At 36.2% G+C, this 72,089-nt stretch overlaps 4 protein-coding genes and 1 long non-coding RNA gene across 7 annotated transcripts; 1 reads left to right on the top strand and 4 right to left on the bottom strand.

Moving 5' to 3' along the window:
- Window positions 1–23,743: 23,743 nt before the first annotated feature.
- Window positions 23,744–25,637, bottom strand: LOC132602106 (uncharacterized). The gene is made up of 4 exons (XR_009567599.1): window positions 25,554–25,637; window positions 25,269–25,333; window positions 24,204–24,297; window positions 23,744–24,078 (listed from the first exon to the last, which is right to left on the bottom strand). It is a non-coding gene; the product is annotated as an uncharacterized LOC132602106 (long non-coding RNA).
- A 2,897-nt stretch (window positions 25,638–28,534) lies between these two features.
- On the top strand, window positions 28,535–35,381 carry LOC132603076 (uncharacterized). Of its 3 annotated transcripts, XM_060315956.1 has the most exons (7): window positions 28,864–29,000; window positions 30,361–30,437; window positions 30,946–31,812; window positions 31,892–32,071; window positions 32,365–32,510; window positions 33,979–34,089; window positions 34,671–35,381. In XM_060315956.1, the coding sequence occupies exons 3-7, from the start codon at window positions 30,946–30,948 to the stop codon at window positions 34,750–34,752; spliced, it is 1,386 nt and encodes a 461-aa protein (XP_060171939.1). In that variant the 5' UTR covers window positions 28,864–29,000; window positions 30,361–30,437; the 3' UTR covers window positions 34,753–35,381. The 3 variants fall into 3 exon arrangements, 2 of the variants coding, with proteins under 2 accessions (XP_060171938.1, XP_060171939.1); XR_009567979.1 differs by lacking the exons at window positions 30,361–30,437; window positions 34,671–35,381 and adding an exon at window positions 33,449–33,680 and having other exon boundaries at window positions 28,535–29,000; XM_060315955.1 differs by lacking the exon at window positions 30,361–30,437 and having other exon boundaries at window positions 28,583–29,000.
- A 5,098-nt stretch (window positions 35,382–40,479) lies between these two features.
- LOC132603075 (uncharacterized) lies at window positions 40,480–44,437 on the bottom strand. The gene is made up of 5 exons (XM_060315954.1): window positions 43,926–44,437; window positions 41,513–42,250; window positions 41,311–41,390; window positions 41,158–41,229; window positions 40,480–41,025 (listed from the first exon to the last, which is right to left on the bottom strand). The coding sequence occupies exons 1-5, from the start codon at window positions 44,256–44,258 to the stop codon at window positions 40,701–40,703; spliced, it is 1,548 nt and encodes a 515-aa protein (XP_060171937.1). The 5' UTR covers window positions 44,259–44,437; the 3' UTR covers window positions 40,480–40,700.
- Window positions 44,438–48,253: 3,816 nt separating this feature from the next.
- Window positions 48,254–48,994, bottom strand: LOC132601246 (uncharacterized mitochondrial protein AtMg00810-like). Its single transcript, XM_060314348.1, has one exon. The coding sequence runs from the start codon at window positions 48,992–48,994 to the stop codon at window positions 48,254–48,256; it is 741 nt and encodes a 246-aa protein (XP_060170331.1).
- An 18,153-nt stretch (window positions 48,995–67,147) lies between these two features.
- Window positions 67,148–67,687, bottom strand: LOC132601244 (uncharacterized). The gene has a single exon (XM_060314347.1). The coding sequence runs from the start codon at window positions 67,685–67,687 to the stop codon at window positions 67,148–67,150; it is 540 nt and encodes a 179-aa protein (XP_060170330.1).
- Between the last annotated feature and the right edge of the window lie 4,402 nt (window positions 67,688–72,089).

Genomic DNA, 72,089 nt, shown 5'->3' with positions numbered 1-72,089 from the left:
TTCGGTTCCCAATGCATTCGGATGCATTTCGGGACTTAGGATAGAAAATTGGAATTAAGGCATTGGGAGACGACTTGGCCAACGAGACCTCTGTTGGAAATTTTGAGACCACAAGCGCGTTCACAGTGGAATTTTGTCTGGGTTTAGGCGGTCGGGTTGTGAGCAGAAGGCCTCAGGAGTAACCCGGGATTTCGACTGAAAACTTAGAAAAAATGGAGGATTCTGGTGTCTGGTGCCCGCAATGGCAGCACTGCTATTGCGGTGTGTTGGCTGCTGGGGCGGCCATGCATATTGTTGGCCATACCGCTGTGGCGGTCTCCCAGCTGCTGCAGCAGCGCCGCCGTGGCAGTGACGGGCAGTTATTTTTTATTAAATGTGTCTTAAATAAGTCTTAGACCCTCATTATTTTCCATCTCGACTTTTGAGCTTGAAGAAACTATTCTTGGAGATAATTGGGAGAAATTCTTAGAGATTACTTTGGTTCTGAGGTTCAGCAGAAGGGCCAAGCAAAAAAGTGACTTGTTGGTTTTGCGGTTCGGTAGTCCAGGTAGGTTATGGCTTACCTTTAGTGAGACTTAGCATAGCGAAGCACATATTTAGAATATAATGTCGGAGATAGCATGTGAACCTTCGGGTATGAAGCCGGGTTGGATATTGCCTTAGGTTGGGCCCTATTGTGTGCTGAGACTAGCCACCCCGTTATGTGTGTTGATTGTTCCGGGGTGATGGTTTTGATGCCCTGAGTAGTGGTAGAATTTGGAATATGTGTTATCGTCCTGATTGAGATAGATTTGCCATACCCATTGATGGTATTGTGATATGATACATTATTGGCATACCTTTTTGTTGGTACTTGTGATATTGATATATTGTTGGCATACCATTGTTGGTATTGTGATATGATACATTTTTGGCGTACCCCTTTGTTGGTACCTGTGATATTGATATATTATTGTCATACCATTGTTGGTGTTGTGATTTGATACCTTGTTGGCATACCCCTTCGTTGGTACTTGTGATATTGAACTTGATTATTGATAATTGATATATGCATTGCACACATTCTCACACATTGATTATGCATGGCCAATACCCAGTGATGATCCGATATCGTTGATTGAGTAAACTGATATTTTGATAAAATCTTTACTTGAGTGATTATGAAAAGGCCGATGTTTGAAGATCAATTTCGGAATCGTTGATTGTATGAAAATGATATTGACCAACTCTTTTACTTGAGTGATTGTGAGAAGGCCGATGTCCGAGGTTCAATTCTGGAATCGTTGATTGTGTGAGACTGATCTATGACAGACTCTTTTACTTGAGTGATTGTGAGATGGCTGATGACCGATGATCTATTCCGGCATCGTTGTTGCATGACCGATTCCGATGATATTCCAGAATCGTTGTTAGTGCATGGACTCTGCGGGTCCCCCCAGGGTGGTGCCGGTGAGACTCCCTCTGTGAGCAATTAGCCAGGGTCCCGTCTGTCTGTTGGGTAAAGATCTGAGACGGGTGGCACTTAGACTTCGCGAGTCACGCTGGGTTGTGCTACCGAGACGTCGATATTTCCATCCGGAGTACATGTGTACACCTCATTTGCATGGCATTACATTTCATTCACCTCATCTTTGCATTGCATTATGACTTGATTGAGATTCTTAGTGATTGAATTGTGATGATTGGACTGGATTGTATATATTCGAACTTGACATATTTGAGTTAGAGGTTTTATATAGGCGATGATGGATACTTGGTTGTAATCTTATTTTCTTATACTTGTTAGAATCCTTGCTATCTGCTTATCTTCTGAATTGTGTTAACTATGCTTAGTCGGCAGATGATGTCTACCAGTACTGTGGTTTGTACTGACCTGCACTTGCTACATTCTTTTATGAATACAGAGTACCATGTCGGATCTACTTCTTTGACTCGTGGTTGATCGACTCTTCAGCTTCCTCTCGAGTTTCTAGGGTAAGCATGGCGTCCTCTAACCTTGAAGACTTTCCAATCATATGTCTTACTTTTACTTCAGAGACATAGACATTTATGTATTAGTATTCCAGACTGTACTTGTCACGACCCAGCCCCGTGGGCCGCGACTGGCACCCTACCTGGGTACCCAGACCAAATCGCATATTCATTTTCGAACCCAAACTTATTTCAGAAATTTCAAAAGTTATATCAGACATAATTTATATCGAAAATCTGTCTTAAGCGGTCATATCAAATCAAACTCAAACAAAGCGGCGGAATAGACATCGCCGGTCAAAATACAAATATATACAGAAGGGCCATTTGGGGCCATAATATCAAACGGACCGCTTTAAGACCCGAAAGCAAAATCAGACAACATACACATAGGACCCTCGCCCCACAAAGATGACTACAGGCCTCTACGAATTCAAAACATAACATATGGCGAGACAGGGCCCCGCCGTACCCAAACTGTCAAATATACAAAATATATACAGAGTAGAGGAGTCTGTACCAAAAGTGGACTCCGGACCAAGTAAGAGTACTCCGAAAAGCAAGAAGTGAAGCCTACTGCGGAGGATCACCGATGTCTGCACCTGCGGGCATAAAACGCAGCCCCCGAAGAGAGGGGGTCAGTACGAAATATGTACCGAGCATGTAAAGCACGGAGTACGGAATTATGGATCAAAACCGAAAGCAAATCAAATGTCAAAGTGGGGTACAAACTGGTATGTCAAAATCTGTATCGAAATCATATACGTATATACTATGCAAATGAAATCATGCAAACGCTTAGGAACGTGGTCGCCACTCCGACGCTGACGCCACACACAGCATAACACCAGAAGGTTTCAAATCTCCGTACATCCCCAAACATAATCATAATCATCGGCGAGCGTATCGCATCCCGAGCCATATCACAGCATAACTCCAAACGGAACCGGGCCCTATGGCGAAGCCTCGGGAACCGTAACACAGCATACAGCCGAATTTATCATACAGCGCACGAATCAAAACCGGCCCGGGAACCGGTGGACGAAGTCATAATAAGGCACGAGCGGAGTCGTGAGCAAACAAATGCAAATCGTATTTCAAAGTAGTGTTTCAAAACAAAGTAAACTCATAAATCATATCCTATTACAAAATAGTCGAATACTTAGTCGACATAAGGTTTCATTTTGCAAAACGATTCCAAAATGGTCTATATAGTTCAAGACATGGATTAGTGCATCGAATAGTCCAAACATACCCCGTGGAAGGATGTTCCAAAGATCAGAAGTGATACGTTCAACTCTGTTCTCAAAGATGGCCCGAAGGGCAATTCGGGCATTTTGGGGGTAGCGGACCCACCTCGAGTCGAAGTGAGGTGGCGAACATATTTTTATGAGCAGTTATATGCCAAGGGTCATACATAATCATTTCTAGGTTACCCGACCACATTTCGATAGGTTTCGGACGAATAGTGGCATTCTAGCCAAAAGGGAGCCTTTAGGCTTCAATCGAATTGAATGAATAGTAACTTTTCTGTGGATCGGGTTTCGAGGAGCAGAAATGCTCCGGAAGGTCTCATATTCAACTAACACCCTAAGATATGCCAAATAAAGAATTGGGAAGCTTTACATACCTCACAGATGCCGTAAGCTCCTCCAAAAGTCCCGTCCCGTTTCGTCAAAAATCTGCAAATGGTCAAAGTTACCAAATGAGATCCTTAGGCTCAAAAATGCCTTTAACTCCATATTTGCCTACCGAAATTTCGGCAGCATTTCCCCTATAAATCTAACATCCCCGAGGCATAACTCGTCTCAAATTAACCAACCACAACAGCCCACACATCAACAACCAAACCAAACAACAATCAAACCATTCTAGCTTTAAAGTTCTACATGATTTCTAAAGTTGGCAACTTCCATTCAAACTTTCAAAATCCCAATTCTACATTCACATAATTGTATTCATTTACCCATCCGACACTAGTCAAACACATTCCAAATTCAATCTAAGCCATACACGAAATTGCATCAAAATCAATAAATTTCCATAGTTCTTCAAAATATCAAAATTTCACGACGAACATTCTAGCTAACGTCGTTTCATTCCAAATTCACCCATATCATTAAAAAGTCATATCTAAAGTCTCTAGTACCCAAAATATACATTGATATACATAAAGATACCAAGGATATACACTTTCTGATAACATCCAAATTCGTTTTCCACCGCCAATTTAATTCAACAATCAATCAATTACGATCTAAGGGTCACAACAACACATTATGCCAACTTAAACAAGATCAATTCAAACCATTTCTTTCCTTCCATAACTCACGGCCAAACACACTACACACACACACCCACGACTTTCTATTTACGTTAAAATTACGGGATCTCCATCTACTTCCAATGCTTAACACATTCACATCAATTCTATAACATAAAAGAGTAAGAATTCTCACCTTTTCTTGAAACCCCGACTTGTCGAAAACGTCGTCCCCGTGCCAAACTAATTATACCACGTCGGAGAGCGTCTTGAGTACTTCACAAATATGTAGAAATCAAGATTTTTGAATCACCACACAAGCTTGGAATTTTTTTCTCTCTTTCTCCTTAGTCACGGCCGAACCTCTCTATGGGGTGGTTCTTGAAATTTTGATCTCTTTTCTTGAAAATCCTTAGTTATATCTCATATATATCCACTTAGGGGTCATGTGCATAGCACATGACCCTTTAAAAGTGGGCTTGGGCCACTTACTATGGCCGGCCCCCTTCAATCTTTTTGGGCTTCAATTGAGTTGTAATTTCTTTGGCCCAATTCTTGAAATGCCCCTTTTTGTAATTCCCGAAACTAATTTCCGAAATTCCAAATTTATCCTCGGCCTTCCCCGAGGTCTTAGCATTTAAATATTTCACAACCAACATAGTCATATTCACAAAAATTAAATTAGGTCCTTCTAACACCCGAGTCATAACTATTTCTCGATTTCCAATTGTGCGAAAACACGGGGCCTAACATTCTCCCCCCCTTAAGAACATTCGTCCCCGAATGTTAAACAAATCTTATGAAGGCTCACAAGCATAACGGGAAAACCATTTTATATAAATAGCACACATGGTCCATCCGTTCATTGGTACAACAAATACAAAAGTCTAGATTACAGGAGGCGTAGGGAATAAATGGGGGAATCTCTTCTTCATCTCATCCTCCGCCTCCCAAGTCATCTCTTCCCGGTTGTTATTGCGCCACAGAACCTTGACCGAAGGCACCTCCTTAGTGCGCAATCTTCTCACCTGACGATCCAGAATAGATATCGGCTGCTCGTCATAAGATAGCCGCTCCGTCACCTGAAGATCGTCTACTGGGAATATCCTGGAAGGGTCACCAATACATTTCCGCAGCATAGACACATGAAACACCGGGTGCACGGACTCCAAATCGGATGGCAAGTCTAGCTCGTAGGCGACTGCGCCTATCCTCCGAACAATCTGGTAAGGCCCGATGTACCGCGGACTCAGCTTACCCTTCCTGCCAAATCTCATAACGCCCTTCATAGGCGACACCTTCAGGAATACCCAGTCGCCAACCTGGAACTCCAACGGTCGACGTCGTTTATCGGCATAAGCTTTCTGCCGACTCTGAGCAGCTAACAGTCGCTCCCGAATAAGCTTCACCTTATCTACAGCCTCCTGGATCACATCCGGCCCAATCAGCTTAGTCTCGCCCACGTCAAACCAGCCAATAGGAGATCTGCATCTCCTGCCATAAAGGGCCTCATACGGGGCCATCTGAATGCTGGAGTGATAACTGTTATTGTAGGCAAACTCTATAAGCGGCAAATGATCATCCCAGCTGCCCCTGAAATCAATAGCGCAAGCCCGTAACATATCCTCGAGCGTCTGGATAGTGCGCTCGGCCTGCCCGTCGGTCTGAGGATGGAAAGCTGTACTGAGGGTCACCTGGGTCCCTAATCCCTCCTGAAATGACCTCCAGAAATTAGCTGTAAACTGAGCACCTCGGTCAGTAATAATAGATACAGGGACCCCGTGAAGTCTGACTATCTCTCTGATATATAATCTGGCATAGTCCTCAGCCGAATATGTAGTCCGGACCGGAAGGAAATGGGCTGATTTCGTCAGCCTGTCCACAATAACCCAAATAGAGTCGTACCTGCGTAGAGTACGCGGCAACCCAACAACGAAGTCCATATTAATCATCTCCCATTTCCAGGTTGGAATCTCCATCTCCTGTAACAAGCCACCGGGCTTCTGGTGCTCGATCTTGACTTGCTGGCAGTTTGGGCACTGACTAATAAACTCAGCAATGTCTTTCTTCATGCCGTCCCACCAATACAAACACCTGAGGTCCCGATACATCTTGGTGGAACCAGGATGGACGGAATACCGGGCACAATGTGCCTCGCCCATAATCTGCCGTCGTAAGCCCGCGACATCCGGTACACAGAACCTGCCGTTGTATAATAATACTCCTTCAGGCGAGATTTCGAACTGAGTCGTTGCTTTATTAAGGGCCACATCCCTGTACTGAATCAAAGTAGGATCCTCAAACTGGCGCTGCTTTACCTCCTGAATAATAGATGACTCAGCAACCGGGCGAACAGAAATCCCAGAATCTCCAGAATCGGCCAAACGAACTCCGAGGCTGGCCAGCTGATGAATATCACGAACCAAATCTCTCTTATCAGATGGGACGTCAGCCAGACTGCCTACGGACTTGCGGCTAAGCGCATCAGCTACCACGTTGGCTTTCCCTGGATGGTACAGAATATCAACGTCGTAATCCTTTAGTAGCTCCAGCCACCTCCGCTGCCGCAAGTTTAGCTCCTTCTGCTTAAAAATATACTGAAGGCTCTTATGATCCGTATAGATATCCACATGGACCCCATATAAATAATGCCGCCAAATCTTCAAAGCATGAATCACCGCGGCCAACTCAAGATCATGAGTGGGATAGTTCTTCTCGTGCGGTCTGAGCTGCCGGGAAGCATAGGCTATAACTCGACCGTGCTGCATCAATACACATCCGATCCCAATACCAGAGGCGTCACAATATACAACATACCCATCAGACCCCTCTGGAAGAGCCAAAACTGGCGATGTAATCAATCTCTCCTTCAGCATCTGAAAGCTGCGCTCGCAGGCATCTGACCACTGGAATTTTGCTGCTTTCTGGGTAAGCCTCGTCAGTGGTGCTGCAATGGAAGAGAAGTCCTCCACAAACCTGCGGTAATACCCAGCCAATCCCAGAAAACTGCGCACCTCAGTCGGTGTAGTAGGCCTGGGCCAATTCTGCACAGCCTCAATCTTCTGCGTATCGACCCGAATACCGTCTGCGCCGACAATATGACCCAAGAATGCCACAGAAGTCAACCAGAACTCGCATTTAGAGAATTTAGCATATAACTTCTGCTGACGGAGAATACCAAGTACCGTCCGCAAGTGATCTGAATGCTCTTCGGCTGATCGCGAGTAAATCAGGATATCATCAATAAATACAATAACAAACATGTCCAGGAATGGCCGAAATACCCGGTTCATCAGATCCATAAATACTGCTGGAGCATTAGTCAGCCCGAAAGACATAACTCTGAACTCATAATGCCCGTACCGGGTCCTGAAAGCAGTCTTCGGGATATCAGACTCCCGTACTCGCACCTGGTGATAGCCTGAGCGCAGATCTATCTTGGAGAAGTGTCTAGCACCCTGCAACTGATCAAACAAGTCATCAATCCGGGGAAGGGGATATTTATTCTTAATAGTCACCCTATTCAGCTGCCGGTAGTCAATGCACATCCGCAACGACCCATCCTTCTTTCTGACAAACAATACCGGCGCTCCCCAGGGTGATGTGCTGGGCCTGATAAAACCCTTATCCAGCAAATCTTTCAGCTGCTCCTTCAACTCCTTCAACTCAGCTGGTGCCATCCTGTAGGGAGGAATAGATATAGGCTGCGTATCCGGCATCAACTCAATAGAAAAATCAATCTCCCGCTCCGGCGGAAGGCCAGGAAGCTCGTCAGGAAAAACATCTGGAAACTCACTGACGACCGGGACAGACTGAAGGGTAGGTACCTCCGTGGCAGTATCATGCACATGAACCAAATGATAGATATAACCCTTCTGAATCATCTTCTTAGCCTTGAGGTATGAAATAAACTTACCCCTCGGCGATGCAGTAGATCCGAACCACTCTATGACTGGTTCCCCTGGAAACTGAAAACGGACTACCTTTTGCTGGCAGTCGACATTAGCATAACAGGAAGACAACCAGTCCATACCCATAATGACGTCAAACTCGAGCATGTCTAACTCTACCAAATCAGCCTTAGTGCTACGATCATAAATAGTCACAGAACAATCCCTATAGACCTGCCTCGCTATAATAAAATCCCCAACTGGCGTAGCTACCTCAAATGGCTCTATAGGCTCAGACACTATCCCAATCTTACTAGCAACGAGCGGGGAAATATATGATAAAGTAGAGCCAGGGTCAATCAATGCATATACAGATCTGGAGAAAACCAGTAATGTACCTGTGACGACATTTGGCGAAGCCTCCTGATCCTGGCGGCTGGCCAAAGCATATATGCGGTTCGAGGGACCGCTAGAACCTGAAGCGCCACCGCGGCCTCGACCGCGCCCTGCCGGTGCTGGAATACCCCGCCCTCCAGGGCGTGCAACAGATGGAACAGAGGAAGAACCGGCGGCTGACCCTGTCTGCTGAGCCGCATTACCCGAACCACTGGCCAATGGGCAGTCTCTCATAAAGTGGCCCTGACCACCGCAAGAGAAGCAAGCTCCCGTCGCTCGGTAACACTCCCCGGGATGAGACTTCCCGCAATGTGGACAACGGGGTCTAGGTGGTCTGGCCTGACTGGGACCCCTGGATACCTGCGACCCTGCCGCTCTGGAGCTCTGACCGGCCCCAGACGGTCCCGTACTGTCGAATCTCCGGCTACCTGACTGAGTACCCCGGCCGGAAGGAGGGAAATATCTATCAGACTGCTGCTGCTGCTGAGGCTGTCCGCCTCGAGAATCTCCTGAATAACCCGCGGATCTAGCCCTCTTGGGCGACCTCCTGTCTCGATCTCTGCCGGCAGGATCAGATCTGCGACGGTCCTCCATACCCATCGCATAGGCCTGAAGCCGGGAAATATCCATGTCTGTCTGCAGTGACACGGCCATACAGCTGTCTACCAAATACCGGTCCAATCCCATAACATAGCGGTGCATCCGATCGGACATATCTGCTACCACGGCCGGTGCATATCGGGCCAGAGAATCAAACTCAAGGCTATACTCGCGAACACTCCGACCCCTCTGCTGCAGACGTAAAAACCGATCCGCTCGTGCCCGCCGTAACTCTGGTGGCAAAAAGTGGCGGGTGAATGCTGTCACAAACTGATCCCAAGTGGCTGGAGGGGCACCCTCTCCCCTAGACAGCTCCCAAGTCTCGTACCAATGGGTAGCCACATCTCGAAGCCTGTGCGACGCCAGCTCAACCGACTCGGTCTCAGAAGCCCTGACTAGGTCCAGTGAGCGTCGCATCCCCCGAATAAAGTCATGGGGTTCCTCGTCGGGCTTAGACCCGAAGAACTCTGGAGGCCCACATAGCAGAAACTCCCGAACTCGCAGGCTGTCCCGCCTGTCATCATCATCATCATCCCTCCGCCCGCGTCTGCGAGCCTGCCCTGCTACCAGCGTAGTCAGCAACTGCACAGCCTCTCTCAGGGTCCGATCCTCCGCCCCTGGCTGAGGAGCTGGAGTCTCAGGTGCGGGTACACGGACCTCTGGAGCTGCCGATGGTCCTGCTCCAGGCTGTACTAGTGGGGGTGTAGCAGACCCCTCAGACTGTGGCACATCCTCAGGCAAATCATAAACACGAGCCCGGGTAGCTCGCTGTGCCTGGCTAGTCTCCCCAATCCTCGCCTTGCCCTTCTGGGCTGCCGTTGCCTTCTTCGGAGGCATCACTGCAAACACGAAGGCGAGTCAGATCAAAATCATCCTAATAGCACAGCTCTACCGCACGATCTAAGATTTCAAAGAAAGTAACATCCTAAATGCCCTGTAGCCTCCTGCTTATAGACGTGGTGCACAACACATCGATAAACAAGACTCTACGAGACACGGCCTGTAGACATTCCGAGGACAAACCGCTCTGATACCACTTTTGTCACGACCCAGCCCCGTGGGCCGCGACTGGCACCCTACCTGGGTACCCAGACCAAATCGCATATTCATTTTCGAACCCAAACTTATTTCAGAAATTTCAAAAGTTATATCAGACATAATTTATATCGAAAATCTGTCTTAAGCGGTCATATCAAATCAAACTCAAACAAAGCGGCGGAATAGACATCGCCGGTCAAAATACAAATATATACAGAAGGGCCATTTGGGGCCATAATATCAAACGGACCGCTTTAAGACCCGAAAGCAAAATCAGACAACATACACATAGGACCCTCGCCCCACAAAGATGACTACAGGCCTCTACGAATTCAAAACATAACATATGGCGAGACAGGGCCCCGCCGTACCCAAACTGTCAAATATACAAAATATATACAGAGTAGAGGAGTCTGTACCAAAAGTGGACTCCGGACCAAGTAAGAGTACTCCGAAAAGCAAGAAGTGAAGCCTACTGCGGAGGATCACCGATGTCTGCACCTGCGGGCATAAAACGCAGCCCCCGAAGAGAGGGGGTCAGTACGAAATATGTACCGAGCATGTAAAGCATGGAGTACGGAATTATGGATCAAAACCGAAAGCAAATAAAATGTCAAAGTGGGGTACAAACTGGTATGTCAAAATCTGTATCGAAATCATATACGTATATACTATGCAAATGAAATCATGCAAACGCTTAGGAACGTGGTCGCCACTCCGACGCTGACGCCACACACAGCATAACACCAGAAGGTTTCAAATCTCCGTACATCCCCAAACATAATCATAATCATCGGCGAGCGTATCGCATCCCGAGCCATATCACAGCATAACTCCAAACGGAACCGGGCCCTATGGCGAAGCCTCGGGAACCGTAACACAGCATACAGCCGAATTTATCATACAGCGCACGAATCAAAACCGGCCCGGGAACCGGTGGACGAAGTCATAATAAGGCACGAGCGGAGTCGTGAGCAAACAAATGCAAATCGTATTTCAAAGTAGTGTTTCAAAACAAAGTAAACTCATAAATCATATCCTATTACAAAATAGTCGAATACTTAGTCGACATAAGGTTTCATTTTGCAAAACGATTCCAAAATGGTCTATATAGTTCAAGACATGGATTAGTGCATCGAATAGTCCAAACATACCCCGTGGAAGGATGTTCCAAAGATCAGAAGTGATACGTTCAACTCTGTTCTCAAAGATGGCCCGAAGGGCAATTCGGGCATTTTGGGGGTAGCGGACCCACCTCGAGTCGAAGTGAGGTGGCGAACATATTTTTATGAGCAGTTATATGCCAAGGGTCATACATAATCATTTCTAGGTTACCCGACCACATTTCGATAGGTTTCGGACGAATAGTGGCATTCTAGCCAAAAGGGAGCCTTTAGGCTTCAATCGAATTGAATGAATAGTAACTTTTCTGTGGATCGGGTTTCGAGGAGCAGAAATGCTCCGGAAGGTCTCATATTCAACTAACACCCTAAGATATGCCAAATAAAGAATTGGGAAGCTTTACATACCTCACAGATGCCGTAAGCTCCTCCAAAAGTCCCGTCCCGTTTCGTCAAAAATCTGCAAATGGTCAAAGTTACCAAATGAGATCCTTAGGCTCAAAAATGCCTTTAACTCCATATTTGCCTACCGAAATTTCGGCAGCATTTCCCCTATAAATCTAACATCCCCGAGGCATAACTCGTCTCAAATTAACCAACCACAACAGCCCACACATCAACAACCAAACCAAACAACAATCAAACCATTCTAGCTTTAAAGTTCTACATGATTTCTAAAGTTGGCAACTTCCATTCAAACTTTCAAAATCCCAATTCTACATTCACATAATTGTATTCATTTACCCATCCGACACTAGTCAAACACATTCCAAATTCAATCTAAGCCATACACGAAATTGCATCAAAATCAATAAATTTCCATAGTTCTTCAAAATATCAAAATTTCACGACGAACATTCTAGCTAACGTCGTTTCATTCCAAATTCACCCATATCATTAAAAAGTCATATCTAAAGTCTCTAGTACCCAAAATATACATTGATATACATAAAGATACCAAGGATATACACTTTCCGATAACATCCAAATTCGTTTTCCACCGCCAATTTAATTCAACAATCAATCAATTACGATCTAAGGGTCACAACAACACATTATGCCAACTTAAACAAGATCAATTCAAACCATTTCTTTCCTTCCATAACTCACGGCCAAACACACTACACACACACACCCACGACTTTCTATTTACGTTAAAATTACGGGATCTCCATCTACTTCCAATGCTTAACACATTCACATCAATTCTATAACATAAAAGAGTAAGAATTCTCACCTTTTCTTGAAACCCCGACTTGTCGAAAACGTCGTCCCCGTGCCAAACTAATTATACCACGTCGGAGAGCGTCTTGAGTACTTCACAAATATGTAGAAATCAAGATTTTTGAATCACCACACAAGCTTGGAATTTTTTTCTCTCTTTCTCCTTAGTCACGGCCGAACCTCTCTATGGGGTGGTTCTTGAAATTTTGATCTCTTTTCTTGAAAATCCTTAGTTATATCTCATATATATCCACTTAGGGGTCATGTGCATAGCACATGACCCTTTAAAAGTGGGCTTGGGCCACTTACTATGGCCGGCCCCCTTCAATCTTTTTGGGCTTCAATTGAGTTGTAATTTCTTTGGCCCAATTCTTGAAATGCCCCTTTTTGTAATTCCCGAAACTAATTTCCGAAATTCCAAATTTATCCTCGGCCTTCCCCGAGGTCTTAGCATTTAAAGATTTCACAACCAACATAGTCATATTCACAAAAATTAAATTAGGTCCTTCTAACACCCGAGTCATAACTATTTCTCGATTTCCAATTGTGCGAAAACACGGGGCCTAACAGTACTATTCACCTTAGATGCTCTTGTATTATTCAGACTAGACCCTAGGGGTATTTACTGTCTTTCGCACTTTTTACTACTACTTATCTATATATATCGTGAGACTTATGTATTTGTTATTTCCACGACTTAATTTCTTCAATTCATGTATTGGTTCGTTGTTGGGATGAGGGTCCGCTTACTGAGGTGGGAAGGTAAGTGCCCGCACGACCTGGGCAAAATAGGTCGTGACAATAGAGGACTGAGAAATATTTTTTATATTTGATAAGGAATGAATTAGTCCCTATGATACCCTGTAAGTATATGATATATACCATACAAGTATCATAGAGGATTGAATTGTGTTTTTCTTGAAGGAATGAATCAATTACTGTGATAACCTATCAATATGAGATACATACCATGTGAGTATCATAGAGGATTGAGCTGTGTTTTTCTTGAATGAATGAATCAATCTCTATAATACCCTATAAATATATGATATATACCATGTGAGTATCATAGACGATTAAGCTCTTTTTTTGAAGAATGAGTCGGTCCTCTATGATATCTTGTCCGTATATGATATATCACGTGAGTCATTCATCCATGATACCTTGTGAGTATATGAAATATATATCATGTGAATATCATATAGGATTGAGTTGTGTTTTTCTTGAAGGAATGAACCAGTCCTCTATGATACCCTATCAGTATATGATATATATCACCGATGGTATCATAGAGGACCGCGGAGTGTTTTTCCTGAAAAAACGAACTTGTCCTCTATGGTACCTTGTCAGTATATGATACATCCCATGAGAGTATTATAAAGGACTTAGTAGTGTTTTTCTTGAAGAAACAAACCATTCATCTATGATACCCTGTCAGTATATGATTCATACCATGTGAGTATCATAAAGGATTGAGTAGTGTTGGAACGAATCTATCATCTATGATAACCAATCAGTATATGATATCTATTAGGTTGGTGTCATAGAGGGCTAAGTGTTTTTTATTTTTTTATTTTAAGGAATGAACTGTCAGTCCTTTATGATACATGTCAGTATATGATATACTATGTGGGTATCATAGAGCACTGAGTAGTATTTTTTAAAGGAATGAATCAATCTTCTATGATATCCAATCAGTACATGATATATATACCGTGTGGGTATCATAGAGGATTTGAATTATGTTTTTATTGAAGGGATGCATTAGTCCTCAATGATACTCTGTCAATATATGATATATACCAAGTTGGTATCATAGAGGACTGAGTGTTTTTCTTGAAAGAATGAACCGTCAGTCCTGTATGATACCCTGTTAGTATACGAAATATACTATATGGGTATCATAGTATACTGCAACAATATTCTATATGCTAGAATAAATTATTTTTTGATATATGAAAAAAAATAAAAAAAAATAATATATCAGGTATCCTTTTATTGATATTAAAAAAATAAAAATGAAATTAGAAAAGGAGAAAAAAGTAGTAAATGAAAATCAGTGAAAAGTTAAAAAAGAAGAATAAATAAAAATAGCAAAAAAAGTGAATGGAATTAGATTATGGAGATAAAAAAAAAATGAAATTAAAAGGCAACAAAAAATAAAGAGATAAAAAAAATAGAAAAAGAAAACGAAAACCAAGAAGCTAGAATTAAATATGGAATTAGATTATGGTAAAAAGAAAATAAAATATAGTATGATTTGGGGAAAAAATGAATAAAAAAGGAGAAAAAAGAAAAAGAAAAATGAGAAAAAAAGAAAAGAAGATAACAAGTAAAGAAATAAAAAAAGAATAGAAAGAATACGAGGCAATTACCTCCAAATGCTACAATGGGTATTAGGGTAAATAATTTTGGGGCTATGAAAGTAAAGGGGAAATGGAAGGGTGATTATTTTATGTGTAGTGGGTATTGGTGGTCTTTCCCCTCATTTTTTTGCACGGATTCCCTTCAAAGGTGCTGGTCTTTAATTTTTGTCCTTCGGTTAAAAAAGTGGCCGAAAATATTCCGAGGTTCTGGGTTCGAACCTCCGCTCAGTAAAAAAAAAATTGCAAGGTAAGGTTTCGCGAAAGTTCTGCCTTATAAGGTAGAATTTAGTTATGCCATAAGGCAATTATGCTTTATAAGGCATAACTTTTGTGAAACCTTTGCCTTGCGATTTTTTTTTTTTTATGTAGTTGGGGTTCGAACCCAGAATCTCGGGATATTTTCGGCCACTTTTTTAGGCAAAGGGAAAAAATTAAAGACCAGCAATTTGAGGGGGAAAAATCAAAGACCACCAAAATAGGGGCAATCGTGCGAATTGCCCGTCTTAAGTCGGGTGCGATCCTGGACACAAAAGCCCAAAATTAATTTAGTACTATTTAATTAACGGGAAACTTACGTAAATGTAATGCGTTGGGGAATAGGCACATTTGGCTCTCGTCTTCTCGTCTCTCTCTTTCTCCCCAACTCTATTTTATTTCAACTACTTAACATATACTCTAGAATAATAGAAATTAAATGGGGGAGGAGATAAGGACAATGAACTTTACTATGACAGTTGATCGTCAATGAATGAGTCATATGACAAAGTTTAACATCCAAAGAGGGAAAAAAGATTAAATGTCTTGGGAAAAAGTTTCAAAAGAGTAGTTATTGTAATCTAATCCAAGTAATCTAGGTAATGTCGGCCAAACCTAATTACCAATAGTACCTCAATTATACAAAATTTATACACTGATATGTATGTTACACGTATAGTCTAATATACAAAACATACATTTGTTGGCTACTTCCCTTAATTAATGCTATATTTTTATTTGTTAAGAAAAGCATTTAACTACGTTTAAGTTGACTTATACTAGAGCATTATGCACAGGTGCAACCTATCAATCGAGCTATTTCATTGCCGAACTATTTCTTAAAAATATCTTAAACTACAACTAGCAAATATTGTTGGCTACTAAAAACATAATAAGTTATTTCTAATTTTTAATATAGAAAAGTGATATTCTTTAGGGTCAGACTTAAAAGAAATGTGTGTCACATAAATTGAGAAGAAGAGAGTTTACAAGCGGCTCTTAGCTCCCAAGTGAAGTTACAGCTTGTAATGTTAGAACAAAGCTTTTAAGTATTTTTTTAAAGATGGGCCTTAATGTGGATCTGGAATCGAGTTGCGACCCAAAAGCTCAAAATAATTGCCTTTAATTTTAGAGAAATTAACATAAATAGCCGCTCACTTAAGAAAATAGGTGCTAGTACATTATTCCACATAATATAGACATATATTATTTCTATTGACTAGCGATGTAAATATTTTTGGGCGAGCGGCTAAATGTGACTTCTCCTTGATTTTATGTGGGTGTGACCCTGTGCTCACACATAACTTTTTTCTCTTTATTTTCCAACGGTGTTTGGTATCCATATTGGGTCCTCGACTAATCTGAATTTTCATTGTGTGAGTCATATTTAAGGGGAAAGTATTCGCTAATTGTATTTATTTCGTACTCAGAACTTGAACAGCCTTCTGACAAAAAATAAAAAAATCCATGTGCATCCCACCATAATCTTTGTTGATACATATGTATTACGACTTATTTATGAGTTATATGAGGATGTTTGAGAATTTATGAGACTTCAACTACATTTAAGTTGAGCTATACTTGATGTGTCTACTGTTTTTCATCTTGTTGAAAGAAAGAAAAAAAAAACAAGAATTATTTTTCCCTGTTGTGTCTGCCTCTTGTGAAATATGTTTTAAGAGGTGGGGACGCGAGACAAGGTGTTTTACGCACTACGGGGCGAGGCGTAAGCCTCGAGACACTGGGCGTAAGTCTCATAAATCTATGGGGCGTATGTTTCATGTATCTTCAATTTTATAATTTTATTACTAAAAAATAACCAAAAGTAAAATTTTCATCAAAATTCTGCAAATAAATTCAAATAAATCACCAGTAATATAAAAAGAATTATTATAAATATTATTTGACAAAGGTAACAACACAAAAAAAAAAAGATAATAGCTAGATAATCTTTAAAATGAATTCTTCATTTATTTCATAATTAATCTCCAGTTCTATTAGTCCTTCCCGACCTCAACTAATATCTGCACTGACTTTATTTATATATTCGAAGAAGGAGAAATGCAAAAAGTATAAGAGGAATGATAAAAAATGGATAAAGTTGCTTCAGGAAAATAGTGCTATGAAATCTCTATCATTTCAATTATTGAAGCATAATCATCTAAAAATTATACTTATGGCAGTGTTATTTTCTATGATAGTTGCTTTATTTATTTATATATTTTAGCAAAAATCACTACAACATGATAACATAAAGTATAAATATCATTATACCAATAATAAAAACCATAATTTATAGCAAAAAAATACTTTTAAAATAATAAAAATCAAATAAGCCTGAGGCGTACGCCTTTACTCCCGGGGCTTATGCTTTTGCGTCCGGGACTTACGGCCCAAATTCTAAGGCGTACGACCTATGGATCTACGCCTTTCATTTGAGCACCGGAGCGTTTTTGGTACGTCCCTCCGCGGGACTCACCCCGAAAATGCCTTTGAAAACACTGATTATAATACTCTTGAAAATATATTAGGTTACGAATGAGTGCTACATTCAAGAATGTGGCTTAACGATGAATATAATTAGTGAAATTATAAGATACTACTCAGATGAGTCTTTTGGTTTGTGTTTGTGCAGTGAAATTAGATAAAAAGTCTTGATTCTCATTTGCATTTTTTAAAATAATACACTGCATTTATTATATAATCTTTGTTTAGTATATAATTCTATTGTGTGCATTTCACTTCAGTGTAAAGGCATGTATTATGACATCTTATCTAAATGGAGAAAATTCTTCTTTTTGTTTTCTCTCTCACATTATTATGCTAATAAGAAATACGTAGTATTTAATTATAGTGATTGAATAAAGAATGTCCTATGTCTTGTCAAACGAATTATTTGAATTGTATAAATTATAATTTTGAGGTTAGATATCAGATAAATAATGTAGTGTACTATTGGTTATCACTTATTTGTTGGATAAACTATCCATTCATATCATATAACGGTATGAGTCTGATGGTTAATCGGAAATCAAAGGTTTGCCTGCAATATCTTTTTGAAGGAAATTCTTTTTTGTACAATAAAAGATGCAATAGAACTACGTAGTTCAATACAATTTTCTTTTTTTTTGAATTGAAACATTACAATAAAATTATTCTTTTAGGTTTTTCGGCCAGTGTTTGAATCTCGTTTTAGGATTCAATTAAACTTTAAAGTTGGGTGTTATTGCGACGTGACACACCTTTAAAGCCTCATTCTCGATTGCTTTTTCAACTTTAAATTTATTAACCCTCTTTATCCATCCAATTTGATTTGCAATGACGGATCTATTTGGAAACTTGTGGGAAACATCCATTGCCTGTGATCAAATTTAGTATGTTTATAAAAGCAATTAGTAAAAAATTTAGATAAGCATTAATGAGCACCCGAATTTTAAAAAATCCGCTTTCCTTCGTAACTTTGTTCGGCCAGCACATATGATTTAAAAATATTGAGTCTGTCACTATGCATTGATAATGTATTTTAATATGTTATATCAAGTCACTTGTTGAGTAGATTTAGCATATTTAGATAGACAATTAGCAAAAAAAAAAAAAAAAAAGCGTTGAGTGAGCACTCATAGCTAAGTATTTCTTTTTTCCGTCTACTTTCGAAATTCTTATACGGCGAACACTTATGACTTTGAAATCTTGGGTCCATTACCACTGATTTCATACATTCTCATCGAAATCATATTATTATTCATTTCTATTCGTCGTTTGCATGCAAATCAATGCATTGATTAAGCTTAAATTATTTGAAAATGTTGTGAGACGCTACACATTCAGACAATGCTTGTCAGAGGCTCCTTCATTTCAGACTTGAGCAACCCTTGCACATGTGGTAATCTTTGATTTTTGAGGATGAAAATGTTAATACAGAATAACACGATCTACTCATGAAAATACTGACTTACTATAACTCAACTGCATATTATCTTTAATTATATAATGACAAGAGATATACTATTATAACATAATACTTCTTCGTAATTAGTTTATTGTAGTGTTCAGGTTTTCTAATTCGAAATTAATTATACTATGATTTTGAACCCATCTAACTTAGAACTAAACAACTTTGGATCAAGAAAAAGAAAAAAAAAACCCAAATGGTGTTAATAATAGCAGGATGGGTCATGAGTTATATATATCAACAGTAAGATTAGAGCAGACTATTCATATACTAAACAGTTAAGTTGGTTATTCCATAAGTGTCTGACTATGTTATTTCCTCTGTGTGATTCGTTCAACAAATAATCAAAGAAAATAGGTAGCAAAACAAAAATATGCCCAACGAAATGTATATTCTAAAAGAGAGAGACGATGATACGAATAATTATAAAGGAAAGACATGCAAAACACAAAAGATAAGGCTAATTATATTAAGTCTACATTCATGTGTGGATCGTTGAAGTCTTAGACGGCGAGTTACTAGATATATAAAAAAGGCCAAACTCATTGACAGCCCTCAAGATATTTCACTTGAACACCTCAATTAAACCTTGTCATTTAGATGTATGAGGTAGGGCCCGATTGTGCGAAAAGTGTGTAAATGAAACATGATTTAGTTGAGATATCTAAGTTAAAAATCTTGACGATCACAAGGGGTTGTTGAAGAGTTTGGCCTATAAACAATAATGCTATTTTTTCGCAATTATGTTCCCTATATATACTTACTTCTCCTCCCTTTTTTCCTATACACATTCATTATAACAGTACACTTTTTGTAAAATTACCTCTCTATAACAATCATACTCAAATATTATGTAATAATGTTTTGTAAGAAATATATTATGTATAAATTAAAATATTAAAATATTTATGATAATCATCATTAATGTCATGCACATATAAATTTCAAGTACGAATATCTAAAAGGATAAATTATGTTTAAATATGATGTCCATCAATTATGGACATAACTTCACTAGAAAAGGCTACTTATGTTTGCCTTTGTATTCACTAACTAGTATCCGTACCCGCGCGATGCGCGGTTGACATGAAAAGAAATTAATCGTAAAAAATCAGTACACATACCTTACTTAATTTGACATCGAATCTAATTGTTTCAATTTTTAAATTGCCAATTTTTTCGAGACCATTTATTTTTTCTTTATAAATCAATTTTAATATCCTACCTACACCGAAAAATTAAATTAAGAGTTGTTAATAATTTTTTAAGTATGCAAATAACGGCAACTTTAAGATTTGATTTTTATAGTGTCTTTTTTCATTTATCTTTTAATTAAATAAAAGTTAATTACACTCCATGTTATTGCATCCATTAATATTGTCCGAAACTTGACATATGAGTTTATAATAATTTACACTTGGCTAAATATCTTTGCCCACTATATATTTTATTGATTGAAACCTTGTTAGATCTCTTTATAATTTATCAATATGTCTGCCACATTACTTTTATTTACTTTTACTTTACTTTACTACTACTTAGAAGAGGGAGTTTGGTCGTCCCTCTTCCTCGTCCGTTGATGGCCCCATTAAAAAAAAAAAAAAATTTTGGGCCCTATATTAAACAGGCCCTAAAAAAAAATGTAAAAAAAGAAATTATGGATCCCATATATATTAAATAATAACTAATATTTAAAAAACATTATGGGCCCATTATTAAATACCATCCAGTATTATAAAAAAAAAGTGAATCTCATATTTAAAAAACAAACAATGTTAAAAAAAAATAAAAAATGGGCCACATATTAAACACCATGCGTATTCGTAGCAAACACTAATATAATAAAGTTTTAGATATAGAGCACAAATTACAATGTTATATCAATCGTGTTTTGAACATAGTACATATTAAAAAAAAAATTGGGCCCCATATAAAACAGACCCATAAAAAAAAATTGTGGGCCCCATATATATTAAACAACAACTAATATTAAAAAACATGTGGGCCTCATATTAAACACCATCCAGTATTAAAAAAAAAGGTGGAACCCACCACATCCAAACTCACGGAAAAAAAAAAGTGAACCCCATATTAACAAAATCAAGTAATATTAAAAAAAAAAGTGAATCCCATATTAAAAAAACAAACAATGTTAAAAAAAATTGTGGGCCCCATATTAAATACCGTGCGTATTCGTAGAAAACACTAATATAATGAAGTTTTAAATACGGAGCACAAATTACAATGTTATATTAATCGTGTTTTGAACATAGTATCCCATATTGACAAAATCAAGCAATATATTAAAAAAAAAATGAATCCCATATTAAAAAAATAAACAATGTAAAAAAAAAAGTGCAGACTTTGTATTCTTAGCAAACACTAATATAATAAAGTTTTAGATACGGAGCACAAATTACAATGTTATATTAATCGTGTTTTAAACATAGTATATATAAAAAAAAAAAAAAAAATTGGGCCCCATATTAAACAGGCCCATTAAAAAAAATTATAAAAAAAAATTATGTGCCCTATATATATTAAATAACAACTAATATTAAAAAAAATATGGGCCCCATATTAAACACCATCCAGTATAAAAAAAAAGTGGAACCCATCACATCCAAACTCACGGGAAAAAAAAGGTGAACTCCATATTAACAAAATCAAGCAATATTTTAAAAAAAATGTGGGCCCCATATTAAACACCGTGCGTATTCGTAGCAAACACTAATATAATAAAGTTTTAAATACAGAGCACAAATTACAATGTTATATTAATCGTGTTTTGAACATAGTATCCCACATTGACAAAATCAAGCAATATATATAAAAAAAATGAATCCCACATTGTGGGCCCCATATTAAACACCATCTAGTATTAAAAAAAAAAAAGTGGAACCCCCCACATCCAAACTCACGGGAAAAAAAAATTGGACCCCATATTAACAAAATCAAGCAATTTTGAAAAAAAAAAAGTGAATCCCATATTTAAAAAACAAACAATGTTAAAAAAAATGTGGGCCCCATATTAAACACCATGCGTATTCGTAGCAAACACTAATATAATAAAGTTTTAAATACGGAGCACAATTTACAATGTTATATTAATCGTGTTTTGAATATAGTATCCCATATTGACAAAATCAAGTTATTATTTTCACTAAATATACTTAAAATATTTATATTTTAAAATAAGATGGAATTTAATGCAAAAGACAACATGACAAGTAAAATGAGCTAAATCGAGAATATTTACCAACAATTAAAAAATAATATTTCTTCGTTTAGATAGAAATCAATATCTACAACAAGTCTTCTCTTTTAAAAAATATTAATAAATTTGCCGATTTTGTATTCGTAGCAAACATTAATATAATAAAATTTTAGATACGGAGCACAAACTACAATGTTATATTAATCATGTTTTAAACATAACATATACTCTCTCTCTCTCTCTCTCTCTCTCTCTCTCTCTCTCTCTATATATATATATATATATATATATATATATATATATATATATATATATATATATATATATATATAAATATATAATCACTATTCAAAGACAACTACATACACATAGATGCACTATAATCTAAAGTGTTGGGCCCGTGCGCAGCACGGGCATAAGCCGTCTAGTATTACTTACTACATAGCAAAGCAACAAAACGACTTAATTACATTGTATAAGCAAAAAAATATTCTTAAGCAATTGATCAAACGAATGAACTTGCAGTGGAAAACGTATCAGATATTGTATTCGTCATTAAATCAAATTTCTTGTCCCATTGTCTCAATTTTTCCTTTTATATAACACTGCGATTTTTTTCTACTCACACGATATTCACCACTCATACTTGTTCTTCAAACTCTTATTCGTTGTCTCCTTCTCCTTAAATGGGTGATTTTAGTGATGAATTTACAACGTTGAAATTGATAAACAGCCAATGCTTGAATTCCAAGGATCAACCTCAATAATTAATGTATATAAAATGATTTTGAACTATATTTATCCAACGACTATTGGAATAAAAAAAAGTTCAAAATATCTTTATTCTTAACTTTTATTCAATTTCCTAGTTGAAGTTTAAAGTAAATCTTCTCAATCGCATAGAAATGTTTCATTCCTATCATTACATAGTCACGTTTAAATGATTTTTATTTCTTTAACTTGAAGTATTTATCTTTGAATTTAAAACTATCAATTGAAAACTAATATCTATAAGAATACCCCTCCCACATTTAAAATTGGCAAGTGGCTTTTTAATAGCTTAGCACTGGTCTTAATGTATTAATAATATGTCACATCCAATTTAATTTATATTTTATTTTTACTTAATTATACATCTTTTCTCAAAGGTGAGAGTCACTACCTTAAGTTCTAAAACTAAAACCAATGGTATTTAACACCTTATAAAATCTTATGTCTGCTTTATTTGTGCATGACTTTTTTTTTAAAAAAATATATATCCTCGTTTATCCTTTTCTTCCTTGAAGCATTTTTGTTTCTAGAGAAGAAAATAATTGTTCTATTTTTATCAATACCGAGATTTAATATATCACGTGATTAGCAATTAATTTTTGTTTCTCTTTTATTTTGAACATACAAAATTTGAGTTTAATTTCAAATTAAATTTACTCACATGAGAAATTTATTTATATTTTTAAAGTTTCTAATGTGTTTCCTGGAATTCCTTCATGATTCAATTTTTTTTTTTTTTTTTTTTTAATCTACAAAGACAATCGTATCCATAGTATGACTTTTTTAATCATAACTTTAAGACACTTTCCTATATTAAATTCAAAATAAGTTTATTAAAAGGGGTACTTGTAAAAATTACTAACACAAAATGAGCAATGTGCCATCCTAGCTCTCCTATTTCCATTTACCGTGCGAAGGCTAATGGATTAACATTTCTCAATAAAAAACATTCAATTCTTCTCCGATTGCATAATGTCCACGGGGTTCACGTATTTCCCCCTTCAAGTAAGTGTCCTATGAAAAAATCCAAAATCGATAACAATATCAAAATAAGTCTGCAACATTTCATTTTCAAAGATGAATGGTAATCCACAACAACTTAAAATAAGATTTTCCATGATACAATACAAAGCGCATACATGCTTAATTTTCCTCTGTTTTCCTGTGCGTCCTTCAATATTTAGGAGTAGATAGGTTCGCTAGAATTGCTTAATCTTCGTCGGTTGAATTTACCTGAAAGATAACATAAAAATATTTGTATACATTAGTTAATAGCAGAAAGCAGGGGCGGAGCCAGCATACGGCTTGCGGGTTCGGCCGAACCCAGTAACTTTGGTTCAAATTTTGTATTTGTCTTAAAAAATTCATTGAATAGGTATAAATTGTTATTTTCGAACCCAGTAACTTAAACGAATTAGCATCCCGAACCCACAAGCTTCAGATCCTGGCTCCGCCTCTGACAGGAAGGTAAGAGACTGTTGGAATTATAAGCAGCTATAAATAATAACATCATTGAATATTGATAGACTTTCTCAAAAGCGATATGCATATACTAACATCATTGAATATTGATTACTGATTAGTTCCATAATAATATTAAAAGCTACATAATATTACATATTTTATATCAAAAGCCCTCATGCAAAAATAAACTAACATGATTGAATATTGATATTTCATACGATACTTTTTTGTATAATCAACGATTACCCTTAGACTACAATTTTTCCTATAAACTATCTTTACTAAAAGAACAACCATAGCAGTTTACTTCACATAAATGAACAACCTTTAGACTTACAAAAGGAGAAAATGTAAAACTACCAACAATACAATTATCTATTTACTTCATAATCTCTGTGTTACTTCTTAAACTTTTGATAAGAGATTTCGTTCTTAAAAGTTATTGGGAAAGGCATGATAATTTACTAAGTTGATTTGGTAAAACTCCTTCATATATTTCATTTCTCCATCGTATTTGTTCATTTTTCAAATATTCATTTCGCATTTCTGAGATATTTATATACATCAGATCTATTGAACGAAACTTCAGATTCCTTAGTTACATCTGTGACAAAAGATGTTCATTGTAACAACACAACATACCCAGTGTAAACTCACAAGTGGGGTTTGGGGATAATGTTAATTGTAAACAACTACAAAATAATAGCAATAACAAAGTTAAATTAAGCTTGAAAATATACCTTGAATATTATTCAGAGAAATTTGATGTGCATAACCCATAATCCTTTTATCCATCGTAGAAATCCTGTACAAAAAAAAAAAAAAATCACAACTAAAAGTCCTCTTACGATTTTATTTATTGCAAGCATGGTATTTTGAATAAATAGAATAAAAGAGGCATAAATATAATATGACCTTATCAGTACCAAACAATGGGAATTAAAATCTCTTGCCGCTATATGCCACATTAAAGTATATACGAATAAAATAGTATCAAGGCCGGTAAAGAAATAAATCATCAATACCTTGTGAATGAAATGTTCACAGAAAATTTTCTTGAGGTAAAAAAAATTAAATCTGAAAATGATTATTAGTAGAAGAGAATTAGAAATCTTACATAGATTTATGTGTTATTGAAGGGGTGTTTATAAGAGGTTAAGCTCAAAATTGAAGCCAATCAGTTAGTTAAACAATATCTATTGGAAAAGGTAGGATTTTAAAATATCATTATCTTATTATATATTTGAGTTTGGAAAAATTTGAATTGGTTATCCTTATCTTATATATTTAAGTATATATTCTTGTTAACTTCTTTTTTGAATTAGAGATAGGATAAGTACTTCATAAGTGGTGGAATTGACTCATGGTCAAGTTTGTTAGCAATTTGACCGTACATGAACTTTTGATGATATTAATTATGACACCTAATTAAACATCTTCATTTTTATTATGTTAAATCTCATGTTGAGTATACTTTGTTAAACTTTGAATCTTCAATATTTTTTCAGTTAAAGAAGGTTACAGTACACCACTTTTTTTTTTATTTGACGTGCACCACTTTATAAAATATGCTGGAGAGCTTATTTTAATTATTCAAATTTCAGACATCTTTTATTTGTTTGTTCAGTCTAATGACACAAATATTTTTTAAATTGTGCAGATTATGTTGAAAATATTATTTGAATTATTTAAAATTCAAAATAATTTTGTCACATCTTTTAAATTAACCTCAATGCAAAATACTCTTTTTATATAGGTGATTTATTTATTTATTATTATTTAAGATTATTTGGATTATTTAAAATTCGTATGTTTAAGATTAGAATGCTTCATTTTTGAAGATAAAATGATAAAGAATTCCATTAGGTTTAGATCACTTCTTCAAAATTCAAACTTACCGAAACCTAATTCAATGAATTATCTTCTCATTAAATTTGAATATTTATATTTCAATTATGTATCAATTCAAAAATGTTATTACAATTCTCATTAACTTTGTCTTAAAATTGCCAAGTGACTTGTTTTTAGCTTGCCACTTGGCTTAACCACATTGCTTGTATCTCTCCTTTTTTATATATATAGATGACATAATTCTCCTTTTACGAGATGACAAAGAGGATTAGGATTCTGGCTTAAATAATCATATCACAGTCATATTATCAATCGTACTTATAGAAGGAGCAAAGACACAACAATACTCCAAAATTGCTCACATTGTTTCGAGGATCATGTCACACGAATTTTGTGTATTGTTGACATGTTGTTTTCATGACCTTGTATAATGATAGAAATTAATAGAGTTTGATATCTTTAAAAATAAGTAAGAAGCAATATTTTCTAAAGTACTCCTTCCGTCTTAAAATAAGAGTTGCTTTAGTTTTAAAAAAACTTATTCAAAAATACGAGTCACTTTAGGAATTCAAGGTTAGAGTTGACAAAATTTTCCGACTATGCCCTTAACATTAAAGAAGTAGTCTTCTTTAATATTGCCTATTTTTTAATGTTAATTTTATACATTTTATTCATCTTCCAAACCAAAAACTTACACCATGATCTTAGGGAGAAGGAAGCTCAATTCTAAAGAGACGTCTAATAAAGAGGGGTAGCTTAGTAAAATATACTTTTTTAAATTTTTAATGATTTTTTTTTTATGAGCGTGAAAGATGCTAAAACAACACTTGTTTTAGGACGAATGAAGTAATTGGTAGTCTTATTACAAATTACTATTGTTTACTCCCTCATTTCATTTTTACTTGTCCACTGTGGACTTTGCACACGACACACCCCTTAAGAAATAATAATAATAATAAAATGCATAATATACCATGATACTCATATTAATTGGTACATATTTTTAATGAAATGATTTGAAATGAGTAATTAATACTATGAGTAAAACAGAAAAAAGAAATTTTCTTCGCTTAATATACTAAAAGTGACAAATCAAAGTGAAAATGTATTTTTGAAATACTGAAAAATTAAAAGTGAACGGAGGGAGTAACTTCGTTTTAAAAAATACAATACGACAATACTCCTGCCATTTGATGAATTTGAACTCTTTTCAACTAGTCAATATCGCACTTGGTCCTAGCACTGACATTCTAAGGGCCCGTTTGGCCACGAATACTTTTCACTTTTTTTTGGAAAACGCTTTCAATTTATTTGAAAATTAATATTTGGCTATGAAAATTTTAAATACAACTTAGTTGAAATTTGGAAAAAATCAAAAAATTTATTTTCACTTTTAATATATTCAAACAACTAAATATTCATTGTAAAAACTATAACCAAACACAATTCTATTTTTAACTCCAACTTTAAAATATCAAATAAAATGAAAAAATATTTGGTTTTCACGACCACACTCCTACTAAATTCTCATAGCTATACAAGGCAAGTCTATGAGACAGATTTATAGTAGGTAACAAGTCAAATTAATTGCAACCATCACATTCAATGTTAGGTCCTAACCACAAACCATCAAAATTTGAAAACAACATGTCATCACCAAAACTTAACATGGTCACATAAACAAACAAACATAACATTCTTTTCCCATTTGGTCTTGTTTCTCTCAATAAAATAAAATAAAATTGTGATTCCTGATTTTCGAGAAATTGAAAATTGGGAGAGTGACTTTTTTTTCAAGAGAAGAGTGACTTTTTTTTTCAAAAGAAGAGAGACAACCTCCATTACTCTTTCTTTCACTCAACACCCCCCCTCCCCCCCCAACGCACAACCCCCCTTCTCTTCTCTCTGACTGAATCTATCTATTTGGGGTTGGGTCCAAAAATAATTAGTCAAGCCAAAATAATTCATTAGTTATAAACAAGATCAGGGAGAGCCAATTAGATACAAATAATGAATCGTAACAAAAATAGAAAATAAAGTTGAAATTTTTTGCCATTTTTTCATCTGTGAATTATTAATCAACCCATTCGTACACTTTATGCGATCAAATATTTCTTACACACATGATTGTAATAACAACCATCACATTCAATAGTAGGTCCTAACCACAAATCATCAAATTTGAAAACATGTCATTCATTACCTCTGCTTATGTCATACACACAAACAAAACATAACATTCTTTCCCCTCTAGAAGAAAAAAAAAAAAAAAACCATTTGGTCTTGTGCCTCACAAAAACAAAAAACAAAATGTAAAAAATATTAGATTCTTGATTTTCAAGAACTTGAAAAATGGAAGAGTGACTTTTTTTCAAGAGAAGAGAGACAACCTCCATTACTCTTTCTTTCATTCAACCACCCCCCGTCCCCCCACACCCACCCCCACCCCCTTTTCTTTTCTCTATCTGTATCTATTCTGTATCTATAGGTTTGGGGTTGGGTTCAAAATGGGTTCTGGGAGTAGTCATTTGGGGTCAAGGCCACGTAGACCAAATCACATAAAAAGAACATTGTCATCTATATTTATATGTGGTGCTTCATCATCAAGAAGAACTGTTGAGGTAATATAATGAACCCCTTTTTATTGTTTTGTTTGGAAATGTAGGATAAAATTGTTTTTGCCTTTTTTTTTTTTAATTGTAATTTCAAGATTTGTTTTTTATGGGGTTATTATGGATTTTGTGATATACCCAAGAATTTGATTTTGTTTTTTAAAAGCTCTTTGGTGGTTGATTTTGTATTATGAGATTTAATTGATTTACTAGGCTTATTCTTTTCTAGGATTTCTATTTAGACCATATAGCCATTGAAATTGGAATGTATCAGGGAAGATTGGTGTTGCCCAAGGATAATATGCACAAATGGTAAATGTCTGATATAATTGCTAGATTTTTTTAATTTTTTTAATAGTCGTGGTGTCCGGGTGTGCCAAGGTCTTTCGGAAACAACCTCAATACCTCTTGAGGTAGGGGTAAGATCTTCTACCCTCCTCAGATCCTACTTGTGGGACTACATTGTTGTTGTTGTAACCATGGTGTTGGGCCAGCTTGCACGCAGTTCGACTAAAGCCACGGGATACCTGCTACCTCCCACCAGCACAGGTACCGTGTTAGTCTGTCTACCAAGGATTGGATAGATGAGAAGAGATTCACCTAGTGTTTTGATCTCTGGTGGGATTTGAACCTAAGACCTCGTAGTTCTCAATCCACTTCATTAACCACTAGGCCACGCCCTTTATTGGTACTGTGAAGTTTACTTGATGGTCTGTTTTGTCTTTGCTAGTAAGGAGGATAGTCGAGAAGGTGGGGAGAACTGGAGCTTATATTGTATATTTGGTTTCTCCAGATGGTTACTGCTTTCATTTCCGTATTCCCTTTTTTCAAACTGCTGTGAAATGCTTTACTTGAGCTGAGGGTTTATCGGAAACATCCTCTCTATCTCTACAAGGTGGGGGTAAGGTCTGCGTACACTCTTTGTTGTTGTTGGTTTCTCTAGATGAAGTTTAGATGTAATCATTCTAAAGAAGTATATGAAAGGGTTTTATTTATCTGAACAGCGTAAATTTTGTGAATATATGTTTACCTGAGTTCGACGTTAACATAACATTGTGCTGTTGACATGATTCAATTATGTCAGCGATTGAGAATTAAACTCATGAGCAGTGCTGTAGAGAGATTTTGTTAAGTCGATCATATTGGTTTCACAAAGTGATCTTCTTTTCCTCATAGATCTTGGGCTGCTGAAGCAGAATTCCATACTTTTAGTGCACTTTCGTTGGTTCTCTTTATTTGTCTTTGTCATCCGTGCTTAACCTCATTTTGAAAGCAAATAAGAATTGGGTTTAGTAGAGTATGGATATCAAATAGTAGTCAGAAAATATGAGAATCAATCTAACAGCCTTCGAGGAATCTCCTGCTGCAGTTATCTAGATTGTGGGAGAGTAGAGACTTCAGTGCTGAATTATCTTATATCAGTGGGAGGCTCTGTTTCTTATATAGGTATGTTTGGGTAAATTTACTTAAATTTCAGTGTCTTACTCTAAGGCCGTGAGGCAAATTGTTGAGTCTGTATAAATTAGTGGTCTTTCTTGGTTAAGAGGGCTTTTTTTATTTTTGGCCCGTCAGCCGATATTAATTACAGGCTATCCAATACAAAACCTATGCACTGATTATGTATATTGTATGTATACTGTTGATACAATATGTATTATATGTATTTTTAATATACAAAACCTATTGTTGGGTATTATTCTTTTGAGCGGTATAACTATCCCTTTATTTTTCACATGTATTATCTGTGCTATGCTAGATTTCCTACAAGTTCAAGTTGGTTTCTGCTATGCTCTTTTATCTCTTGAAATGAGAGTTTTATCAAGCAACGGGGTGATATTTGCGGATCTTGTATTTCTCATTTTTTTTTAAAGCAACACAGCCGCTTAGTCTATGTGCTTATGGTTTTTACAAGACGTTTAAATTGAATTCATACTTTATATTTATTACTGTGTAGATGGAAGATGATCCAGCTGAAATGCTGGTGGGTTCTGCCGAACATGCAAAGCTCCAAAACTCTGAGAAGGACCCTTCACCTGATTTTATTCCCCCCCAAACTGAACGTGGAACTTCATCGGCGAGCAATCTGGTAAATAGTGAAAAATCTACATGTATAGATGCTTCAAGCAATGTGCAGGGAGGTAATCGAAGAGAAAACTCAACCAAAAACATGGAATTAGTCAATCAATGTAGTCCTGGAAGTACAGGTAATGAAACTGCCAGTACATCTCGGGCCAACCGATCATTTCCCTATCCACTCAAAAGGGCAGATGATGTTGTAAATAATGTCGATACTTCAGTGAATTTTGCCGGTTACTCTCGTTCTAGCAGTCCATTGTCTCATGGAAATGGAGAATCTTCATCGAGTGAAGATTTTGTTGTAAACCATACAAATGAAATTCTTATCTTCAACAATTCCGATTCTGGTTCTGTATCAGTTCTTTCGGATTCTTCAGTTACGCCACATTTAGCGGGAGAATCTTCAGGTCTCGAATTTCTGGTGTCGGACAGGGAAGAAGGTGTAAGAGATGGAAGTGCACTTCATGTTGACATGGCGAATGCCTCTCCGAATATTTTCTCTAATATTCCGTCTGCCGAAATTAGTAGTCGTGAAGCAAGACGGAATAGTAGAAGACTATTTTGGGATTCTTTTTCAAGGAGAAGTCCTAGGAGGCGTGCTGCTGATCCCCTTAACTTTCGTTTACCAAATGATAATTCAGATGATGTACTATCTCATGACAGGTTACTGCTGGACTTTAGTGATAATTCCCTTCATGATTCAAATGGAAGTCGGAATGAACGGCGACGACATTCCAGATCTGAGGTGATGAGATTTATTTTATTTTATGTTTGCTGCAGTGGGAAGTTTGATTGCTGCTCCACTAACTATTATCTCTTCACAGATGTGGGAAAGACTTCCAGTTCCTGGTGGTCTTATTGCTGGTGATCATCGTAGTGCCACTTGTCCAACAGGGATTCACACAGATGGCCCATGTTCATGTGAGACAATTTTAATGAGTCGAGAATCTGGCAGTCGTGCAAGTATATCACGAATAGTTATGCTTGCTGAGGCATTGTTTGAGGTAACTTTACATAATGCAACTTTTTTAGTTTCTTTATGGCTTCTCCGCAATGTTTAACAGACAGGTAAATATTTTATGGACACTACAAGTGTTAACTTTTCACAAACTTAAAGGATTAAAAATACTTAAGACTATTTTGAACCTACCCTCAAACATAAAGGACCATTTTTGTCATTTTCTTCATTTCATTATAGTTACATTTTCTCTTTCTTTGACAGAATCTCATGTTCTAGCTGTGGTTTTCTGTTCATTATTGGAAGTCGTCACTGTTTGACACTAACAATAAATTGCAGGTACTGGATGAAATACATCGCCAACCTATGTCATTGTCCTTATCTGTATTATCACTTCCAGCTCCAGAGTCAGTTGTGGACTCCTTCCCAGTGAAGATTTACTCAAAATCAGAGGAAGTAGATACTACTGGCAACAATGTTTTACAGTAAGTTTCTCCACCCCTTTGTGTTTTGGCAGGAGAAATGAAGAGATAGGATGATAGCCATCTCCTACTTTACCTGGGATATTTTTCCCTTTGTCATATGAAGAGAAAGGATGAGAGTTAACTCTATGTTCAAACAAGACTTCCTATACACAATATCAGTGGAAAGGAAGTCAAGTTGGAATGATTCACTGTTGCTCTATTTGGCTTTTCCTCCCTATATATGCAAAATGATCGAGTGTTAAAGATGATGTTTATATTGCTATTTGTCCTGAGTGTTTTGGTTGTCATGAATAGTCCTTTGCCTCTTGAAGGATACTTCCTTTAATCATTTTTTTTTTTCATTGTCACCTTGATGCTTTTGAGTTAGGTAATGTAAAAAAAGGGCAGCCCGGTGCACTAAGCTCCCGCTATGCGCGGGGTCCGGGGAAGGGCCGGACCACAAGGGTCTATTGTACGCAGCCTTAGCTTGCATTTCTGCAACAGGCTGTTTCCACGGCTCGAACCCGTGACCTCCTGGTCACATGGCAGCAACTTTACCGGTTACACCAAGGCTCCCCTTCAAAATGAATTAGGTAATGTAGAGAAATGAAAAATGATGTGTGCTGCATCTTTCTTGTTAACAAAGGAGAACTAATGTTTGCTATGTACAGCAAAGATTTTGTTACTGGTAGACTATTTATTCATTTTTCATTCCCTGTACCTGCAAAAACTACCCATATCATGCCCCCATCTCATTGTCATGGACCCTTTTGGCTTTGTAGAGATGAAGAGATGAATGTTTGGATTCGTTATGCATTGAGTTTGGTAAAGTGTTTAAAATAATAGTTTGCAATGAGAAAAAAATGGAGAAATTGTTTGAGAAGATTTCACATCAATAATAGCTTTAGTACAAATTTATACACCTGAAATTATTAAAAGGAATTTCCGTTTTATTTTAGGGAAAGGGATCAAAGTTTTTGGGACGAACATCCATTAAGAAGCAGCACTTCTTTGGATGAACTAACAACAACAACAACAACAACATAGCCAGTGTATTCCCACCGGTGCGGTCTGGGAGGGTAGAGTGTACGCAGACCTTACGCCTACCTCGAGGAGATAGAGAGGCTATTTCCGAAAGACCCTCGGCTCAAGTAACACATAACATGGCAGCTTGAAAAAGACAATACATAAGTAAATAAGGCATAGCAAATAATACTTCTTGGGATGAACTAATTACGTAAAAAAGAAGCTGAATGAACATGGTTTGGAAGGAGTGCATCATTATATGAAAACGATTAAAACCAGTTACTATGAGCAATAAGAAGTTAATGACTTCAAACAATATATGGGCTTTTGTTCTCTTTTTATGAAAACTGTTGTGATGTAGTTATGTGGTACTTTTTTTATTTTTATTTTTTATGTCAAACTAGTTACTATTTCTTGATGGTTTAAGTTTCGTAAATTATGACCGTGCTATACCATTTTGTAGGTGTCACATATGCTTGGCTGAGTACGAGGAAGGAGATAAAATACGAGTTCTACCTTGTCACCATGAGTTTCATTTATCATGTGTGGATAAATGGCTCAAAGAGATACATGGGTAACATGATACTTCACCTAATTCTTAATTTGCATTCCTGTACATTTGTTCTGTTCTTTCACCGCATTCCACCCAGAGATAAATGCCTTGGCGGCGGAGAGAATGATACTAAAGGAGGGGATTGGTGTGTCAAATGGGCGGGTTGGACTGAATTCGGGCGGGTCAAAATGGGCTAAATTGACCCGCCCAGAAGTTACTTGGGCTAAAATGGGTAAAAAGCAGGCCATAACCCAACCCGTCCAATTCTTGTTAATTTTTAATTTCTTTCTTTGTTCTTTTATCATTTTACAGTACCTAATAATTTTTTTCCCTTTATTATGACTATATATAACATATCAAATAAAAAAGTCTTTTTAAAAATATTTTGACAAGGTTTCTATGGATCAATGTGGGCTACATATCAGCCCAACTTTTAGATGGGCTGAAATAGGTTAGGCTAACAGGGTCTGAGTTAATAAATGGGTGGGTCATTGACCCGCCCTAACTTGAACGGGTTGTGCGGGTCATGTTTTTATGGGTTAATTTTGCCACCCCTAGGAGGAGACACCTTTGTCCTTTACTAACATGGTGTTTTTTTACAGTGTATGTCCACTTTGCAGAGGAGATGTACGAAATGGTTTCGTTGACGGTTCAATTTCTAACTCAGCAACACTTCCTCTTTGAGGTATCTAGTATATAGAGGGGGGAGAGGAATGGGAAGAGGGAAAAGGAACGCACGCTAAAGCCTGGCTCCATAATTTGTTGTTATTTTTGGTAAATATAGTGACGGAGTGATGGAAAGGAAACAAGAAATATGCTATTTATACAGTATCCAACGACTTCTGAAGGGATACTGAAGGCTTCTTAACGGTGTTATTCCCTGAAGAAATTTTGTATCACCTACCGGAGCACATTGAACATGGAAGGCTTCAATGCCCCAAGTTTTCTAAGTTTGCCTTATTCTCAACACAAGGTGAGAGAATAAGGCTCCTCTTCCTTTTTCTTATTCCGACGTTGCCCCCATGCAATTTTGTGGAGAGCTTGTGCAGATGTATATGGCAGCTTTCGCTCCGCAATGCACCCTTGTTGTAACAAGGCACATTTTTAATGTTTATTGAGGGAAAATTACAATGCAGATGCCACTGTACTTGGTGGAGGTTTTAGGGAATAGCTGAATTTTTCATATGGATTCTCATTAATGGATAGAGGTATGTCTGTAATAGGAAAAGTTCCATATCTATAATATTATATAGCAGAGACTTCCATAGCCAAGATCAGGCTTGTCTAATAGTAAAATTCATTGCTTGTTTTGTTTGATCATCTTGAGATGGTATAATGCAGGTCTCTGCTAAGGTTATGTTAGCAACCAATTTTCTACGTTCTCCCTAAGGGTCAACAAGTTTGATCGGTAAATACTTACTGACGCTGGGTATTTACACCAAATCAATGCAATTTATCATGGTTAAGTGATTTATGAAGTGAATACATACATTAGTTAATCATGGTTAAGTAATAGTTGTATATGTTCAAACACATGTCATACATTCATTGGATTGGTGTAATCACTCGGTGTCGGTAAGTTTTTAGCAGTTTAATTGATGTCCAAGGCTTGCATTCTACTTGTCAATAGGGATTAGAACTAAGGGCTTGTTTGGTATGAGGGACAAGGATAAATAATTCCGAGTTGCATTTGAGATGAGTTTATCCCATGTTTAGTTGGGATAAAATCGCGGTATAGCCAATCCCGGGATTATTTATTCTGAGATTGTAGTGTTATTTTATCCTTATATTGGATTGGTGTAAACACTCTGTGTTGATAAGTTTTTAGCAATTTAATTGGTGTCTAAGGTTTGTGTTCTGGTCAATAGGGATTAGAACTAAGGGCTCATTTGGTATGAGAGATAAGGATAAATAATCCTAGCCTACATTTGAGATGAGTTTATCCCATGTGTGGTTGGGATAAAATCGTTGTATAACTAATCCTGAGATTAGTTATCTCGGGATTGTAGTGTTATTGTATCCCTATGGGAGGATAGAATAACTAATCCCGAGATAACTCATCCCAGGATCAGTTATTCTAGAATAACTTGTTTCCAACCAAATGAAGTGTAAGAGTAATTAGAAGTAGAGCCTGTTTGGATGGGCTTATGGCTTTAAGCTGAAAACAGCTTATAAGTCAAAAAAAATAAGTTGGGGTAGCCCAACTTATTTTTTTTGGCTTATAAGTTGTTTTCAGCTTATAAGCTGCTTTAGATAAGTTAAGTCAAATTGACTCAATTATTTTTTTGAGCTTATTTTAAATACAAAATGACTTTAAGCTGGTCAGCCAAACACTCAAAAAAGCTAAAAACAGCTTATAAGCCAACTTATAAGCCAATCCAAACGGGCTCGTAGTCAATAGGGATCTCAGGAAATAAGCCTAAGTCCCATCATTGTAGTAACTCATTTGGCGCTTGCTAGGTACAGGTATTACAATATTAATTATTTATTACCAAAATTGAAATGTTTGTGTTTAGGTAGATTTGGAATTTCAGAAAGATAACATTTGAAATGCTGACAAACAATAGCCTTGTTTTGTCCATCCATTTTTCAATCGAAAGACCGGGACCTCAAAATGACCTCCATCCATTTTTCAATGGAAAGACCGTGACCTCAAAATGACGTTGTCCCGAAATTGCATTTTGTATAAACTGAAAAAAATAAAAGAAAAGAAGTGGGCACAACCCTCTCATTTGTATCTAGTTCGATTATTTGCGGAGTCAAGAATTTTTTTAAGGATGTTCAAGGTTTAATATATAAGAAAAAAGGTAATAGTATTACTGCATATGTAATTTTTCTGATGAGATGTTCAACCTGGGTGCGACCTGATCCAGCTTATTACACAAAAACAACTACCAGGGTCAAGATGAATTCTCTTTATTTCTTTCCTCATTCGCATGAGTTTAAATAACAACTTGAGACTAACATTTGTTTCGAGATCCATTTTCTCACTCCAGGGTTTTAACTTTCAAGTAAGACAATTTATAACCATCACTTACAAATATTTATTTCTGAATAAGGACTTCCGCGATATTTGCCATTAATACAAGATCAATTTGTTTTCTACTCCTGTCTAACAATTCAGGTGTTATCTTATTACCAAATGCATTACGACAGTCCGTCACAAATTTGGGACACTTGGAAAGTGAATTTTCCAAGGCATTATAACTTCTTTTAGCTAATGAAAGGGTAGCATCTTGAAGCAAGCTTATCAAGAAACCATAACCACTATCACAAATAGCATACAAGTTTTGGATTTCTTTGTATGTTGAATTTGCTTTTGATATCTCTATGAAGATGCGGTTGTTGATAGCATGTTGTAATGATTGGCTGATAGCAACTCGCGTTACTTCTTTAGGAATATATGGATGTGTAGGTAAATTTTATCTAAAAGTATTCCAGTAGAATGTGAAATCTTGTACCTGTCTACATATACCTGCTATTAATGCCTCGTCCTCACCTTTGTCACACAAATAAGTTTGGAAGTAGAAAATGTTTGTGACAAGTGCTAGAAGAAGCAAATACGAAGCAAAAGAAGAAGTCATTTTTCTAATAATATTGCTGTGAATTTTGAAGTGAATGCAAGTGGATATATATAGGAATGACATTTAAGCAAAATAGGAAGAAACACAAACGTACAATTTTGACAATATTTTTGCCTGATTAGTTAAGTGAAAAGGGATGCAATCAACCATGTTAAATCATAATATGTTACGTAATTGGTATGTAGTAAATACTTTAACATTTTTAGCAACAACAATGCATGATGTGTTGGATTCTCTTATCATCCAACTTCAATTATACTATTACCTTATGTTAATGAAACAAAATTAGTAAAAGCATTCATTATTATATGAGGAAATGAAATCTCTTGCCCTTTTACAATATGAATAACAAAGTGGCCTTTTCAGATCTGTTATATGTTTTTTTGTTCAGGCCTTTTATGTGTAAAAAATGAAGGTCCCGTGGCAAAAGGTTATATGACTAAAAAGTTTGTAGAGGACTAGAATCAACTCAAATATTTTGAGTTTCCTCGATGCATATGCAAATAGCTTTTTTTGAAAAATAATATATACAAATTTATATCGTACTTATCATAGTTTGAACGTTGTTTATCAAATAATCATAAGAAAATATGTCTAACACAAACAGATTCTTGTCCCCACACACACAAAGAAGCAAATTAAACATTTAAAGTATTCTTTATTTAATTAAGCATGCATAATTCAAATAAGAATCATGTTAGTTACAAGAAAAACAATTAGGAATAGGTTATTACAAATTTCTAAACTCAAATACTTGTTGGAATTAACTTCAACTCAATAACTTTCTTGAGTAATCTATCAAAAAATAATGTATATTATTAAGATAGTACCATCGATACATTTAGGGTTCACTTGATTGGGGTTTAAAGCTCGTCTGGTACGCGGGATAAGGTGAGATATCTCAGAATTAAGTTGAAAAAATAGCCAAATGCCCCCAGATTACCAACTACACTTTATCTTTGTGGGGTCCTATTACCCCCTGAAGAATTTTAAAATGAAATTATTTATCCCCCGAGCGCTGATGTATCAAAGAAAGTGTATTTCACCCTCTTAAAGAGAGTGAGAAATAAAAACAATGATTATAGTAATAAAATTATACACGTGTAATTATATGATTAAATAATTTTAATCTTTTTGTCTTAATATGTAATTACTCCTACTAATGTGATTTTTTTTTTTTTTTTTTTAAATTTTGGTCTCCCTCCTCACTTTTAATTTTTTTCCTTCTGTTCTTCTCCATAAAAACATCCTCCAAAATGGACCCGCTACTACTAGTTTCTCCGATCACCGCACACCATCTCCATGCTACCTAATTTTAGTTTCTGCGCATACCTAATTTCCGCACACCACCTCCATTACTGTGTCATCCAAACACCCCCCAAGATGAAGATCGCCGGAAAAAGGCAAAATAGGGGTGCATAACAGTGTAAGCAACCCAAAAATATCAACATAGCAGAAATTAGTACAGAAGTAGTGGAACGACACCCAAAATGAAAACCAATATTATACAATAGTGTATAATATTGTATAATAGTGTATATGGGTGTATACACCCCTCTTATACACTATTATATATTTTTATACACCTATATACATAATGTATCTATCTTGTATAAATATGCATAAGTCTTATTCAAATGCAACCCAGATCTATGTTTATACCCACTTATACAATATTGTACAATTGTGTATGAATATGCATAAGTGCGTATATTTCTTATATAATGCTGTATAATTAAATTTTTTTGGTGTATATACCTACACATTATACACCTTCAAACACCTATATACATAATGTACTTGTCTTTTGTAGATAAATTTTATAACACTATATAAAAGTGTTTTTGGGCCAAAGATTTGTAATGTAAGTTTTGAGCTGTTTTTTTGTAATGTAAGTGAGCATATTGTATATTTATGAAATTTCCCCAAGAAAAAATAGAATAAGGAAAAAGTGAGGCGCATGTATCACTGCATAACATATATTTGGGTGTATCTTTTTAGGGGGTAAATAATTCCATTTTAAAGTAGTTCGTGGGGTAATAGGACCCCTACAAAGATAAAATGTGCAGTTGGTAATCCGGTTATACTTGGGGGAACGGGGGGGGGGGGGGGGGGGGGGGGCGTTGTGCATTTGGCCATTTTCTCCCCAAAATTAAGTTTGGGATTAAAAGTTTATACCTTCTACCAGACAGACTACAAAATAAATCCCAAAGTTAATCTTGAATATCTCACCTTATTCCATTAAACTTTGTATTATTTTATCCCACCTTATAGGTGAAATAAATTAGTGCAGAGATAATAATTCCGGGAATACCATCCAAAGATGATTTTTACATTAATGTTAAACACACTTTTAACGTTGACAAAAAAAGTAACATATCTCTTGTAGAGCCATTAAAAAACATGGATGGCTACAAAACTATAAATAAGTATGGTCCACAAAAGAAGCTGATTAAGTACAAGTGTTACATGAATTTCTGAACTTGAGGGGACTTTTTTTTTTTTTTGTTTCTAGTTAAATCTTTTCTTCTTCATAATTCTCGTTAAATCTAATCATTGGCAGGGTAAAAATTCATACACAAGGCCCAAGGGGATCTAAAAAAAAAAAATACTAGAGTGCTGCACCAAGCATTTGCTGTATATATAGGTCACAAGCATGCCCGAATCTTTTCTTATATGTCATCAGTCAAAGTTGTTTTTACCCTCTTTCCTTGGTTCCACTTTAGCTCTTCCACTGAAACGAACAGCCAAAGTTCGTAAATATTTGACGGAGACTAAAAATGATTACTTTTGGCAAATTTCAGGTATTAAAAACTGCTCAAAAATATATTTCAGGGGCTATTTTAAACCAAAATAAAAAGCATGAAAATAAACAGGAGAAACCATCCAAAGATGATTTACACATTTTTAATGTTGACCAAAAGGAATAACATATCTCTTGTAGAGCCAATAAATAACATAGATGGCTATAAAACTATAAATTAAGTATAGTCCACAAAAGAAGCTGATTAGCTCTCAGCTTTCTTTCACTGTCCACCAAATGAACTCTTAAACATCAAAGAAAGGGTTATATTTGAGGCCCTTATCAATGCTACTATTAACATAAACTTGACCACTGCTCTTCAAAGGAGTGAGGATTTTGGCTTGTTTAGAATGGAATGTATGGTGATCTTGCCGAGGAGCAAAAAGATTTGGATGGCAATTTTCATCATCATCATAAACATCTTCATCAAATGTTGTCCATCTTTTTGAGTTTTGCTTCTTTTCCTCTCTGGTAATACCTTTTAAGTTTCCTCCCATTTCTCCAACATGGTTCTTGAATTCCTTCCTTACAACATCCAAAACGACATCTCCATATCGATCACACCATGTTCTGAAAATCATCAAGATTAGTTAGAAAGAACAAAATAATTAATATGAAGTGTTTTACTAACTGATTTTGCCTAGAATTAGAACTACATGTTACACAACTTTTGAAATGGCAAGTGAGTACAAGTGTGCTTACTTAGGGAAGAACTTTTTTAGATCAGCCTTGTCAACTGGAAGCCTAGTTGAAATTGCTTCAATTTGATCATCTCTGGTATATGATACTATGGTTAATAAATTCGATCTATTCAACAAGTCAAAACATAAGAAAGAGTAACTAATCCAATCTTACGTTAACTCAACGCTTGAATTTTTGCCGCCAAATTCTCTTTGAATTCTTGATAGCTCTTTCTTGATATTGTCTTCTAAAACCTGAAAATATGCAACAAAAATAATAATTGCAGATTGGGATAATTACACTTTTAGACCCCTCAAAAAAGGTATAACCAACAAGTATATAGGTTTTGTATATAATAACTATACATATAATATACCTTATCGACAAAGAAATCCGAAGGGACACCATTAGGATGCAGCTTTCTTTTAATCTGTTTAGTATCTGGTCCTTCTCCAACAGGTTCAGCAACAAGTTGGCCTAAGTAAGTTCCACCGCTGTCCGATTTCTCATCAAGCGACAACGGAGCTGTTTCATCTTCACAATCATTCTTCTTCCACTTCTTGAATCCATCAAATCCCCACTGTTTCTTCCCTGATTTCGACGATTTTCCTTCAGATTCAGGCTCAGCGCGATTTTGATCATCAATGCCAAACAATCCCTTAAAAGGTTTCTTCTGCTTCTTCACTTTAATAGGTTCATTAGGCAAGCTTTCCGCCATCAAAATAGACTTAGTTTCACTATCTTTTTCCTTCAAATTAGTATTCCAAAAAGGGTTCTCTGTTGACATTCCCATTTCATTTTTTCCACTAAGTATGTCCCTTTCTTTTTTGGATGATGCAAAGCCAAAAACTGAAGCAGCACCTTTGACTTGCTTAATAGTTGAATTTTGCTTTTCTTTATTTTTCGAGCTCGAATTCGAGATCTCTTTGCCAAGATAGGATATGTCATCCTTCAAATCTATAACAGACCATTCATCACCTATGACTTCTTTTTTTGATCCAACAATAACATGTTTTGCTTCAATTTCAGCTCCTTGAACTGCTAGCCTTTGCAATAATGGCCTCTTTGATGAATGATACTCTTCCTCTGATATACATTTTGCATATAGTAACTCCTTCAAGAAGAAAGAAACATAAAAGAATTTAAGCAAAAACAAGAATCTTGGAAAGCAAAAACAACCAAAAGAAAAAAAAAAAATCTCATTCCCAAAGCTGAAATTTCAGTTTTAATTTGGAAAATGTACTTGAAAATAACTCCTTCAAGAAGAACAACCATAAAAAATTAAGTTTTACAAGAAAAACAACAAATTTATGAATAAAATAATAAGAAAAAGAAAACCCCAACTCCCAAAAGTTGACAACTCTGTTTAATTTGGAAAATGGACTTAAAAATAACTCCTTCAAGAAGAACAACCATAAAATAATTAAGCTTTACAGGAAAAACAACAACAGAAAAAAACCTCAATTCCCAGAAGCTGAAATTTCAGTCTAATTTGGAAAATTTACTTGAAAATAACCCCTTCAAGAAGAAACACCATATAAAAAATTAATCTTTACTGGAAAAACCAAGAATCTATTAAAAAAAAAAAAAAAAAAAGCCGAACTCCCAAAATCTAAAATTTCAGCTCAATTTTGCAAATTTACTTGGAACTACAACTAATTCAAGCTATCTATAGGTCATATTAAATCATGATAAAAGATCATGATGAAATTTCAAGAATTGAGACAAAATAAAAAAAGGGAAAAATCACCTGCAAGAAGATCTACCTCTTAAGATGGAAGTCACAAAAAATAACCTTTACAGGACAAAAAAAAAAAAAACAATTTTTTTATAAAAATAGAAATAACAAAAACAAAAGAAAAACCCCAACTCCCAAAAGCTAAAATTTCAGCTCAATTTGGAAAATGTACTTAAAAATTACAAATAAACTGCCCTATCTATTTTATTTGGCATGATAACAGATAAAAAATGACATTAATTTCAAGAACTGAGACAAAATGAAAAAAGAAACAAATCATTTGCAAAAAAGATAAGTACTAACAGTACAAATATTAAAAATAACGAAACTAGAAGCGACAATAATCATAGAAACTAAGCATAAGATAAAATGACAAATAAACTGAGCTATCTATTTTTATTTGGCATGATAAAATATCAACAAAACCACTCCATCAAATGACACAATTTTTCAAGAATTTCAACAAAAATGAAAACGGTAAAAAAAATAATAATCACCTTTTACTAAAATTAGCAGATTCCTCCTACATCAAAAGTATTAGACTATTACCAAAATTAAAAAAACTGAATATTCTGCTAAATCAACTATTAGACTTCTCCTGTGACCAAACAGCTAATAATTCTAGAAAACTGTAGTAGATGCAAAATCCAACAAAAACATCCAAAAGAAAAAAACTAGCTCCCACAAGCTAAAATTTCAGGTACTTGAAATTACAAATAAACTGAGCTATCTATTTTTATTTGGCATGGTAATAGATCAAGAACCAGTCCACCAAATAACACAAAAATTTCAAGAATTTCAACAAAAATGAAAACGGTAAAAAATTAGCAGATTCCTTGTACATCAAAAGTGTTAGACTATTACTAAAATTTAAAAACTGAATATTCTGTTAAATCAACTATTAGACTTTTCTACAACTAAATAACTAATTATTCTAGAATATTGTACCCAGCTTCCACAAGCTAAAATTTCAGTTCAATTTGGAAAATGTACTTGAAATTACAAATAAACAATAATTTCAACAAAATAAAAAAAAGGGAAGATAAATCACCTGCAAGAAGATCAACTTATCCCTCAAAATCGACGAATGTTCATGATCAGCAGGTGACGCGATAAGCGTATCAAGAAGATGAGATCTAAAACCAGAAACTTCAGATTCAGCTAAAATCCCTTCATTACAAAGACCAATTAAATTCATAATCTGATGAAAAGATTCTTGTTGCCATTTAAGGTTGTCTGATTGTTGCTTAGACAACCTTTGTTCAGCTGCTATAATCGCCGGTAATCGCCTTTTTTTGAATGGAAATGGAAGAATTGTTTTGCAAAGTGAAGTAATTGAGTCATGTAGTGAACTGTAGTATGTTGGTGTGTATGAATAAACCATTCTTGAAATTAAAAAAAAAAAAATTGATTTGAGAATTTTAAGCTATGAAATTTGGTTTGTATTTGTATTTGAATGTGAATGTTTTCTTTTGTGTGTGTGTTTGTTTGATGATAGTGAAAGGCTTTTGTGTTCCAAACGGTCAGTGGAAAAACTAGCCGTTGGAGTTTTAAGACGTTGGGCTATAACATCTAAGTTCCAAATGTTTTTGTAATTATGAATCAGCACATTTAACCTTCAATGTAGGATCCGTTTGTCCATGAGAATTATTTAATCTTTTCCGGTGTAAATTTTCGCTTTATTTCAAAATTAGTGTTTGGTTATAAAATTTCTAAACTTGGAGTTCGGATTTAAGTTTGAAAAAGTGCTCTAAACCTGTTTTTCAACTCCATCTTCATAAATTCTAACTAAAGTGCTCCATTTTCTCATTTGCAAGAAGTATAATAAAATACAACTTCATAAATTCCAATAAGTGAAAAAAAATAAAATTATATTGACATTGTATATAACTTAAACTCAATCATTAAACTACCAAGTAGGAGAAATTATCACTAAAGCATAGCTTAATTAATTAGATGAACTAAAGTTTATAAGTGGAACTAGAAAATCTAAGCACCTCTCAACGGTTGAAATATGCTATCATCCTAACTAAGAGAAATTAGAAGCAGTCAATAGGGATCTCAGGAAATAGGCCTAAGCCCATCATTGTAGTAACTCATTTTGGGACTTGCTAGGTACAGGGTATTACAATATTAATTAGTTTTATATCAAATTGAAATGTTTATATTTAGGTAGATTTGTAATTTTACAAAGAAAACATTTAAAATGGTAACAACAATTGCCTGAATTAGTCCATCCATTATTTAATGGAAAGACCGCGACCTCAAAATGATGTTGTTTTGAAATTGCATTTTGGATAAATTGAAAACAATAAAAGAAAAGAAGTGGGCAAAACCCTCTCATTGTATCTAGTTCGATCAGTTGCAAAGCCAATAGTTTTGTTAAGAGTGTTAAAGGTTTAATATAGATGTAAAAAACGTCAGTTTTTACTGTATATGTAACTTTTCTGATGAGATGTGCAACCTGGGTATGAGCCGGTCCAACTTATTACACAAAAACAAATACCATCAAAGTTATGCCTTAGTCTCTTACCAAATTTGCTTATGTAAAATCACGTGTATGCCATTGATCAAGGGTCTATGAAAGAACAACAAAGGGTCAAGATGAATTCTCTCTATTTCTTTCCTTATTTGCGTGAGTTTAAATAACAACTTGAGACTAACATTTGTTGCAAGATCCATTTCTCACTATAAGGTTCTAACTTTCAAGAAAGACAAGTTTATTTATAGCCATCGCTTAAAAATATCTGAATAAGGCCTTCAGCGATATTTGCCATTAATATAAGATAAAATTATTTTTTACTCCTATCTAACAATTTAGGCGTTATCTTATCACCAAATGCATCATGACAGTCAAACACAAATCTGGGACACTTGGAAAGTGAATTTTCTAAGTCATTATAACTCTTTTTAGCTAATGAAAGGGTAGCATCTCGAAGCTCGCTTATTGTAATGACTCGTTAGGTCGTTATGTGAATTTTGATCATTTTACCCCTGTTGACAATTCCCGATACTATAAAACGGTTCTAGTGAAAACTGAAGGATTTAGAATCCTTAAGTGAAGGTATTTGACCAAAGGTTGACTTTTGGGTAAACGGATCTTTTTCGAATTTTCGTCGATTCCGTGATGTCCAGATGGTCATTTATGACTTGGTGGGGGTGGATGGTTCGGTTCCTGAGGCATTTGGTTGCGTTTTGGGTACTTGGTTGGAAACTTGTTTTTATCCTTTTGGGGGCGGACTTGGTAATTTAGACCTCCGTTGGAAATTTCGAGGCCACGGGTGAGTTCATAGTGCGTTTTTGTATGTGTGTGCATAGCTAGTTTATGTACGGGAGGCCTCAGATTGATATCGGAATTTTGGGAAAGACTTGTTGTTATACCCCATTTTAACCGAAGTCAAAATGGTTTACAACATTCCGGTAATTCCGGGGTTAATTAAAGTTAAGGAGTCGCCACCTAATTATTATGGTGAATTAGGACACCTAAAGTTAATTAAAGTCATTGTTTAAAGTTAACTCTATTTTAAAGTCTACGAAACTTAAAGATTCTAGGTAAGGGTTCATTTAATATAAAGGGAAGGTACTAAGCATCCTTTAAGATCCATTAACAATGGTTAACTGTCCGGACTTAGAATTAATTTTAAAGGCTAGGTGTAAGGTGTTTTGGAAAACTTCCAAGAGAAAAGCATGAGGTTGATCGTAGAACCAAATGTAAAGGAGGTGGTACTTTATTTGGAAAATCGGGGCTCATAAGTAAATAAAGTTTCCGAATGCAACAAATTTCAAATCTAAAACTTGATTAAAGGACCTGAGCTTTCAAAATTGGCGAAGAGTATAGGAAACTATTGACTTAAGAAATTGGGTAATGGAAAGTCTTGAAATGGTCTTGTGGAAACTCTTAAAATACATATTTAAGTTTCTAGGAACAAATTTGAGCTCAAAGTTGGACTCACACCATAAGTCATTTTAGAGTTAAAAAGTTGGTTGGCAAATCGTTTTACTGGTTTTAATCATCGTTTTTTTTTTTTTTAATCATTAACTAGAGATACAACACCTATGTGATCAAGTAACTTTGGTGAAAACTTCTAGCTAGACCAAACTGGTTCCTTAGATCCTAAAAAATATGCTCTCTTCTATGTAAAAAAATAAAATAAATAAATTACTTTTGCTATAAAGCTAAGAAAGAATCTAAGTGATTACGTAAAATAAGGCTAGTAGCAACTAATTACCAAATTGAAAATATCAGTCACACCAACAAATAAACAAACATCAGAGAATGAAAACGAGATGATTAAAGCCATAGTTGGCTCCCATATAAGAATAAAGTTTTCAGTGATTCACCGTTTGGCGAGCCACTCTCTTTGTTTTCTGTTCAGATGAGTGTCGAGAGAATGAGAGGTGTGAATGATAGAGTAGATGCATGTTCAGGTCTTGCGATGACGTCGAGTCCCAAAGGGGAACTCTTCGGCTCCAGTGTTCATGTAAACAAAGAAAAGCAACAGCAGAATTAGTACAGGAGATTAACTATCCTTACCGATGTCGAAAGGGAAATAATAAGCAGCCATGAAAATCATAACAATCCATGAGATATGTTAACATTCAGTCACAACCAACAATCCAGCAGCATGGTTTATATACTAACATCATATACTTTGTTTTTAAAATAATCTCGACTCTCGTTTACATTTAAACATGTTCGGAAATTAAGTCTTAACAAACTATAAGGTCTAAAAGGTACTCTTTTTAAAGTGACTGTAAGGAAAGAAAATGAAAAACATGCATTCTTAGTATTATGCAGAAGACAATACGCATGGATTCATTACTTTAATACTGGTTAAAATTATGGAAACCACAAACAGAACTTCACACATATACTTTAAAAAATAGGAAAGAAAGTCTAACTCACTGTTTTGGACAAAGAAGCGAGTAGCATCGTCAAACCGAGATAACTTCTAAAATGTGGCAAAATAGCCAAGGAAACCTATATTCATGGTATCTAAAGCCTTATTCAAGCATATGATTTGCGCTCTTGACCATACTGAAATCAAGCAAAGTATAGGAAAATGCTCTGATTGATTCATTGCTTAACGTTGAAATATATACAAAGTACAGTAGAAATCTCAGCCTAAGATTAAGCCTAGGATTAAGGGATTGACTAGCGATAATTATGGACAAGATATACACTTAACAAACAAGGAAATATACACAAAAACAGAATAGGATTTACATAATCTATCACACCCCCGCAGTCGAAGCTGGAGGTTTCCGAACACTGAGACTGTCCCAAAAATCGTCAAATAAAACCTTAGGTAGACCCTTGGTGAAGATATCTGCAATTTGGTAACGGGATGGAACATGAAGAACACGAACTTCACCACGTTAGACTTTCTCACGAACGAAGTGAATATCCATCTCAATGTGATTGGTTCGTTGATGATGAACTGGATTGCCGGAAAGATAGATGGCGCTGACATTGTCACAGTAAACCAAAGTAGCTTTTGAAATCGGACAATGTAGCTCAAGGAGTAAATTTCGAACCCAACACGATTCAGATACAACATTTGCAACCCCTTGGTATTCGGCTTCGGCACTTGATTTGGATAAAGTGGGTTGACGTTTAGATGACCATGAAATTAAGTTATCCCCAAGAAAAACGCAGTAACCGGATGTGGATCGACGAGTATCTGGACACCCACCCCAGTCTACATCCGTATAAGACAAGATAGATTGAATCGAAGACTTGTAAAAATGCATACCAAAGTCAATCGTACCTTGAATATAACGGAGAATCCATTTAAGAGCCTCCATATGTTCTGTCATGGGAGCATGCATGAATAGACAAACTTGCTGAACAACATAGGAAATGTCAGGCCTAGTGAATGTCAAGTACTGCAAAGCGCCACACAAACGCCTATAAGTAGTCGGATCATCGAAGGGGGTGTCGGACTTTGAGCTCAATTTCCCTTTCGTGTCGACTGGAGTAGGACATGATTTACACTGCGACATTCCTGCATTTTCCAGAATATCCTGTGCGTACTTTCTTTGAGACAAAAATAAGCCATTTGTAATAGGAGTGACGGCAATTACCAAAAAATAGCTCAATGTACCCAAGTCTTTCATAGCAAATTCGGAATTGAGTTTAGCAATGATATGAAGCCGGAGAGACTCTGTTGAAGCTGTAAGAACAATATCATCAACATACAAGAGAATGTAAGCAATATCGGAACCATGATGATAAATGAAAAGGGAGTTGTCAGATTTGCTGTGAATGGGCTCCACAATATACCTTTGGAAAGCTATTTAAAAGAGCTACAACATTTATGCTTTAGGTTTTCTCAAATTCCCAACGGAGTTTCACGAAATTTGACTAGAAGGCAGACTTATCGAAAACTTAGCCGATTCTATAGGATTTCAAGTGCCTTACTATTAGCCATATTGAGACGATCATATCTCCTTGATACGATCTCTGATTGGCTTGATCCTTTTATCGTTAGAAAGGTATTTCTACATACTACAACTTTCATTGAGGGTACTTTTCCAATTTCCAAACCGATCAAGGAGTTATCACTACCCGAAGTAGGCCTATCAACCATTTTCGCAAAACGTTCAAACCTTTAGTGTTTCCACTAGAATTCTAATGATATGAGCTTAAACTCAGTTCCAAGATGCGGGGTGTTACATCCAGGCCCAGGTTCGGGGCGTGACAAAGCTTGGTATCAGAGCCCTTGGTTCAGGTGTTTTAGGGAGTCTATGAAGCCATGCCCAGTGGGGTCTCTTTTATATGTGTGAGGGCCCCACACATATAAATAGTTGACCACCAAGACATTCAGTATTTGTCTCATTTCTTTCTACTCTAGATCGTGCCATGAAGCTTAGAGCAATAAGTAACTTCTCTTCTTTTCGAATTACGTACGTTTCGAATGCGCAGGCGAAGAACAGGTAATTGTGAAGTACTTGCTGGTAACAAATGAGACTTGAGGTGTTATTAAAAGGTGAATAAAGTGTAAGTTTCCCGAGAAAGGGTGTTGTATAATGAATGGGAAGTTGAATGATAATGGTATTCTTGAGAAAGGAGAATGGGATACAACAGGGAGAGGATATCAAAGAAATTAAAAAAAAAGCTAAGTCTACAGGAAACGTAAATCATGGAGGATCTCAAGGAGGTGGTGGCAGACAGTTTTCCACCGGAGGTCATCAGGACCTACTCTATCTGCAGCTAGTGCACTAGTCTTGAGGTCTAGATATGATCAAAAAGGTCAGTTCAGCTAGAAACAGATTTTAAGAGCACCAGCCTCACAGTGACATACCAGTGTGAGCCACAAAAGTTTTCAAATCTTATGTGCAACAAGTGTTATAGGGGCACAAAGAGGTGTATCGTTTGGGCCTTAATATGTGTTTCGGTGGCTCCTCTTAGTTCTCAAGCTCAGTCAGGTTGTAATACAGCTAAGCCTGATATTTCAGTTCTTAGTGAAGACTGTTTAGAAGCTTCAGCAGGTCGTCAGGATAAAGAGGCATCCCCAGTTATCACCACAGATGAAATTTTCGTACGAACTATGCCTGTTAAGAAAAGAGGTATGTATGAAATAATAACCATGAGCAGACGATATTAAATTTTCGGGAATGATTTTAGTTTGTTTAAGTTAGTCAGATCAGAGTTAGAGAGTGCGATGGTTGTAAGTTACGATAAAAAGTAATTATTATTATGAGATAAGAAGATGTGACAGTTCTCGCTTAAGCTATGTGAGTAAGTGTTTATCCCAGTTGTGCATAGTCTGATATGATTTTGAAGTGTATAGAAAGTTTGGGTTTAGTTGTTCCAATCTTTCGTATAAGATAGATGAAAGTTTGTTAAGTGTGATCCATAGTTCAGAAAAGATAGTATACAACCATAGAATAGCGTCATATGATGAGGAATAGTTAGAAATAACTTAGGTTATTAAGAGCAGAATAAGAAAATATGAAGCTAGCAGGTGATTAACAGAAAAATAGTAAGTAAGTTTTGAGTAGATATAATGCATTTGCAATTTCAGCAGAACTGTTAGAAGTATGATTTGATTTCCTTATTCAGATGAAAATCTTAAGTGGGTGACTGTTCGGATACATCCGAATGTGTGTTAGAAACCAAGGGCTTATATTAAGCTCGGAGTAGAGTGATTAGTGGAAGAAGAAATCAGCTAAGCCGTAAGAGAGCAAACTGCAAAAGAATAACCTTTAAGAGTTGTCAAAAAGGAGTTGTCCTAAGATTTACAGTGTGAGCAGAGTTAAGTCGTTAAGATAGAGTATGCCAGTTATGAATACAGTAGCAACCCGTTCATGTAAGTAATTTAGTTTTTCCCAATGAGAAATTGCTCAGAAGTGAGTCGGAAAAAGAAAAAGCGAGTCGTCAGTGTTGTAGAGTACAAAGGAATTACAGAAGATAAGGAATGTTAATTGGATCCCATCAAAAGAGAAGAATTTGTAAGTATAAGATGTTAGCCTTGGTCTAAGGGGGAGATGCATAAATCGCCAGTAAGTCCAGTGAGATAATTGAAGACCCGAAGGGTTAGTATGAGATATAAAGAACCTTAGTTCTGTTAGGTTGGCATAATGAGATAGTCTCCATAAGGAATATTCCTCAACTTAGAGGAAACCCGAGATGAGCAGAATGATCGTCGAACGAATCGTGTCAAGTTAAATTATTATAGATTAGGCGATCACAGAAAAGTTATAAGATCATGCCCAGTTATGTGTCACAAGGGTAGTGCCATTGCACGAGACTTTAATCTTTATAGTGCTAGTCAATGATTTAGTGCACAACAGTACTATGAGTATTTTAGGAAGTATCTCAGAAAAAAATCAAGTACGGGAAGTACAGCTAATGATTTAGGCAGACAAGAGAACTATGGTGAAAGAAGTTCACCGCTTATCCAAGCTAGGAATTCGACTTTCAGACTCCGAAGTAGGTGGAGTTATTGCCCAGAACATGGCATTCCTGCTTAGTCATTGAAGTTAGAGAGAAGCAGTTTGGTGATTCCTACTTGTTGCAGATGAAAGAGGGGATTCACGAACATAAAACGTCAGCTTTTGAACAAGGGGGAGATAGCGGTACCATGAGATGTCGAGGCTAATTATACATTCCAGATATATATGGGCTCAGAGAGCGGATTATGTCAGAGGATCACAATTCCAGAATGTGGCAGGGTTTATGGCTAAGTGGCCCAATTTTTTTGCAAGTGAAAGCCGAACACTAGAGGCCCCGCGGCTTGTCTCAGAATATAAATATTCTTGTTTTGAGAATGGGAGATGATAAATATGGACTTTATAACAGGTTACCTCATTCAGTTAGGAGACACGTTCCGATTTGGGTGATTATGGACAGACTTATGAAGTCGACACACTTCTTGCCCCTTAAGACGACAGATTCAGCACCAGACTATGTCAAGTTGTTATTCGAGAAATTTTTCGACTTCATGGGACCCAGCGTCCATCATTTCAGATTGTGGTGCCCAGTTCACAGCAAACTTCTAGAGATCATTTCAGAAAGGATTGGGTACGAGGGTTAACCTCAACATAACTTTTCAACCGCAGACCGATGATCAGACAGATACGCTATTCAGATCTCATGTTATAATATTCATGTCAGCTTAGTACTCAGATGTCAGTCCAGTACTCATGTATTCATGCTAGTCCAGTATTCAGTTAGTGTGCTAGTTTTATATTCAGTTAATCAGTATTCAGTCAGCTCAATATTCAGTTAGTGTGCTAGTTCCGTATTCAGTTAATCTAGTATTCAGTCAACTTAGTATTCAGTTAGTTCAGTAGACATTCAGTTCAGTATCTCAACAATTTAGTAATCATGTATTCATTCAGTTCAGTAACCATGTGTCCTTGATTTCAATGGTAATTGGGATGACCACCTGCCTCTTATTGAGTTTACTTACAAAAATAATTACCATGCTAGTATTGGGATGACACTGTTTGAAACTATTTTTGAGCGAAGGTGTAGATCACCGATTGGTTAGTTTAAAGTTGGGGAAGCAGAGTTGTTAGGGCCAGATTTGGTCTATCAGGCTATGGAAAAGGTCAAGTTGATTTAGGAACGTTTGAAAACGGCCCAGAATTGCCAGAAGTCTTACACAAATGTGAGACAGAGAGATTTAGAGTTTGAAGTTAATGACTGGTATTTCTTAAGCTCTTACTTATGAAGGGTGGCATGAGAATTGGTAAGAAGGGGAAGTATAGTCCCGCCATATTGGACCATACAGAATCTAACGAAAGGTTGGTCAATTCGCTTATGAGCTTGAGTTGCCACAAGAATTGATTATTGTGCATCTAGTGTTTCATGTGTCAATGTTGAGAAAGTGTGTGGGAGACCCGTCATTGATTGTCCCGACTGATAGCATAATAGTCAATGATAATTTGACTTATGAAGGAGTCCCAGTGAAAATCCTTGATCACCATGTTCGCAAGTTGAGGACTGAGGAGGTAGCCTCAGTAAAGGTTTTGTGGAGAAGTCAGAAAGTTGAAGAGGCTACATGGGAAACCGAAGAAGACATGAAGTCCAGCTATCCCTACCTCTTTGAAGAACCAGCAGAAACCAGTGAAGGTATTGTACCTTCCCCTCTCAGATCTTTCCTTCTACAGTTTCTACATTATCAGTATTCAGCCTGTTAGACAATCAACTTAGTAGTTGTTCAGTTCAACAGATAATTCAGTCCAGCCCCTTTTCAGTTCAGTTTTCAAGTGCTCATGTCAGTTAGTGTGCACATGTCTCGGCAGTCACTCTTTATCAGAATCCATCATTCGAGGACGAATGATCCCAAGGGGGAGATAATGTAACACCCCGTATCGTTAGAGTTCTAGTGTAAAAACTAAAGGTTTGAACGTTTTCTGAAAATGGTTGACAGGCCTACTTGGGGAAACCATAAATCCTTGATTAGTTCGGAATTTGGGAAAGTACCCTTAATGAAAGTTGTATTACGTAAAAATACCTTTCTAACGATATAAGAACCAGGCCAATCAGAGATCGGAGAAAGGATATATGATCGTCTCAATATGGCTAATAGTAAGGCACTTAAAATTCTATAGAATCGGCTAAATTTTCGATACGTCTGCCTTTTAGTCAAATTTCGTGAAACGCCGTTGGGAATTTGAGAAAACTTAAAGCATAAAAGTTGTAGCTCTTTTAAATAGCTTTCCAATGGTATATTGTGGAGCCCAAACAGAGCTCTGTACAAGAAGTTCTGAACATTTTACCGAACACTGCATAGAACCGACACACGTCGCTTTTCAGAGCGCGTAAGATGGACCCGCATCGCGGGCCGATCACACAACTCTGAGTATCGACCTGCAGAATGTTGCGCGATGCACGTGCATCGCGGACCCATCGCGTAACAGGTCGGGTTGCGGGTTAAAAATCGGGATTTCGCGTTTTAAGTTATATTTAACCTTGGGGTTTATTTTCGTAACACACCTAGTCACGAAAAATTACCCTAAAGTCATGGAGAACAAGTCCCAAGCCTCAAAAACCCTACAAGGTAAGTTTTATCATGATTCTAGGTTGAATTCAAGTCCCTAATCTCTTTCTAACTTGAGTAAACCCTTCTAATCAATAGAGTTGTGAGTGGAACATTATTGTTTGGCGTGGAAACCCTAGAATCAAGAGGATTGAACGTCAAAAAGGTAATGTTTCTACACTCTAATCATTCATAATAGTGAATTGATGAGTTCTTGGGAGAATAGTAAATGAGTTTAGTAAAGAGAATTACACGAACTATAGTAGGGTTTTGAATTGTTGACTTGAGATTGTTATAATGATATGGGTGATGGAGAATGATGTTAATTACATCTAATTGAGATTGTAGAATCACCTAGAAGTAATAGAATGAGAATTGGGTGAAGAAACACCATTAATGGAGATTGTGGAGCTTTATGCCCACTAAGTGTTTGATAAAATGCTTAGATAACCAAAGCATGAATATTATTGCTAATATAAAATCCTTTTGACGTGTATTGATATAGATCAAAGTTGAAAGGGTTGATGAACATTGTATTACGCTCAAAGGCTGGAATTAAGGTATGTGAGGCTAACTATCTACGTTAGGGAATATTCATGATTCTCCCTACGCCTCATTCTTCATACTTGTCAGTAATTTGACTCAGAATATAGTTTAGTTTAGCCCTAGTTTCATAATATGATATAGAACTGTTATCTTCTAGGGTTGCAGTTACAGAATTCGTTCATGGTTGTCACTTTGAACATCATGAACTCAGCACGTAATCTTTATAGACGTATGCATTGTTATCACATGAGTCTCAGTCAGTGTATAACCAGTTTTTTGCATGAGTCCCATAATCAGAAACAGTTATCATGCTATCAGCTATAGCCAGTCTCAGTCTTGTAAATTGCTAATGTTGAACACCTGCATCTGTATTTTTGGGCCCTAGGCCACAGTTTATGCATACGTATTGCTTGGGCCTGAGGCCACAGTTTTTGTGCACATTATTTGGGCCCTAGGCCACAGTTATATTTATAGTTTTACAGGTGATCCTTCATCCAGAACAGGGAGTACTTCAGCTTCTTGCTTTCTTGTTTAGTTCAGTTTCAGTTTTAGTTCCAGTATTTTATTGCTTCAGTTGCTTTACATACCAGTACAATTCAAATGTACTGATGTCCCTTTTTATTGCTTGGAGGCCTGCATCTCGCTATACAGGTAACGACATACAGGTTGGCGATCCAGCTACTTAGGAGTGTTCGTATTAGCTACTGTGGTGAGCCCCAGTTTTCCTTCGGGGCGATATCAGTCATGCAGTTCTCACAACTTTCTAGACAATTACCTTTTTGTATTCATTAGAGGATTCATAGACACAGTTCAGACAGTCAGATATTTGTTATGTTAGCCTTGTAGACAGTTATACTCAGTCATTCAGTTTTTTTGGTTTAGCCATGTTGGCTACTGTCAGATATGTTCAGATTGTCTAAGTATTTCCACATTATGATATTTCAGTCAGACATTTAGTTAATCAACATGTGTTAGTTTTATTTTATAAATTAGTTATGTTTTGGTGTCACATGTTGATTCAGCCAGCCAGTTGGTTCGCTCGGTCACATGCAGTCAGGCACCGGGTGCCGTGTTACGTCCAGGCCCAGGTTCGGGGCGTGACAACATTAGACCTAAATTAAGAATTGTACGAGTTTAGTAACCTTTTCACACCATATTCCCTGTGGGATTCGACCCCAACCTAGTTGGTTTACTATATTTGACATCGTTCGCTTTACACTAATTAAAAGTGTAATTTGAGTGTACCAAATTTTGGCACCGTTGCCGGGAATACAGTTTTGAAATTACTAAATAGTATTTACTTTGATTGAAGTCTTGTTCTTATTCCATCACTCCTTGTTTGCTATTCCTTGTAAACCAGGTGAACATGAATCAGAATCAGCAAAACCAACGTGCTGGTAACCAGGGGAATCGATTGAATAATCTGGCGAATGAATCAGATGAAGAAAATGTTTTTGCTGATCTTATTTCGGAGGGGGACTATGCATATGCTATTGTTCATTCTCGATGTGGAGCTTCAAGCATAAAAATTGACTCCTTTCTATACCAGTTGTTGAAGCTTGAGGGCCACTTTCGAAACTCTACCGAGAATGACCCTCAACGTCATTTGTAGACTTTTGTGGATGTGTGTGCTATTACATCCAAAACAACGTTCCACAAGATGCTATTCGGCTGAGGTTATTCAAATGTTCCTTAGCTGGAGATGCAAGAGCATGGTTAGAGAACCTGCCTCAGAATTCTATTACTACATAGGCAGCGATGGCAGCACTCTTTCTCAAGAAATGGTACCCTCTTAGCAAGAAGGCCGAGATTCGTGACAAGATCTATGAATTTAAGCAGCGACCGGGGGAACAGTTATATGAAGCTTGGGGAGAGATTCAAAGAGTATCTGCAAAAGATTCTAAATCATGGTTTCCGGAGAACATATTAATGGAGAAGTTCTACCGAGGGCTGGATCCAGTGGCGCAGTCAATTGCAAATAATGCAGCTGATGGTAGTTTTATGAATAAATCTTACCGACGAGTGACCAACATACTTGACAAGCTGACTACGCACAATCAGGCTTGACACTCAAATAATGCTGAAGTGGTGCCTTATGGCAGTTTCATGATTTAGAATATGGTAAAGGAGAATCAAGATATCCAGCAGACATTGGCTGAATTTGCAACGAATATCTCCTTGCTAACAAAAACGTTTGATGAAAACCAGATTAAGAAGGTAAATGTTTGTGAGGATGATGCAGGTATGCCGAAAGGGATGTACCAGACCCATGAGGGTCCGTTTCATGAGGGACCTCCTATGGAGGTTGAAGATGCTAATTATGTGAATAATTCGCAAGGGGGTTATCAAAGATAGAACTACCAAGGTGGTTATGTAACATCCCGTAACTCTGAGTTAGGTGTCAATGTGAAATAATTGGGGTTTAGACGTCATTTTAACCTTTTGGGTCCCTTTGGGATGGGTAATGGTGTTAAATAATCTTTTCAGGGTCAAATGAGATAAGGAAGTTCATTAAAAATTCAGAAATTCGTCTAAGTCTGAGACAGTTTCAGTTATGCCCAGTTTTCGGGTATTTTTGTTGAAAATTTGAGACAACTCAAAACATGAAAGTTGTAGGTATTTGTAATACCTTTCCAACCATATATTATGGAGGTCAAACGAAGGTCTTTACGAAAAGTTATGACCGATTTACCGAAGCTGTGTAAAATGGAAATCCCAATTCTTGTAGGATTAGGTTTTAAAGCCTAAGCCTTTATAATAACCTATAAATACAACCCAAAAACGTCCAAGGAGAGGGTTTTTCCATCAGAGCCATATATCATCTCTCTAAGGTGAGTTTTTACTCAAATCCCTAAGTTAATTACCTTAACAAATCACTAGATTAACACCAAATCATTGCATGAAATCGTTAGATTGTGGAAACTTCATTCAAGGTCAAATATGGGGTGAAGCTTTGGGATTTCTTCAAAAAGATAACACCCTCACACTTTTATGGATATATGGAATTATTATTATGTTTTAGACATGGAATAATTGGTAGAATCATGAAATAGGATTGGTTTAGATGCACTTTATTAAAAACAAAACCCTAGTATTTTTGCTGTAGAATTTCCTCCGACCAGCCATGTTAAATTGATTTTTCCCGCTTATCTAACCGTTGGATCGAGCCCAAATTTTAACTGAGTGGTCCTAACATATAGGTATTAAATATGAACGGTGAGATCGGATTTCAAGGTCTGTAGCTGTGCGTTTCCAGCTATGAACAGTAGCTGCAAATTTGGTGAATATATATAGTTTATTGGTCATACAAACCTCAATTAGATGTAGAATGATTCTTTGAAGCATGGAGCTTACGTTTGGGATATTTTAACGGGATTTAAGGTATGTCTCTTTAAAAATAAAATCCTTTTGAATATAAAGGTAATTTGTATGTCTCTTTTGAACATACTCTTTCGATCGATTTTTATAAGCTCTTTGGTTGTGATTTGTATGTCTCTTTTAAAACCATTTTTATTGGCTATAAGGATGATTTGTATGTCTCTCTTTTTGAAAACATATTTTGAATGAAAATCACTTTTGAACCTATTGTTGGAAGTATAAATTTTATTCAAGATTCTTTGATGAATGAAAGGAAAAGTAATCTTTTTCATGTTTCTTGAACTCTAATTCATGTCTAAATGGTGGTTAATGTGTGTGAGGGGACAAACCCATATTAAACCTAGATTGTAACAAACCCTATATATGTATAAGATATTATGAACGTTTTCCTCTATGAGAGATGCTTAATAATGATGGTTAAGAGTTGGTGATGACATTCTCATTGATGAATTGGGACATGGAAATCTTTTGCAAAGAAGTTATACGTTTTCAAAACTTTGATTGGAATGACTTATTCTTTCGATATGGCATAATGAACGTTAATGTTATTGATGGTGTGACTACTTTGAGACAAATTGTGAATCGGCTTCTATGCCATGGACTTTGTTGTTGTGTTTGCCTTGCTATTCGGGAGGAAGAGTAGCCACTATGGATCCTAGTGTATTAATTGCCTTGCCCTTCGGGGGGAAGAGTGGCCACTTCCGGGTTCGCTAGCTAGGGTGTATTAATTGCCTTGCTATTCGGGAGGAAGAGTAGCCACCGTGAATCCATATTCCGGTGTATTGCGCAGTGTGCCTTGCTATTCGGGAGGAAGAGTAGCCACCGTGAATCCATATTCCGGTGTATTACGCAATGTTGTTGATATTGAGTTGGGCCTATATGAGCGATTGTGATATCCATCTTTATTATGGAACTGGTATTTATGCCTGATCGATTTAAAGCATAATTGAAACTGAGATTTTGAAATGGCTTTATAAACTGTTTAACAAATGATATTAAGAATCATAAAGTGGAATGACAGTTTTTATGCTATCTTTTCAGAACTGATTTTTTTATGTATTATTATATTTTATTTTATTTTTATATTACTTGTTGTCCCCGAGGCACTCACTGAGTACGAAAGTACTTAGGCATACCATTGTTGTTTTTGATGGTATGTTAGGTAACGGAGAAGAGCAGGTTCGTGCTACCCTCGACGCTTAGGAGAACTTGCTGCTGCTGTTGATTTGGTGAGCCCACATCCTTGTTCGTGGGATACTTCGTATTTCATTTATTATTCTAGATTTCCGAGCTGCGTCCCGAAGTTAGACGATTGTTGTGTCTCTTAGAAGCTCCATAGATAGTTTTCAGAATTGTGGGTAGATTGTCAAAGTCTCGTACAACTTAATGGGTGTTTGCTACGTTTATGACTATGTTACACTCCATAATAATCCGGGCTACTTGTATTAAAACAAGAAAGAATGAGTTAAGAAGGTTCAAGGAAAGTTAATCGAGTTAGTAAGAATATCGTTGTATATATGGTTTCCTTAAGTATCCCAAAGTGACATGGTTACCTAAAGGATTTGAAATCGCGCTATGAGTATGTATATGAGGTAATGCGAGTGACCTTTTAAAGTATTTGAGATTATTAGTAATGATATAGGGGATGGACAAAAGAGATGAATATACTTTTGCGATTGGAGTTTCGTCAAAGCTTTGTGAGTTCTCTAGTTATGTTTAAGGTTATTGTGATTCTTTGGACCCTTCAAGACGTGTATATGGATTTTTATTGATGTATATAAGTGTGTATATGTATGTATAAGAGGTTACATGAGGTTGGAAGAGGATTAGAAGTTAAACGAAATGAATCGGAACAACTTCAATAAAATCTCGGACCAGATTTTTAGCCCATATTGTTGGAGGAATATCTACTTGTATATGAGGAGTTTTAAGGTGTTTCAAAAGCCTAAAATTAAGTTCATCGAGTCTAGTTTGCAACGCAACAAACCGCTCGTCAAAATAATATCGGGATAAGGAGATATGGGCGATGCAAGTTGGTCTGAGTGGGGATTAAGACTTTAACTTCCGGTTTCGTTTCAAGTCACAATTTACTTACAAATTTCGTTTGGTATAGAAGCATTAATGGAGATTAGGGATTAATTAACCATGATTGGATTATTAAGTGTGGATTTATATTTAGTGGTGGGGAATTATTATTATATGGATATAAAAGAGAGGGGAGACACATAAATCCATGAAATATGAGTCATATTCTTGGACAATTGATAGTGGGAGGTATTATTAAACAAAAATCTGATCTTGAAGGGGGACATTCTTGGTGGACACGTGAGGGAGCTTATGCTGCCCATAAACATCATCTTGGATGATTAAAACAAGTCATTTATCACCATATCATCTTCCACCAACTAGAACTTAGAGAGAGAAACTCTCAAGCCCTAGAAAGAGAAAGAGAGCCACGGCTATGGCAGCTCCTCCACCACCAAAAAAATCAGTTTTCTTCCTCAAATCAACTCCTCATCTAGTGTACAAGAACGTGTAGTAGTTGTTGAAAAGAAACAAGGAAGTGTAGCACCTCAATAGGGTTGAAGATTCGGCCAAAGTGAAGAACAAGTTGTAAGGTAAGAATGTTTATTGTTCTTGTGTTGCAAGAGGATTTGAATGTATAGTTCATGAAGGTTGTTGTTGGATTGTTGTTGTAGTTGAAGTAGATAGTGAGCCGTGAGTGTTGGTGAAGTCATGATTGATTTCATTTTGCATGTATTGTTGATGAATTGAATATGTATCAACATAGGTAAATGAACAAAGATTGTAGAAGTTCGTTTGTGATGTGGCATGTTGGATATTGGACTGTTTTTCTAAAAATTAAAATGAGCCGTGTGTTGAAGAATCTAATGAAATCATGTTTAATATTCTTGTACATGTATTGGAAGTGGATTGAATGTGTTGTAGTATGGATAAATGGATGAAAATCATGAAGTTGTTGGAGTAGTGTCGTAGCCGTGTAAAGGGACTGTTTTAGAGGAATTTGTGGACTGTTTTGTGTCATATTTTGATTGTTGTTGTTATGGACATTATGGTGTATTGTATGCATAATGAATATGTGAATTAAGGTGTTAAAGAAATGAATTATGTTAAAGCATACAAGCAGTCCAAAACAGTGGACTGTTTTAGTGCTAGAGGTGAAATTGTATGTGTTGAGTGTTGATTCTTGTTATGAACGTTTAGTGGAAGTGAAGCATAATGATTCAAGTTGAAATTGAGATGAATTGTGGGCTGTTTTAAGAATGGAAATGATGCTAAAACAGTTCCAAGAATCATGAAAGTAATGTCATTAAACATGTTGTTGTCGTTGTATGGTTTTACTGTCGACAATGTAGCTATTTGCGTACGAATTTGGTGATATATTTATCGTGTGACTGCTGGTCGTATTTTACTAAAATTATATGAAATGAAGACATGAAATAATGTGTAAGAATCATATGTGGTTTGCTTGGTATGTTCGTAAACGTTCGCAAGAATTTCGGGCACCTTTATGTTGTTGGTTAGGGACTGTTTTGGACGTGTCGTGGTTAGGAACTGTTTTGGACATGTTGTCTTCTTTAAATTGGAAAGACTAATGATAGTTAAGAATATATATTGTATTTACGTTGTTTGGGTTGTTGTAAAGTTGGTACACGAAAACGTTAAGGCTACGGATTATTAGGAGTAACTTGAGAATGAAATAGGCGTATGTGAATCGTTATGGAATGTTGTGAATGTGGGCTATTTGGAATGTTATGTGGGCTGTCCGGATTGGTATTGAACATATGATTATTGATGTTGGATCGGTTGTATGTAGTTGGTTTGAATGCGAACGAAACGTGGTCTAAATGTTTGAAAGGGATTGTTAACGTTAAAGTACGTATTGAATTCCCTCGTAGACTAATCGTAGCTCTTGATATCTTGATATAGGATAAGTACCATTGGGCAGCAAGTACAGGTTATAATACGACTAAACGCTAAAGGTATGTAAAGCGCAACCCTTCTTTCTTTTGGCATGCCTTAGTTTTCAATAGGCTACATTACGAGCCTCGAGGAAATTCTAAATTCGAAATCCGAGTACGTTATGATCCTTATATATATTCCTTGGCACTCTTATGTATGATTTGATGAAATATGAACCATTATGTCTTTGAAATAATCGCTTTCCGAACTTTGCATAAAAAGGTTTCACTTTAAAGAATTTCGTAATTTGTGAACGCCATATCTTTCACCGAAAGGCTCGGATTGCTTCAATATTTTTGTAGAAGTTTATATGGCATATAATGAGTATATTTTCCATAGGCGGGCCCGATTCGGGTCAATACCCGTCCGTGGGTCCCGCGACTTTCCTTTATGTAATTCGGATGACTTTTGAAAGAATTTGGTATGACTATTATTTCGATTTTCAAATATGATCATTTTACTTATGTTTGAATTTATGATAATGATTTTATGCATATGACTACTCACGACTCTATTCGTGCACTTTGTTATTCCCTCTCTATAGACTTAATGTACGTAAATTGAGCCTATCACTTTAGTTGACCCGAGGTGGGCCCACTATGCTCGATTTCACTCTTATTGCATTTTAACCTATTTTGAGAAGTTTTAAAGGAAACGTCTTAACTACTCTTCTGACTACTAAATGACACTTGTTTAAGTTATTCTATTGAGTCTTATAAATTATTTTGGAATATGGAAATGATCCCAAGAAGACTATTATCACATAATCTATTTTTGTTATCCGAAATATACGCACCGTGACTATCGTGCGGTTTCATTAATACGGTTGTTGTTCGGAATACTCCATCGAGTCCTTGTAAAATGTATTATGTCTCATATTGCATTAGTTTCTCACTACTCCACTCGTGGATGTCTCAATGTTTCCTTCACTGAGCCCGGGCCAGGATATGTTGTCAAGCGTATTCCTCTGCATTGTTCGCCGTGCCTCGATGGTGAGGGGGCAGGTATACATGTACATGGGTTGTGGAGTATGCTGTGCCATGTACACTATTTTGATATGATATGATATGATATGATCCGATATGGCCATTTGACATGACATGCTATGTTATGGGGTTATCCCCTATTCTGATCCTTATGTGTTGTGGCACCAGCGTCGGGAGGGTGACCACGTTCTGTCTACCGAGTACCTTGGCGGGGGCCGGACGTGATATGGCATATGTTTCTGTACACATTCTTTATGTTTTGAAATATGCATTTGGTATTCTGGATTTTTGCATTCCTTTCTGTTCGTTCTGTTTCCGGTTATGATTTTGGTTTCTCTACTTCAGGCTTTACATATTCAGTACATATTTCGTACTGACCCCCTTTCTTCGGGGGCTGCGTTTTCATGCCGCGCAGGTACATACGACAGGTTCACTGATCCGCCTGCTTAGGATCTTATTCTGCTATTCTGAGGCGCTCTCTTATCCGGAGCCTATATTTTTGGTACAGTCTCCTGCTATTGTATAAATGTACGTCACTCAGGGGTACGACGGGGCCCTGTCCCGTCATATGATTATGTCGGTCTGTTTAGAGGTCTGTGGACATGTTTGTGGGTTGGGGGTCTTCCTGTATGAATGCGTGTATATGTTGTGTTTGGGCGATCCTATTCGCCGCGGCGGCCGGTCCGCATATGTTTAAATGTTGCTTTGTTGGCCCTGTGTGGCCTTTGTTGGTATTTTCTGTGCGCAGGGTATATTGGATAGTCCGTAAAACAAAGGAAACTCTGCCGAAATTTTTCTGGAAATTATCTAAATTTTAAATATAGTCTTGTCGGCTTATGCTATATATTGGAATGCGGTTAATAAAATCTGAGATAGCAGTTGATAGATGTGTCTGGGTGCCCAGATCGGGCACTAGTCACGGCCTACGGGGTTGGGTCGTGACAAACTATTTACTTATAAAGACTTCCGCTGATTTAATTCATATATTCATGATTTGTTACATTTAATTTATAAATTGTTGGAGGTGAATGTTGAACCTGGCGGGTTGAAGTATTATTATTGTGTTGTTTAGGTTCTTCCGATGTTGTTCATGACATCGGATGCTGGTCACGTCTAGGGTGGATTTTGGGTCGTGACAGGTTACCAGAACCAAAATCAATGGAGACCTCAGCAGGGTCAGGATGCTTACAACAACAACTCTGGGAACTACAATAATAATAATAATAATAATTATGGTGGTACGAACCAAGGGAGCTACAAAAACAACAACAATTTTGGGAACAAGAGTTCCAATCTTTATATACCACCGAAAGGGCAATCAACAGAGCAAGGTAGTTCGAGGGTTGAAGTAATGCTTGAGAAGGTTCTGGCAAATCAATCAAAATCTGAGAGGACTTTGTCTGGGTTAATAGAGATAGTAGGTTCCCATACAGCAGCTATTTACAAGCTCGAGTCCCAGATACGAGATATTTCTAGAGAGCAGCACCCTCCTAAAAAGGGAGGACTTCCGAGTGATACTGTTCCAAATCCGAAGAATGGGGGAGGCGGTGTAGACCGTGTGTTCGCCATCAGTACTAGGAGTGGTAAAATACTCCAAAGTGCTGATAAGAAGATTATTGAGCTTGAGCCGATAGATGAAGAAGAAGAGGTTCAGTCTGAAGCACCAATTACTGTTGATGAGAATCTGACTGACGAGAAGGTTGCTAATATTCCAGAGATTTTGATGGAGACCGATGACAAGAGCAAGCAAACTGTGAAAGGGGCTCTCCGACCTTTGACTCAACGTTTTAAATCTAAACCTCCATTTCCTTAGAGTTTGGTGAAGAAGAAGGAAGATGATAAGTTCGAAAAACTTTATGATTAGCTAAAGCAATTGTCTTTAAATTTTCCCTTCTTGGAAGCTGTCAAGGAGATGCCTGGTTTTGCTAAATATCTGAAGGACCTGCTGACCAAGAAGATAACGGTGCAACATAAAACTGTGAGTTTGACTCACACTGTGAGTTCCATCATTTCAACAACTACTGTTCAGAAGAAGGGTGATCCTGGGGCATTCACCATTCCTTGTTCTATTGGACACCATGATTTGGCTCGTGCTTTGTGTGATAATGGGGTGAGTGTTAATTTGATGCCACTTGCTATATATAAGCAATCAGGTTTGGGGATGCCAAGGCCGACTACTATGAGGCTACAGATGGCTGATAGATCTATTAAGAGATCTGTTGGCATGGTTGATGATGTTCTTGTGCGGGTTGGTAAATTCATGTTGCCTGCAGATTTTGTGATTCTTGACTGTGTTGTTGATCGAGACATTCCTATTATTCTGGGGAGACCTTTCCTTGCTACAGGGAGAGCTCTGATGGATTCAGAGAAGAATGAAATCAAGTTCCGAGTCAACGATGAGGAAACTACTTTTTAGGCAAGCAAGAGGCTGAAGTTACCAAGTGCTTATGAGATCATTTCGGTGATTGATTGTTTGGATGTTATAGATGAAGCGGTCGAGTTCAAGATGGAAGAAGAAAGTTTGGGTGAAGCTCTAGCCGGTATTCTGGTAAACTTTGATGCTGAAGACATGAAGGGTTGTGTGGAGACGATTAATTAGCTTGTTGGGTTGGGTTCATATTCTTACCACCCAAAGAAGCTAAATCTTAATCAGCAAAATAGAACAACTCCTCTAGCAAAGCCTTCGATCATTGAACCACCGAAGTTGGAGCTTAAGCAACTCCCATCACATTTAAAGTGTGAGTTCCTTGGTCCGAATAGTACATTGCTAGTAATTGTTTCAGCATTACTGACTAAGGAATAGATAATTCATGCCGACTTTATGTGGCTATCTAGGCATATGACGTAAGTAAAACTCAAACCTTAAAAAGAATCTTACGAACAACCAGGTCACCTTCATATGTAGCATGTATCTTATATTCAAGATTAGAAATCCCACATTTTAAGGAAGTTTACCTATAAATATACTTTGAATAACTTGATGGTGTAAAAAAAATGCTATATTATATTGGCATTGTATATAACTTAAGCTCAGTCATTAAACTACAAAGCAGGAGAAATTATCACTAAAACGTAGCTTAATTAACAAGATGAACTAGAGTTTATATGTGGAACTAGAAACTCTAGCGCCTCTCAAGGATTGAATACTCAATCATCCAAACTAAGAGTAATTAGAAGTAGTCAATAGGGATCTCAGGAAATAGGCCTAAGCCCCGACATTGTGGTAACTCATTTTGGGACTTGCTAGGTACAGGGTTTTACAATATTAATAAGTTTTATATCAAATTGAAATGTTTGTGTTTAGGTAGATTTGTAATTTTAAAAAGAAAACATTTAAAATGGTAACAAACAACTGCCTCAATTAGTCCATCCATTATTTAAAGGAAAGCCCGCGACCTCTAAATGATGTTGTTTTGAAATTGCATTTTGGATAGACTAAAAACAATAATAGAAAAGAAGTGGGCAAAACCCTCTCATTGTATCTAGTTCGATCAGTGGCCAAGCCAATAACATTATTAAGGGTGTTCAAGGTTTACTACAGATGTAAAAAACGTCACTTTCTTTGACTGTATATGTAACTTTTCTGATGAGATTTTAAACCTGGGTGCGACCCGATCCAGCTTATTACACAAAAACACCTACCATCAAAGTTGTGCCTGAATCTCTAACCAAATTTGCTTATGTAAAATCTTGTGTATGCCATCGACCAAGGGTCTTGGTAAGAAGAACAAAGGGTCAAGATGGATTCTCTTTATTTCTTTGCTTATTTGCATGAGCTTAAATAGCAACTTGAGACTAACATTTGTTGCAAGATCCGTTTTCTCACTATAAGGTTCTAGCTTTCAAGAAAGACAAGTTAATTTATAACCATCACATAAAAATACTTATTTCTGAATACGACCTTCAGCGATATTAGCCATTAATACAAGATCAAGTTGTTTTCTACTCCTATCTAACAATTCAGGCGTTATCTTATCACCAAATGCATCATGACAGTCGATCACAAATCTAGGACACTTGGAAAGTGAATTTTCCAAGTCTTTATAACTCTTTTTAGCTAATGCAAGGGTAGCATCTTGAAGCAAGCTTATCAAGAAACCATAACCACTATCACAAATAGCGTACAAGTTTTGGATTTCTTTGTGTGTTGAATTTGCTTTTGATTTCTCAATGAAGATGCGGTCGTTGATAGCATGTCCTAATGATTGGCTGATAGCAACTCGCGTTACTTCTTTAGGAATATATGGATGTGTAGGTAAATTTTGTCTAAAAGTATTCCAGCAGAATGTGAAATCTTGTACTTGTCTACATATACCTGCTATTAATGCCTCGTTCTCACCTTTGTCACACAAAGAGGTTTGGAAGTAGAAAATGTTTGTGAAAAGTACTAAAAGAAGCAAATACGAAGCAAAAGAAGAAGCCATTTTTCTAATAATTTTGCTATGAAATTTGAAGCCAATGCGAGTGGATATATATAGGAATGACATTTAAGCAAAATAGGAATAAACACAAAGGTAATATTTTGACAGTATTTTTGCTTGATTTGTTAAGTGAAAAGGGATGCGGTCAAACATATTGAATATGTTAAGTAATTGATATGTAGTAAATACTTAAACGTTTTTAGCAACAACAATGCATGATGTGTTGGATTCTCTTATCATCCAACTTCAATTATACAATTAGCTTATGTGTAATGAGACAAAATTAGTAAAAGTATAACAACTAACTATCATCATCATCGGAGGACATGAGATCTCTTGCCCTCTTACAATCTGAATAGAAGAAAATGGTCTTTTCAGATCTCTTATGTGTTTTTTCTAGATCTCTTATGTGTAATAAGTGATGATTTCTTGTAAAAAGGTCATAAAATTTGAAGCAAAATACAAAGAAGCAAAATAAACATTTAAAGTATTCTCTATATAATTAAAACATGCATAATTCAAATAAAAATCATGCCAGCTATAGGAAAAACAATTAGGAATTGGTTTTTTCTAATTTCTAAACTCAAATACATGCTGGAATTTACTTCAAATCAATAACTTTCGTGAGTAATCTATTAGAAAATAATGTAAATTAGGAAAGTGTCATCGATACCGTTAGAGTTCATTTGATTGGGGGTTTACTATTTTCCGGCAGAATTTATTTTTTCTAGCAAACTTAGCAGAAAAACATAGATTTGGGTCTTAACAAAGAATATGAAAAAGAAACGAATATGTGTCGGGTCTGGTTAAACGGGTGGGTTTCTAAAGGAATTGGTCATTTAAAATTGGGGGTGAGTCATTTGATTATAAGATTGACACGTGTCTCTCGGTCAAAATTAGAGGCAAATTACTGCAAAACTATGATGTTAATGGTATATTTGGACCGAAAGTATAACGAGGGGGGTATACTTGGACCGGAATAATAACGAGGGGTATATATGAATTATATTTTATAGTACGGAGGTATATTTGACCCTTTTCTGGTCAAAAAATTATCCAAGGAAGAATCGAATCCACTAGTTTTGCTTCATATACTTCTCCAAATGCTAGTATAGCTAACAAATTGTCTTCTGATCCAAAAATGCAATCAGAGTACTGAAGATTCTTTTTTGGACATCAATTAAAGTCACAAGGGAAGAGCCTGTCACTACTTTTTTTAAACTACGCGTCACTTTAGATGTCCAACTGATAATTCATGCCGACTTTATGTGGCTATCTAGGCATATGACGTAAGTAAAACTCAAACCTTAAAAAGAATCTTACAAACAACCAGGTCACCTTCATATGTAGCATGTATCTTATATTCAAGATTAGAAATCCCACATTTTAAGGAAGTTTACCTATAAATATACTTTGAATAACTTGATGGTGTAAAAAAATGCTATATTATATTGACATTCTATATAACGTAAGCTCAGTCATTAAACTACAAAGCAGGCGAAATTATCACTAAAACGTAGCTTAATTAACTAAATGAACTAGAGTTTATATGTAGAACAAGAAACTCTAGCGCCTCTCAAGGGTTGAATACTCAATCATCCAAACTAAGAGTAATTAGAAGTAGTCAATAGGGATCTCAGGAAATAGGCCTAAGCCCCGACATTGTGGTAACTCATTTTGGGACTTGCTAGGTACAGGGTATTACAATATTAATAAGTTTTATATTAAATTGAAATGTTTGTGTTTTGGTAGATTTGTAATTTTACAAAGAAAACATTTAAAATGGTAGCAAACAACTGCCTCAATTAGTCCATCCATTATTTAAAGGAAAGCCCGCGACCTCTAAATGACGTTGTTTTGAAATTGCATTTTGGAGAGACTGAAAACAATAAAAGAAAAGAAGTGGGCAAAACCCTCTCATTGTATCTAGTTCGATCAGTTGCCAAGCCAATAATTTTATTAAGGGTGTTCAAGGTTTAATACAGATGTAAAAAACGTCACTTTTTTTTTTACTGTATATGTAACTTTTCTGATGAGATTTTTAACCTGGGTGCGACCCGATCCAGCTTATTACACAAAAACACCTAACATCAAAGCTGTGCCTCAATCTCTAACCAAATTTGCTTATGTAAAATCTTGTGTATGCCATCGATCAAGGGTCTTGGTAAGAAGAACAAAGGGTCAAGATGGATTCTCTTTATTTCTTTGCTTATTTGCATTACTTTAAATAACAACTTGAGACTAACATTTGTTGCAATATCCGTTTTCTCACTATAAGGTTCTAACTTTCAAGAAGGACAAGTTAATTTATAACCATCACATAATTTTTTTTATTTCTGAATACGGCCTTCAGCGATATTTGCCATTAATACAAGATCAAGTTGTTTTCTACTCCTATCTAACAATTCAGGCGTTATCTTATCACCAAATGCATCATGACAGTCGATCACAAATCTGGGACATTTGGAAAGTGAATTTTCCAAGTCTTTATAACTCTTTTTAGCTAATGCAAGGGTAGCATCTTGAAGCAAGCTTATCAAGAAACCATAACCACTATCACAAATAGCGTACAAGTTTTGGATTTCTTTGTGTGTTGAATTTGCTTTTGATTTCTCAATGAAGATGCGGTCGTTGATAGCATGTCCTAGTGATTGGCTGATAGCAACTCGCGTTACTTCTTTAGGAATATATGGATGCGTAGGTAAATTTTGTCTAAAAGTATTCAAGAAGAATGTGAAATCTTGTACTTGTCTACATATACTTGCTATTAATGCGAAGCAAAAGAAGAAGCCATTTTTCTATTAATTTTGCTATGAATTTTGAAGCGAATGCGAGTGGATATATATAGGAATGACATTTAAGCAATATAGGAATAAACACAAAGGTAATATTTTGACAGTATTTTTGCTTGATTTGTTAAGTGAAAAGGGATGCGGTCAAACATATTGAATATGTTAAGTAATTGATATGTAGTAAATACTTTAACATTTTTAGCAACAAGAAGGTATGATGTGTTAGATTCTCTTATCATCCAACTTCAATTATACAATTACCTTATGTGTAATGAGACAAAATTAGTAAAAGTATAACAACTAACTATCATCATCATAGGAGGATATGAGATCTCTTGCCCTCTTACAATCCGAATAGAAGAAAATGGCCTTTTCAGATCTCCTATGTGTTTTTTTTCTAGATCTCTTATGTGTAATAAATGATGATTTCTTTTAAAAAGGTCATAAAATTTGAAAAACGTTTGTAAAGGGCTACAATCAAATCAAATATATTGAGTCCCCGTAAAATGAGTCAATAAACACCTGTAAGGCGTATGCAAAAAAGGTTTGTTCAAAAACGAATACATACCAATTTGAATCGTACTTATCGTAGTCTGAACATAGTTTATCAAATAATCGTAAGAAAATATGTCAACACAAGCATATCCTTTCCCCCGCACATACAAAGAAGCAAAATAAACATTTAAAGCATTCTCTATATAATTAAAACATGCATAATTCAAATAAAAATCATGTTAGCTATAGGAAAACCAATTAGGAATTGGTTTTTACTAATTTCTAAACTCAAATACATGGTGGAATTTACTTCAAATCAATAACTTTCGTGAGTAATCTATTAGAAAATAATGTAAATTAGGAAAGTGTAATCGATACCATTAGAGTTCATTTGATTGGGGATTTACTATTTTCCGGCAGAATTTATTTTTTCTAGCAAACTTAGCAGAAAAACATAGATTTGGGTCTTAACAAAGAAGATGAAAAAGAAACGAAAATGTGTCGGGTCGGGTTAAATGGGTGGGTTTCTAAAGGAATTGGGCACTTAAAATTGGGGGGTGAGTCATTTGATTCTAAGATTGACACGTGTCTCTCTGTCAAAATTAGAGGCAAATTACTGCAAAACTATGATGGGAATGGTATATTTGGACCAAAAGTATAACGAGGGGTATACTTGGACCGGAATAATAACGAAAGGTATATATGAACTATTTTTTATAGTACCGAGGTATATTTTACCCTTTTCTGGTCAAAATATTATCCAAGGAAGAATCGAATCCACTAGTTTTGTTTCATATACTTCTCCAAATGCTATTATATCAAACAAATTGTCTTCTGATCCAAAAATGCAATCAGAGTAATGAAGATTCTTTTTTGGACATCAATTAAAGTCACAAGGGAATAGCTTGTCACAACTTTTTTTTAAACTACTCGTCACTTTAGATGTCCAACTGATAATTCATGCCGACTTTATGTGGCTATCTAGGCATATGACGTAAGTAAAACTAAAACCTTAAAAAGAATCTTACGAACAACCAGGTCACCTTCATATGTAGCATGTATCTTATATTCAAGATTAGAAATCCATATTTTAAGGAAGTTTACCTATAAATATACTT

The sequence above is a fragment of the Lycium barbarum genome, chromosome 7 (genome assembly GCF_019175385.1).
Source record: "Lycium barbarum isolate Lr01 chromosome 7, ASM1917538v2, whole genome shotgun sequence".
NCBI lineage: Eukaryota > Viridiplantae > Streptophyta > Magnoliopsida > Solanales > Solanaceae > Lycium > Lycium barbarum.
Note: the sequence above shows the minus strand (reverse complement) of the source record. Positions and strands in the feature narration are given on the sequence as shown.

Excerpts from the sequence above, each read along its gene's own strand:
- LOC132603076 (XM_060315955.1), top strand. The coding sequence starts at position 28,887 with ATGGGTTCTGGGAGTAGTCATTTGGGGTCAAGGCCACGTAGACCAAAT. Across the intron at positions 32,511-33,978 it reads ACTGGCAACAATGTTTTACA|GTGTCACATATGCTTGGCTG; the intron begins GTAAGTTTCTCC and ends ACCATTTTGTAG. Across the intron at positions 34,090-34,670 it reads TGGCTCAAAGAGATACATGG|TGTATGTCCACTTTGCAGAG; the intron begins GTAACATGATAC and ends GTTTTTTTACAG.
- LOC132603075 (XM_060315954.1), bottom strand. The coding sequence starts at position 44,258 with ATGGTTTATTCATACACACCAACATACTACAGTTCACTACATGACTCA. Across the intron at positions 42,251-43,925 it reads ATAAGTTGATCTTCTTGCAG|GAGTTACTATATGCAAAATG; the intron begins GTGATTTATCTT and ends TTCTTCTTGAAG. Across the intron at positions 41,026-41,157 it reads CTAAAAAAGTTCTTCCCTAA|AACATGGTGTGATCGATATG; the intron begins GTAAGCACACTT and ends GATGATTTTCAG.
- LOC132601246 (XM_060314348.1), bottom strand. The coding sequence starts at position 48,994 with ATGAAAGACTTGGGTACATTGAGCTATTTTTTGGTAATTGCCGTCACT.
- LOC132601244 (XM_060314347.1), bottom strand. The coding sequence starts at position 67,687 with ATGGCTTCTTCTTTTGCTTCGTATTTGCTTCTTTTAGTACTTTTCACA.